Raw genomic sequence first — 72,089 nt, 5'->3', positions numbered from 1 at the left:
TGTCTCTCCTGGATCTATTTTCCAGGTTAGTTGTTTTTCCAATGAGATATTTCACATTATCTTCCATTTTTTCATTCTTTTGGTTTTGTTTTGTGATTTCTTGGTTTCTCATAAAGTCATTAGCCTCCATCTGTTCTATTCTAATTTTGAAAGAACTATTTTCTTCAGTGAGCTTTTGAGCCTCCTTTTCCATTTGGCTAATTCTGCTTTTGAATGCATTCTTCTCCTCATTGGCTTTTTGAACCCCTTTTGCCAATTGATTTAGCCTATTTTTCAGGGTGTTATTTTCTTCAGCATTTTTTTGGGTCTCCTTTAGCAAGGTGTTGACCTGCTTTTCATGCTTTTCTTGCATCTCTCTCATTTCTTTTCCCAGTTTTTCCTCCACCTCTCTAACTTGATTTTCAAAACTCTTTTTGAGCTCTTCCATGGCCTGAGCCCACTGAATATTTATTTTGGATGTTTGGGATACAGAAGCCTTGACTTTTATGTCTTTCCCTGATGGTAAGCATTGCTCCTCCTCCTCTGAAAGGATGGGAGGAGATATCTGTTCACCAAGAAAGTAACCTTCTATGGTCTTATTTTTTCCCCCCTTTTCTGGGCATTTTCCCAGCCAGTTACTTAACTTCTGAGTTTCCTTTCCACACCCACCTCACCTCCAGATCCACCCAAGTAGTGCTTGGGGGCTAAGATTCAAATGCTGCTCCCCAGCCTCAAGGCTATCACCAGGGGTGGGGCTGTTATTCAGTGTGAGATTAAGTTCAGGTGCTCGGGTTGGGGCAGGCCTGCCACTCGGGGCTTAGTTCCCTCAGGGGGTTTATGTGGAGACCTTCAACAATGGATCTGAGCTCCTGCCTGCTTTGGGAGCCCTTGTCTGCTGCTGCCTCTGCTGCTGCCTCTGCTGCTGTCTCCCGAGGGTGCCTGAGTCATGGGGACACCCTTCTCCCCTCTCGCGGAGCTGAAAAGACGCTCTCACTGAACCATGGCACCTGTGGGTGGAGGGACCTGCGCTGCTGCTGGAGATTCTTTCCCTGAAGCCTGCTAGGATCTGTTCCTCTTGGTGCCGCATAGCCAAGGCAGGGCTGGGCTCTGCTCTGGGTCCAGTGTGCAACGGATCTTTAGGGTCAGTTTTTCAGGTCTCTCTGGAACAGAAATCTCCTCTACTCTGTTGTTCTCTGGCTTCTGCTACTCCAGAATTTGTTGGGAGTTCTTCTTTACAGGTATTTTATGGGCTGTGGGTTTGGAGCTAGCATATGTGTATCTTTCTACTCTGCCATCTTGGCTCCTCACCTGCAGCAAACATTTCTTACCCCTTCAGTATTGTGTTTTCTGTTGGCTCATCTTCATCTTTCTTCCCTCATCCTTGGCAATGTCCTTTCTATTGGCTTTTTTCTGTTGCCTAGAAACATGTCCTTAAAATAAAAACCCAACAGAATTAATTGGCCCTGGTATCCTCTTACACTGTTGCGTTGTTGTTTGCTTCTTGCCTCAAAAGCTCTACCTCTTCACCATCAACCCCTTTCTCAGTCCCTTACAATCTAGCTTCTGGCTACCCCAAGCTACCCAAACAAATTCCTCTAAGGTTGCCAATGGTCTCTTTTTACTAATAAATCTAATGGTCTTCTTTTGCAGTTCTCATCCACTTCCCTACCCTCTAGGTATGGTTGAACACTCTGTGGGAAACAAGGATGTTCTATTTCCATAATCATGACCTAGGGCGTTTAGGTAAAGGTCAGAAGCTACTAAAGCTCCATAAGCTGTTTGAGGAAATGCCTATCAGAGAAGAGAACATAAAGACACATGACTAGGGGATGGTGTTGAGGGAGATCCGAAATTCGAAAAACAGTATAAGAAGCTCCATTTGTCTGAAAGTGTCTGAAAGTCTTCCTATAACCTTACTGGGAAGGCTGCTCATCTGTTCAGGGGAAATGGACGTAAAGATTAGTAAAAGTTTTCCTGATTTCACAACAGGTGTTGTTCTTTGTTTAAGATAAGCGTGTTTCCCATAGTAAGGGGCTTATTAGATGGGCTCATTTCTCACAACCCCTTCTTCAACATTCTCTCCATCATTGCCTTCCATGATGTTGCTTCCCCTTTCGCCTCATACCTAGTTCACTCCTTTTAAGTTTCTTTTGCTCATTTCTCATTTGTTTCTAATCCTCTGTGAGAATTCTTCAAAGGCTGCTTCTCTCTTCTTAGTTTAAATTCTCTTCTTTAGTAATACTATCAGACCATGAATTCAATTATTGTATTTCCTTGATGACTTCTGAATTTTTACCTCCAGTTCTCCTGAATTCTACTTAATCAATTTACTGGATTGATTGTCATCTGAAAAGGCAATATGTCCAAAGGGGAATTTTCCATCTTAAATTGATGTGCCCTTAAGTACATACCTGCTCCAAACCTTCCTACCTCTATTGAGAATACTCTAAGTCACCAAGTTCACAATTCTAGAGTCATCCTCAACTATTCTCTCTTCCTCTTCCCTTGACTTCAATACATTGTCAAATCTTGACAATTATTCTTCCATATCTTGAATTTCCTCCCTTCTCACCATTCACAAGACCAACATTCAAGTTTAGGAAAATTACATTTTCTATCCAACAGAATATAAGCTCTTTGTAAGTATGGAGTATCCTCTTTGTCTTTTAATCCTCAGTAGCAACTGTAGTGCTTTATGTGTAATTGGAAATTAATGTTTACAAATGAGAGAAATTATTATTAAATAACTAATTGCTAATATTGGGGTGAAACAAGATTTATCCCTCTCTCAAAGCTTATTCTTTGCTAGGCCAAACCAGTATCTGAAAGACATTGGTGATAAAGAGACTGGATTAACTTTCTCTTTAATCTTTCTCAGACTTTACCCAGGCAGAGAAGCCCATTGTGTTCTACCCTGGTTTGGGTGGGGATAAATTCTTTGATTTAGCCCAAGGCTAGGGGTGTGTTATTTGTTTTCATTATTAGGTAAAGAAGTCATTGTCTGCCTCATTTCTTACTAAGCTTTAATCACTGAATGGGTGTTGCCTCAGTCAAATTGAGACCTATTAAAGGCCTTACTTGAAAAGGCCAAGGTCACTCACTATATCTTGGGTCATCTCCAGTTGTCCAGATCTATATCTGGCCACGGGACCTAGATGACTCCAGAGGAGAAAGTGAGGCTGGTGACTTTGCAAAGCCCTCCCTTACATAAATCCAATTCACCTGCATATCATGGCATCATCTTGCTGATGTCAAGGTCCTCTTTGAGAAATAAGGACAGACAACCACAACAATGGCATTGTCAAAGTCACATTCCCCAGCCCCTCAACAGAATAAGTCCAGCTCTCATTATAATATTTACTGTCTCATTGTTAACCTATCAGAGTTGATTTCTACTTTCAGAAACACCCAGTCTTAAAGGGTACATAAGCAGTGGGTTCCATGATTTGGCTTTGGTCCAAGAGAGTTGGCCAAATAGCCATCCTTTTATTAATAATATGCTAGCATTCATTAATAAAATGCTTAATTACTCAAAAACGATGTCTCAAGCTTTTTATACGTCACACTGGGTTGCAATGAGTTACCTTTCGACTAGCTTCCTAATTTTCGTCTCTTCCTTCTCTAATCATTTCTTGTATAGCTGCTAAAATGATCTTTCTGGGGCATCAGTGTTATTTCTGTTTAAAAACTATCCTCCTTAAGTTCAGGCAATGGGTGATAAACATTTATTAAGTATTTACTATGTACTAGGTAAGCATTAGGGATACAAATGAAAAGAAAAAGAAAAGTAGTCCTTGTCTTCATGGAGCTCCTATTTTAATGAAGGAAGACAACACATAAAACAGGGCTGGGGGTGTGAGATGGGAGGAAACACCAACACGGGTTTGCTGACAGGAGGGGAACGAAGTATGGCCAAGCCTGGATCCATCTCCATCCATCTCCCCTCCTCCTATGGAATTCAGCCTTTTGCAAAAGGGGCTGGCATGGCAGAGGGCTAAGAAGGTCCTAGGTGCTGAGAGAAGTTCTATGGTAAGGATATAAATGAGTTATGGTGGTGAAGTATGGGACAGTCAGAAGCACAACAGGGAGGAGAATGAAGCTTGGCCAGTCTGGGACTGTTCCCCAAATAGAGTTCACTGACCCTTCCAAAAGAACTTACCAATGTAAGAAGGGAAGGAGCAAGAATTTTGTTCTGTATTTTACCTTCCATGCATGATGATGCCTTACAAATAATAAATGTGAAATAAATACATGATTAAACCAATGTCTTTAATAGCTAAATCTAAATATGAGAAGATAGAGGAAGGAGATAAAAGTTTCAGGATGAGAAAGAAGACAATGCAATTTCATGCATACCAAATGCTCAATTAGGAGGGCTATAATAGCCAAAGGATTCCTCTTGGCAAAGGGAAATGGAAAGCATTAGCATTGACAGAAAGAAAATTTCCCCTCCACACAGCAGAGTTAGTGTGGGAGCCTAGAATGATGACTTCTCTCCCTTCCTTGACTCTGAGTCATACAGATTCCCCAGCAGAGCATGGCAGATTGGTTTACATTTGAATGTGATGGGCACCTGTGGCACCAGCAGCTGCAATGTTGTTTCCTTTTGGCTTCATAGTCTGTCTCAGTCATGGTGGTTTAACTAAGTCATTCCATAGATGGAAAGCAGAAAAGTTGACAGGGAAACCTTGATTCTATTCAAAGCATCACTTAACTTCCTTGGATGGGAGAAATCCCAAAGGGTAACTGGGTTTTTGCCCAGTGGTTTGTGGGGTAGCTTATATTTTCCAGGGTTTATATGTGTGAAGAAGGGGGGTTTTTACAGCCAGCTGTTGAGTTCCATCTTTAGCCTGTCTTTAGTTCTCTATCCTTAGCCAGGATGTTAGCAAGTTCCAAATCTGTGCCCCCCAAGAAGCACCTTTTCCTCATTGCCACTGGGATGGTATTGGCACACACTAGGCCAGTATAAAAGGGCTTATAGCCTAGGACCATAGCATTTACTACTAGAGGAAGATCTTAGAAATTATTCTAGTCCAGTCTTCTCTTGGAATAGATGAGAAAACTGGTGCTCAAAAGGAGGAATGTCCTTCCCAACATCACATATATTTTAAGTGGCAAAGATAGGATGTGAAGCAAAGTCCCAGGTCTGTGGCTAGCTGGTACAACAGGTAGAGCTCTAGGTCTGCAGTCAGGAAGACCTGAATTCAAATCTAGCAGTGTGACCCTGGGCAGGTCACTCAACCTTGTATACTGCAGTTTGTCTTCTAAAAAATGAACTGGAGAAGGAAATAGCAAACTGTTCCAGTACCTTTGCCAAGAAAATCCTAAATGGGGTCATGAAGAGTCGAACATGACTGAAATGACGGAATAATAACATATATCTGCAAATTCAGAATTCTTTCAACTCTCGTACTTCCCTAAAACATCTTCAGCATCCTGATCCAGAATTAAGCTTCTTCTTCATGAACCTTTATGACTTGCCTGGTCTTCTAAGGAAATAAAGACCAGGATTGCATAAACACACAATTTAATATCATAATTATTTTATAAGTTTCATGCCCTCCCAGTAGACTATCAGGGCCTAGAAATAGTTTTAGATAGCTTAGCTTGGCAACAGTTCCATATATATTCAGACTAGGTCTTCTCCACTATTCACACTATCTGTTTACAAAACATCAAAGTAGCTGAGCTTCTCTGGGGTTAATGTTGTGTAGGAGTAGACATCACAAAACACTTCTTACACCTCTCTTGCACAGAATCTTCTGTTTAGTATTCAGAACCCTTCATAACCTACTCCCTCCTTTCCAGTCTTTCCAGTATACCTTATATCCCTAAACCTCAGTTTGCTAAACTGAAGTTTGAGGGAATTGGACTCGATGACCTTTCAAATTCCTTCCATTTCTAAAAATTCCTTTGTTAATAGATGCTTAACAGATGCTCGTTAAAAAAAAAAAAAAAAGCCATGCTCATAGCCTCATGGTTATTTCAGCTTTTTAGGAAGGCCAACTTACAACTGTACCCACAGCCTAGTGAGAGATTTCTTGTTATTTAAGACATTTTTCAGTCGTGTCTGACTTTTCATGACCCTGTTTGGGGTTTTCTTGGCAGAGACACTGGAGTGCTTTGTCATTGCCTTCTTCAGCTCATTTTACAGATGAAGAAACTGAGGCACACAGGGTTAAGTGACTTGCCCAGAAGCATACAGCTAGTAAATATTTGAGGCCAGATTTGAATTCAGGAAGATGAATTTTCCTGACTCTAAGCCCAGAGGTCCTTGGAAAAAATAATCTTTTTCTTTTTTAATTTCACTATTTCACATACTGTGACAATTGCCCCCCAACCACATGCTGTTTGGTAGGGTTAGTAAATTTCTTTCAATTCTCATCATGGCCCTTGCAGTTAATAATTTGGCTATGTAGATTACCCTGAACTTTCACTTAACAAGACTAGAGAGGGTCTCAAACTTTTTTTTTTTCCAGATATGGAAGGCTTCACAAATTTGAGTGTCATCCTTGTGCTTTGCCATGCTAATCTTCTGTGTATCATTCCACATTTTGACTATCATTGCCAAAACAAGCACGGGGTCCCTCAAACTTTGCCTTGCATTCTTATGACTACCCAAATCACTGCTTTCCCTTTACTAACACTGAAAATTTTGCACCAAAACCTTAGAACTAGAAAATTGCATTATTCATCTTCACCTCTTCCCTTTTCTGTCAACAACTCCCTGGTTTATTTGCATTCTCATTATAGACCACACATTTTCCAGTAAAATTGTGTTTCACAAATATTACTCATTATTTATTTTTCAAGAGCATGGAGACATACTGTACAAACAGGTTTCCTAAGCAGTAGTGAATCATTAGCCAGAATTGCCATAAATGTGGAATGATCATTTCTGAACAAATGAAATTGCTGTTTTGAATTGGGCAGGCTGGAATGTTAGTCCTAGAGGCTCATCCATGGTTTACTTCCTTGTCATTCCTACCTTTTACGAGACTTGTGAAATGTTTAGTTATCAGTGAGAAATTTCTTTGTTTGTTACTGTATTTCTCTTCCTGCTGATGGGGCTATTTTCATTAGGATTAAAACAACCGCCAAAAATATTAAAGTTCACCCCATGAAAAGAGTAGCTTTCTCAGAAGTTTGCTAGGATTAGAACGTTTAATAAGAGCCTACTAAATATGATCTCTCCTCCTCTAAAACCTTTTGTGTACATGCACGTGGGTATGCTTCCAGCATCAATTGAATTTGCTCAGATTGGCTAACACTAATTGTTTGCCCATATTGCTCTGTGCTTCCCAAGCTATTGAGCCTGAGAAAATAGAATCTCCCTCCCTTTTGCCCAGGGAATTCATATTTCCTATGCTTGATCTTTGTTGGTGGTTAGATGAAAATTCTCACTTTACATAAGTGGCTTTCATCTTGCCATTCTTAGATGACCTCAAATATCTCATCTATAACAGAGCCACCCATGTAAGCCCTGGCAAACAACAGCTAGAATGAAACTAGATGAAACATGTGTTTAGGGGGCAGAAGGGTGGGGTTCAGGGAGAGGGCTGGGAGAAAAAGTGAGACTGAGAATGTGTGATAAGAAAAATTAGAAAATGCGCTTTCCTTTTGTGTTCCCACCTTCCTTTCCCATCCTTTCCTGTGATAGTTTACCAGAGGGAAAAAATAAGCACAGAGGGCAAGAGGCATGGGTCTAAATAGGCTGGTAAATAATTTACTCTTTCTACGAACAGATACTCCAAACAGCACAGCATTTTCATACAGCACATCATGGTGACTGTAGTTGAGTTTGCTCAATTATCCATGGGCTTCATGAGCCTACATTTATGTGTGTAAGAGACATGAAGGTAATGGTGTTCTTAAAGTAGTTGCTGCTTATTATTTTTAATATAGTTTTGCTATGTTCCAAAAAATTAATTGGTTATTTTGTGTGTGTGCTTAGGTAAACTTGTCTTCAGAAAGTGGATGCAGCTTCGTTGGGATGGCATGGAGCATTTTAATAGTTTTCAGCTTAGTAAGTTATACCAGCAATCATCCTTCTGTCATGGTGTAATGGTGAAGGCAGTGCCCGCAATGATGAGTTTACAAATCCATTGAAGCAAGGAGAGGATTTTTATTATTGTTACTTCTGGCTTGACTCTGATCTTGGTATATCCTAGTTACACTTAAAACAACTGATCCATTTTCTAGGTTAGTATAAGGAATCCTTTCAGTACCACAAGCAGCGGGGCATTTGCCTGATATATGGTTAGCAACCCACAGTGACTAATGATTTACAGTAAAATCTAGAGCAAAGAAAAGCCAGGGTAAACTCTATATTTCATCTTCCTGGCAGAGAGTTACAAAAGGTTTGCATCTTAAATCAACCGGTGGCTGTACGCTAGAAGGATGTGGGCTAAATAGATTTGTATGACTGTGTAATTATTCATAATAGAAAAGTTCCTAGCTGTCATCATGGCTTCTACAAAGTAGTAAAAGCAGAGTTAAAGAGTTGGCCTCATGTCCACAAGCACAGATGTTTCCGAGGCCAGAAGTGAAAAGGAAGATTTGCCTTATATTCTTATATAAATGTAGTTCTTGTATTAATGGAGTAGAAAAGTGGAAATAGGGGGTCTGAATTTGGGTTCATATTATATTTCCCCAGCCTTTAATCTGGGTACCAATTTATACATTAACTCATTGATTTGTGCGTGGATCTTTTCTACCATTTATAGAAACTATAGGTTGTAATACGAATAACTACATATCTTACTTTTGTCAGCACTATCCCTTTATTTCCCTAGTACCTAGCAGAGGATGCTGCAAATAGCTGATGTGAAATGTTATTGAGTAACTGGGAATTTGAGTACTTGCCATGTATAAGCTGTTCTGCAAAGTCTTGGAATGCAAAGATTATGAAACAATCTTCTTGTCCTCTATACTCCAATCGGAGAGATAAGACACAATAACTTGTGGTATAAAAACTTCAGTTCTTAGCTCCAATGGACTCAATTAAACTTGATTGCTTTTCAATAATCATACTGTTTGGCTTACACCCCACCCAGAGTTTCCTCTGGGAACATCAGAAAGGACTCTCAGTCTCTATGCAAGCACACAGGATAACAAAGCATCATGTATAGGGTAAGGCTTACTTAGCTTGCTAAAAAAAAGAAAGAGTGGCTCATACTTGAGCTCATAAACAATCAAAATAGCTCCCCGTTTTGGTACGTGTGTGAAGGGCCTCCACCTTCCCCAGAAACACACACCATTTCCCTGCCCACCCCCTTTCCCCCTTACAATACCTCCTTTAATAAGGAAAACAATCTGAATTCTGAATCCACAAATATACTTTCCTCCATGCCTGAAGGGACCAGATGACTTATAGTATTTTCCAAAGGAATATATAAAGATTGCATTATGAATCTTTGCAGTGCTGACCTTCTGTTTTGTATCTTCCTCTCTTGGTGACTGTTCCTTCTCTATCTCATACCCCAGGAAGACATCTCTGGGTCATCTTGTATTCTCTCCCTGAGAAATATTTCTCTTCATGTGTTCCTCTTTGGTCTCTATGTGCTGCAGGTTTCTATATGCACAGAGTTGCTTGAAGAGACTTGTGGTTTCCTGGAGGGGCCCCATAGGTACTGGTACTTCTTTTCAGGGAACTGAGAAATCTTTTAGCAGTTTTTTTATTTGTTTGTTTTGGTTTTGCCCCACCTCTCTTCTAAAGTCTGAACCCAAGACTTAAGTAAACTAACCATGAAATTGACCTCAGACACTTCCTAGATGTGTTACGCTGGGCAAGTCACTGAATCCCATTTGCCTCAGTTCTTTAAGTGTCAAATTCACTGGAGAAGGAAATGGAAAACCACTCCAGTGTCTTTGCCAAGAAAACCCCAAAGAGGGTCACGAAGAGTAGGACCCAACTGAAAACTGAACAGCAATATTCATAGAGGGAAGATAAATATATTTATATTGACCCGAATCACATACTGTCCCTTGTACCACATGCTCCTCTTTGTAAGCCTACAGCCGGGCTCTATTTCAACACGCAAATTGAAAGTCCCCTCCTCAGAAAGAGGTGGGGAAAAAATGTTCTAAAGAAAGGGTCCTGAAGATGAGGAATAGGACTGAGCCAATGTACTCAATTAATTTTCCTGTTATACTTGAATAACCTTCACCACAGTCTTGTCACCAAAAATAATCGTAACTGTTTCAATGAGGTCAAGGCACTGCCTCCTTTCTACAAATAATGTAACAACCAGGAATAGACCCATTGTGCAACTCAGGAAAAATAAATAGCTAGATGTACCTGTACCTTAAAATGTACTGATCAAAGACATTCTTCACCACTGTCTCCTTTATTAGGGACTTGCTTTTCTGTGCAGTGATGTGATTATGAAACATTTCTCTATTGACTCTTTAAAGATGTGCTCAAAGAGAATTTTGATATTGTAAAAATAAGATATTACATGTATGTTCTCTGAGATAAGAGATCCCTTTCATAACGAAATGGTGGCTCATAAGAGGCTTGCACACTTTCTTGCAAAATTGGAATGAAGAATTCAGTAGAGAAGTGCTTAAGAATCACTTTTGGGACAGGTCAATCAATACTGAAGTAAGCAGTCCTGTCTTCCAGTATCAACATTCTAAATAGCAATTATAATAATAATCCCTAAAGAGCATATTTGTCTGGAGGTAGCATTCATTTAATATTGGATTGCTAAGCAAAAAAAAAAAAATAAGAGAGGCAGCTCTACTCATTGCAATATAGAAATAAACACAGTAGGAAAAACCTCACATAATAGATGGAATACTGAACTTGGGGTCAAGAAGACCCAGGTTCAAATCTCACTTATTAGCTACATGACACAATCAACCTCAGTTTCCTCATTTAAATGGAAATAATAATACCTTTGCTTTGTACCTGATGGGTTCTTACCTGTTGTAACAAAAACATGAAATAATAGATGGAAAGTACTTTGCTAACTTTCAAGCACCATCTAAATGTCTGCTATTAGTAGTATTATATGGCTCATCCAAATACTTGTATGTGGAAGAACTTAAAGGACAGATTTGCTGCATCAAAAAGGTAGAAAGGCATTAATTATAAACAATTCATATAACTCCAAAATTGTACCACAAATGAGAAATCCCTTTTTAAAGGTTTTATTGGTATATTTTACACCTCGTTCAATTCCCAAAATATATACTGCTCCTATTGAGTCTTCCCTCATCACATAAAAATAGCTAAGGGAAAAACAATCGAAACAAAGACTATATTTAACAATGGCATATACAACATTCAGCACCCGAGGTTCCACTTAACCCTGCCATCTCTGCCTAGGAAGGAAGAATGCTTTTTTATCTGTTCCTTTGAACTAATATTGAATTCATATTAATTCATTAATTTTAATTCAGCGGTCCTTTAGCATTATATTGTTGTAATTATTGTGAATATTTATTCTCCTGGTTCTGCTTTATTCTCTTTAAATATTCACACAATTCTTCTTATGCTTCTCTAAATTCCTCATCTCTATTATTTATTATGGCACAATAATTTAACATTATGTTCATATTCCACAATTTACTCAGTCATTCCCAGGGAACCATTTTCAAAATTAGACTTATTGTACCCTACAGCAAATGCTCAATAAAGATGACCAAAATGTTCTAGCACATATATTTGGAAAAATAGAGTATGATGCCTACCTTCCATAGGAAACCTTCCCAATCTCCCTTAATTCTTCCCTTCTTTGATTATCTCCTATTAATCTTGTGTATAGGTTATTTGTATATTTATCTTGCCTATAGGTTATTTGTACATAATTGTTTACATGTTGTTGCCTCCATGAGGTTGGGAGCTCCTCGAGAGTGACCATTTTCTTTTGCCTTTCTTCATGTTACCAGTGTTTAGCACCATGCCTGACCCATAGAAGGCACCTAATAAATGTTGTATTGTCTATAAGTTTAGGTACACAAAGAGAAAGAGCATCTTAGCAAATGCCCAGTTTAGTTTGGATTATATGGTTTCACACTTTTTGTGGTTACAAGAAACTACCAATTGGTGAATTTCAGAACAAAATTATGATATATGAATATAATGGAAATATTCTTGTGCATTAAGAAATGAGACATGCTGAACTTAGAGAAACATAGAAAGACATATAAGGACTGATACAGAGTGAAGCAAGCAGAACCAGGAGAACAGTATACACAATAACTACAATATTGCATGTGAGAACAGCACAACAAAGCAGCGCATCTCTGAAGAATTGAAATGACCCAATCCTACCCTAAGAGAAATGACAATGAAATGCTACTTACAATCAATCAGGCAAGCATTTGTTAGCACCTTCTATGCTCCTGGAACTCTGGCGTAAAATGGAGAGGCAAAGACAAAGTGAAATAATCCCTACCCTCAGGAAGCTTATGTTCTAGTGGGAAGAGAAATATATACATATGCAGGTATATACAAAACACATACCAAGAATATATAAGGTAACCTTGGTGGGAAAGAATAAGAGTTAGGGACCCTAAGAAAAGTCTCAAAATGGCACTGAAGCTGGGGTCTTGAAGGAAGTCAGGGATTAAAAGAGGTAAAATTGAGGAGGGAGGACCCCCCAGACATGGTGAGGTAGGAAGGCATGGAGATTAGACAATATGTCAAATGTGAGGAAAAACCAGTATGAGTGGACCATAGATCTGGTGGATGAAAATAATGCATAAGAAGACCGGAAAGATCAAAGAATTCAGATTGAAAAGAAATATAAATGCCAGATTGAAGAGTTTGTGTTTTATTCTAGAGATGAAAGGAAGTTACTAGAGATCATCAAGAGTGGCGCAACATGGTCGTACCTGTGCTTTAGGAAGTCACTTTGGAGGGTGGCTGTAGAGAGGGGGATAGAGAATGGCAGGTCCAGTTCTATTCCTGTACAAACTTATATATATGGGATAATGTGTATGCATGCATTCATGTATGTATATTCACACATGCATAATACACATATACCCTATACAGGACCATAAATTACATATGTACACATACACACACACATAAAACACATGTATAGTGTTATCCACATGTATGTGTGAGTATATATATACATACATACATACACAACACTACACACACACACACACACACACACACACACACACACACACATACACATGCATGTCTTGTTTGTTCAGTTGTTTTAATCTTGTCCAAGTCATCAAGACCTCATTTTGGGGTTTTCTTGACAAAGATATTGGAGTGGTTTGCTATTTCTTCTCCAGCTCATTTCTATAGATAAGGAAAAGAGTCACAAAGCTAGCAATTGTTTGAGGCCAAATCTGAGCTCATGAAGATCTTAATGTCAAGCCTAGTGCTTTATCTAGTGTGCCACCTAGCTTCCCTACATAATACAAATATACTCTTTTTTTCTCTCTCCATACACACACACACACACACACACACACACACACACTGTCTCTCTGCATATATATATACACACACATATGAATATATGTATACATATTTACACACATGCACACACATGGAAATATATGCACACACATGTATATATGTTTATATATGAAACATACATGCATATGTTAGGAAAATTATTTCAATGAGCTAACAAACAAAAAGAAAGGAAATCTGGATAACAAGGAGGAGAAAATCTCTTATTCATCACCAAATCCCTTCAATGAGAGAGAATAAAATACAAAAATAACTTAAAGAGATTGCTAATTTCTTCCTCCCCCCCCCCCATCCTGTAGCGGACCTGGAATCAGGAAGATCTGAGTTCCAATCATGCTCAAATACTTATTACTGTATGACCCTGGGAAAGTTATTTAATCTTTGTTTGCCTTGGTTTCTTCAATTATAAGATGTAGATAATAGCAGGACCTACCTCAAGGTACTGCTGTAAGGATCATTTGAGATATTGGTAAAGTGCCGTGCCTGACACATAGTATGTGCTATACAAGTACTTATTCTGAAGACAGATTAATATGCACACACACACTTTCTATTCTGTATGTATATATGTGTGTGTATATATTTATATATGTGTGCATGTACACATATGTGTGTATATGTATATGTGTGTATAATGTACTGGACTCCTTATTCCACACATAGCCATGCATGTTTTGCAACCCCCCACCCCCCAGTTTTTAGAAGAATAAGAGGATCTGATCACTGCTTAGCTGGGTTGCAGCTTACTGTGGATACTAAGGCTGTTTCCCAGGACAGCAAGGCAGAAGACAAACCACACAACAATCTGCTGGAAGCTTGGGTGGAGTGTGGTGAGGGAGAAAGTGATAACAAAGAAAGTTTCTATCAGGAGAGAACTGAGCGAACTGTATGTTATTACAAACTGTAAACTGTATGTTATGAATTTTTCAAGCTAATAACTGAACATAAGCTAGGATGAATTTGTGTCCTAGGACCACCTGCCTGAAAGACTTTTGTTTGCTTTGGTTTTATTGAGCTGCAGGGTGGTCTTCATAAGTATGTTTCACTGTATATGGCTTTAGTCAGCACCATTATTGCTTTTAAACATACTGAGCTGCCGTTATGTAGGGGCTTTGTCAGCCATGAATATCAACTTTGGTACGTGGCTTGGTTATCTCATGAAATCCACAAGAATGAGGGATTATTCTAAGATAAAGCTGAGCCTGCCTTTTTTTAGGCAGATCCAACAATGCAAAGTGAATGGTGTGTTTTTCTTTTTCTTCCTTTGAAAGGACATAACTGAACCTGGGTATCTTTAAAGATTTCTGAATAGAAGAAAACTTGAAAACAGAATGGGGGTGGGGAAGAAATTAGCAATCTCTTTCAGTTATTTTGTGTTTTATTCTCTCTCGTTTGAGGGATCTGGTGACAAATAAGAGATTTTCTCCTCCTCACCCAGATTTTGTTTCTTTTTGTTTGTTAGCTCAAATGAAATCATTTTCCTAACTGTTCAAGTTATTATATGTTGCCATGGAAATGCCTGTGATAGGCCCCAATTTGAGCATGGTAACTTGACTATAAAACAAACAAGAAGAAAAAAGACCTGAAAGGAAGTCCCTTTGAATTTAGTCTACATACCTCAGATAATCAGCAAAAATGAGGTAAATTGTTACCATTCCATAAATCCACAAGATAAAGTAATTGATCACAAAGTGGGGCAAATCTGGAAGCAATCTTGTCTTTCATACAAATTGTGGGAGGTGTAAAGGGATTGAATAGCAAAATGAGTTAAGTACAGCCTGGCAGAGATGGGCAATAGAAATCTAAATGCTGCTCTGAGCATGAGGTAGGGAATGATTTTGGCAAAGCATGATGATAAGAGGCAGAGCTGGAGAAAATTGAAGTTTGTGTGTGTGTCGCACACACATACACACACATACACAAGGAACAGAGTGAACAATTTTTAAGATAACAAAGCAGGGGATGGAAGGAAGAATTTCTCCAAGAAAAGATTTATGGAGAATGGATCAGTTGAAGTCAACTCCAAAGCATGCCAGGAGAAAGAGGAAAATGAGTCTATATAATTGGTGGACTATAAAATTCTTCTTTAAAACCAAGGCCTAGTAATTTAATCAGGAACTTAAGAGAAAGAAGGTGACCAAAGAAGAGTCAGGAACTGCATCCACTGTGGAGCTTAGAACTGGAAAGTGCCTTAAAGGTCATCTAGTCCCTTGGATCTCAAAGTGTAGTCCAGAGACCCCAAGTATCCCCATTACCTTTTCAGATGGTTTGTGAAGTCAAAACTATTTTCATAATAATTAGTTTCTAATATGGTAAATATTGATAGATGTAATCCACATAAACACAAGTTCTTTGGGGTTCTCAATGATTTTTAAGAGAAGAAAGAGTCCTAAAATTAGCTAATCTAATCTGATCCTCTTATTTTACAAATGAGGTAGCTGAGGACCAAGGAGTTCATGCTTGTCGTAATAAGAGCCAGGAATGGCAATCATAACATCTGACTCTAAATCTAGCATTCTTTCTTCTCTTTCACTCTCCGGGCCCTGGCCTCTAGAGTGGCAATAAAACCATAACATAGATCTATTATATAAAAAGGTACTAACTTGTTCTACTTAACTCCAGAGAGCAGAACTAAGAACAAGGGGCAGAAACTTTATAAGGGCAAATTATGTTTAATGTAGAAAACCTTTCTAAACATTTAGAGCTGTCCAAAAGTTAAATAAGCTACTGCAAGAGGTAGCAATTTTCCTACTCCTTGGGTTCCTCGAGCAAAACCTGGTTGATCACTTGAGTTCAAGTAACACCTCTGACACACACCAACTATGTGACCATTAATAAGTCCTGTACTTAGTCCTGCAATCTACTTTCTGAGACGAAATTACAGCAAAGGTGCCAGTCTGCATTGGTAAAGGGAATTTTCTCACACTGATTTCCATATAGCAATGAAATCACAGATTCATTCCCTTTCCTTAACCCTATGAGAACCTTAGACACCTCTGAGATCTTTCTCAACTCTGAATTTCAGAAATGCTGAGTTCTAGAAACAGGTCACAAAACGGTCACAGAAACGGGTTGTTGTTTGCCTATAGCAACAAGCATTTATTAGATATTTATGTGAATTGGTGGATTGATAAAATACAATGGTATTTGTATTATCTGGATGTCTGCTGAGGATCTTTGTTAAAAAGTAGAGAACTGAGAGATTCTTGACTTCCACCTCAGTTAAGTGGATGAAACAACATGGGGTGCTGCTATCCTGTACCTGCTGAGCAACAAGAAATAATTGTTTCTCAAAGTAGAAATCATCAAAAGCTGTTTTGGGACAAAGAAACTATGCCATCTAAACGTTTATGATGGAAATTGATGAAGGTGAGGGGACTTATCAGGAAATATCTGAATTATCTCAGGGAACTAAAATAGTATGTGGATATAATCTTCAAAGAACTGAGACAAAAATGAGAGGTGTCTCAAACTGGAAATGAACAAATGCCATTCTGCTTTCCAACAAAGGTAGAATTTTCAAACTCTTAAGACAGCAAGCTTAGCTTTGATTATTGAAAAAAATTTTTAGAACCTATTATTAAAAGGATGATTCATGAGTAATTAGAACATGGTGGTGTGAATGCTGTATACGTTCTTCAAGAACCAGTGATGACAAATTAACAATTTCCTATTTTGAAAATAATAGATAAATAGATGTAGATAGTTCATTTATTATGCTCAAACTGTGTGCCAGACACTGTGCTTAGCATTGAAGATGAAGAATCTAGAAAACAAGGCAGTCTCTACTCTCAAGGAGTTTATATTCCAATAAGAGAAGAGAAGATATAAAAAGAGAGTTGTATAGGAAGAGAGACAGGGAGTATAGGGACAAGATAGTGAGTATAAAGGTAGGGCAGACTAAAGAGTTCTAAAAATATAGTGGTTATGGTTTGGATTTATTAGTTAGGGAAGATCTCTCAGGGCACTTGAGGCAGGTAAAGTAGCTCGTAGGGAAGTGAAGAAGACTGTAGAATGAACATGCATTTATTAAGCACCTACTATGTGCTACTGTAGCACCAACATGATATTCCCAGAACTTACACCAGTCATGAATATGCCAGCACAATTCTGTATCATGAAATACAACAGACTCTCCACATGGAAGATAGAACCAAAACATTTATTCAGACACCACAAAGCCAAATCCTAGCACCAGAAAGTCAAAACCACCATAGTAACAAAGAAATCCATCATAGTAACCAAGAAGTCTATACACATTATCAGGCCTTCTCACAAACAAATACTTGCAACTCTAGCTGTCTGCCTTTCTCTCTCCCTCAATTCTGACTGCTCTGACCAATTTCCTTTCAACTTTGCTCTAGCTCCACTTCTTCCTGTTCCACCCTTCCTGCTCCACCCTTTCTTGTTCACTGTGACTTGACTTATGTGACTCAGGTTTTCCTATAACCCAGACAGATCACATGGGCCTATTAATGAATGGGAAAGATCTTCCCATTTAAATTACTATTACGTGTAGCCCCACGATCTTTCATATTCATAGCATAGGTTGGTGGGATAACTGGTATCAATAGAATTGTAACAGGGATAACACAAAATAATCACATAAAACATTATCTTAGAGTGGGTCTTAAGCACCCTATCATTGATTTATTAAACCCATTAATCCTTGATATTCAATTACATTTTTAATAGGTTTAGTCCCTCCTTCTTGCTTGTTGAGTGGATTTGAATCTTGATTCTACTAGCCAAGAAATTAACTATCCTTTCAAATATACCTTGTGTCCATATCAGAGCATGACAAAATGGAAAGAACCTTGGCTTGGAGTCACAGAAATTGAGTTCAAATCCCTAGCCTTCTTAGTCCTGTCTCCTCAACTGTAAAATGAAAGGCTGAACCAGATAGATTTTGATACATGGTACATCTTCATTTTGTTGAGAAGGAGCTCATGGAAGTCCTTGTCAAATACCTCTCTGAAATTTAGGTACACTGCATATACCTATAAATGTCTGACATTTTTTTCCTGATTCCTGATTCCTGAAGCACCCTCTCATTCCCCCATTGAATAAATGGGGCCCCAAATCTTAGGGGAAAAGTCTCTTCTTCTATAGCTCTTCCCACTAAAATTGGATGTAGAGCTGTCCCACCCTAAAAGGTCCCATTCAAGGAAGGGGGCGATTCTTTAACTGGCATCTGGAGCTTGGTCAACGCCAAGTCCAGGGGTGACATATCGCAGTCGTGGACGTGGTATAAGCAATCAGGCATCTGCAGGAAGAGCATATTAAACCTGCAGAAAACAATTCTGACAAGGTGAACAGCCAAAAAGTAAAAAGGAGACAATAACCAGAAGCAGGGTAAGTACAGGGTCAGCCATGCCTCTGGAATCCATGAACCCATTATCATAGCCTAATTCACTGTTGTTTACTGTTGTCCAGTTTTCAGTTTTGGAGCCATCACTCTGGCTAGAGGTATACTTTCTTCAATCTGAGATGGGGCCTGGCCAATTTCTTATTCTCCCTGCAAGTGTGATGAACTTGGATACAATGTTTCAGGAGACTCTTCAGGGGGCAGTTCTTCCTTCCCTACTCAGTCTTATATCAAGCCCCTTTTCTCAATACATTCTGTAAAGCTCATTAGTTGGAATGGCACCTATTCCTCCAAAATCTACCCGTTCTCAATAGAGCAGTAAACAATTCTTTTCTTGTCAACCTATTCTGACTTTGAATCTGTTGGCTATTTATTCTTCTCTCTCAAAAACTATTCAACATACTAATGATTCTCCCATCCTTTGGATAAACTGACTCCAAATGTCTGTGACCTCTTGCTGCGTAAAATCTTCATTATCTCCCCAAACACTGTGGGACCCCTCTGGTTCTCCTGCTGTGCTTCTGCCTGAGAAGCCTCCCATGCATCCTTTCTCTTGCTACTTTTTTGCTTCTTTTTGTGAGCTAAACTAACAATAGGTTTTTCTTCTACTACCTGAGACATTCTAGCTTGTTCTTCTAAAGGAGAGTTTGAACACTGCAGCATAAATAGCTTCTCTTGCAAACTAGCCAATTCCCTTTCCCTCTGAGCTTTCTTTTCCAGTAGCTTGTCTCTGCTTTTACACATAAGGTGATAACTTATTAGTAAGATCCAACCTCTCCCACATACCCCTACCAGTTCTTTTCCTGGTTCTATTGGTATTCCTTGCAAACATATTTCTAAATCTTTGGATCCTCCTTTCAGTACTCTTGGCTCCCAATTTTCACAGAGCCCTGTGATTTTAGCCCATTCTCTTGCTAGGGAGGAATAAGGTAAATCCTCCCATCCTGAGATATCCATTTCTTCCTCTAAAGTCTTCCTGTCTCCAAATAGAGAGGTTTGATATTTCATGATCCCATCCTTGTTGCCATTTGTAGAGCCAACTCAATATTCACAGAGCTTACAGCAGCAATGTGTCAGCACAATTCTGAATTGAAAAATACAATAGACTCTCCACATGGAAGATAGAACCAAAACATGTATTTAGACACCATAAAGCCAAATCCCAGCAACAGAAAGTCAAATCAATCATAGTAACAAAGAATTCCCTCATAGTAACCAAGAGGTCTATACATATTAACAAGTCTTCCCACAAACAAACAAACAAACATTCACTAGCCTTTCTCACTCCCTCAGTTCTGACTGCTCTGATCAATTACACTCTCAGCTCTACTCTATCCCCACATCTTCCTGTTCCACCCTTCCTGCTCCACCCTTTCCTGTTCCATGTGACTTGACTCGTATGACTCAGGCTTCCATGTGACCCAGGCAGGTCACATGAGTCTATTAATGAATGAGAAAGATCTTCCAATTTAAATTACCATTACAGCCATGCACTGTTGGATACAGAATCAGGAAAAAAATGTCAGACATTTATAGGTATATGCAGTGTACCTAAATCTCAGAGAGGTATTTGACAAGGACTTCCATGAGCTCCTTCTCAACAAAATGGAGATGTACCATAGATTCTGAAAGGGGTATCAAAATCTATCTGGTTCAGCCTTTCATTTTACAGTTGAGGAGACAGGACTAAGAAGGCTAGGGATTTGAACTCAATTTCTGTGACTCCAAGCCAAGGTTCTTTCCATTTTGTCATGCCCTGATATGGACACAAGGTATATTTGAAAGGATAGTTAATTTCTTGGCTAGCAGAATCAAGATTCAAATCCACTCAACAAGCAAGAAGGAGGGACTAAACCTCTGAAAAATGTAATTGAATATCAAGGATTAATGGCTTTAATAAATCAACAATTTAAGTAGAGGATGGGAGAGATTAAAGCTAGGGAACAATGTGAAAAAGATTCAGGGCTTTCATAAGCAGCAAACTCAACATGGGTTTTCAATGTGATGAAACAGTTAAATACATAAACACATACAGATACTTTATATGCATTTTATAAAGAGCCTAGATTTGAATTCTGGCTCAGTTCATTACTATGTATGTAGGAGAATTCTTTATTAGTATATAAGTAGACTTTAGATAAATCTCATAGGTAGTACATATGTATATTCATGCATGTAAACACCTGCACAGATATATGTGTACATGATCATGCATACATGCGTGTACATGCACAAATGTGTATAGGAGCATATACATAGGGATATCTACAAGGTGTTATGTAAATTATGTACACGTATATGCATATATACATGTACACACGTGTATGTACATCTCATTGCAACATCTACTTATATGTGCACATATGAATTATATATGTGCACACATTCATTTGTGTGTGCATGCACATATATGTACAAGTGTCTGTATGCATATGAATACCTATATGCATATATATATATATACACATATATTCTGTGTATCTATGTGTGCACATAAACTATGCTCAACATAGGCATACATATACATGATATATACACAACACATGCATTGATGCATTATATAATACATAAATACATGCAAAAATTATGTACACACACACATCTTAGGAAGTATTAGCAGAATTATCTGGTCCAGAATGACAGAAGTCCTGGGGTATTCCACTTTGTTAGACCACATCTGGAGTTTCCACATTCTGGGTGTCATATTTTAGAAAACTTGTGTACAAACTCAAGTGTATCTAGAGAAGACTGAGTAGAATGGCAGGGGGACCTCAAAACATGGACCTCATCCATTCAGAGGATGAAGGGTTTTTTAGTATCATGTAACACATGATAGTTGACTTCAACTGTTTCTGAGGCTGTCGCATGGAAGAGGAGTTTGGTTTATTTAACCTTTCCCAGAAAGAGAAGCTAGAAGCAATGAGGGAAGTTGCCAAGAGGCAGATTTTGGCTCACTATGAAGGCAAACCCCCCAAATTATAAACTCCCTTAAGGATCAGAGCTATCCAAAAGTGGAATGATGCCCCAAGAGAAAGTAAATTCCCTGGAGGTTTTCAAACAAATGGCTGGATGGTCAGGGACATCGTATAGAGGAATTCTTGCTAAGGTCTCTACTGGCATTGAGTTTGATAGTTGAGGACTTTGTCCTAAGACATTCTGATAAAACTACAGCTTGTGTCTACCCCCCCGCCCCCCAAAAAAATCCTTTATGCATACCACAGCAAATTTACAAATGTGCTAAATCATGGAAAAGACTAAAAACTCTGGAGTAGTACTTTCAAGCCTATGTGGGGAGTATGAAAACTAATCCCAAGTGAATCTTTGTTTAGCTCAGCTATGTAATCCATCCCCTTTCTTAGAAATATTATACCTCTCTAGGGCTGAATTGCTCATTTCCTAACTTAATTCTCTTGTATATATAAAGTGATCAGATCAAACACTATTTTAGTTGAGAAGGCTGGATTCTTTTAGTTACGATCTTATTACTGGGGGAAAAATTAAAATCTAATAAAGATACCCCACTGACTGCCATAAGCAATATCTACTGCTATGACATGGAGTATAAAAGTTTCTAGTCAAGATGTATTTATTGATAAATAATAAAGAAATCAGTTACTGAGTTCAAGCTGTTAAGTGCACTGTATATGTAAAATAGTTTCTTCAAGGCCCAGGTGATTTTCTTAACATGTCCTAGAACTATGCAAACATTAAAGATAAATAAACTGTAAAATATATGTAATGCTTTGTTATTATTGTCCAACTAAAGCTGTTTAAATATTTTTCTTAACAGGAAAATATTTCTAAATCATAGGGAAGCATTGGATTCTAACTTCATATTTAAAAAACAGAAATATGTAATATAATAATAATGATGATAAACCAATGACTTTTGCTACCAATTTTGAAATTGAGGGGGACAAAATGAAAGTAATTCTGTCAAACCATATCACATACTAAGCTGCATTAAAATAGAGACTTTTATACATGAAGCTTTTATAATATTCTTACCCCCATTCATAATCCCTTGCATATTTCCATGGCAATGTATAGATCATAAATTTACCAGTAGTGGAAATCCATAGACTTTTGTGGTTATAAAAATATTAATAATGTTAGATATAGTATAGCTCTGTGTATATACAAAAATATGTATATGGTAGCTGAGATAAAGAACCACCCTTGGAGTCAGGAAGACAAACTTAAGACTTGTCTCTGAAACACATTAGCTTTGGAAACATGGACAAGTTCCTTAAACTCTCAATGTTCTAGACAGCTTTTAAAGACAATAATTTATAGATGAATTGCTGATATACTTTGGTGGTGAGGGTTTCCATGCTTGGATTTTCTCAGAAATCATTGGTTTGTATCAGAATACACACATACACACACACACACACACAGACAGAATAATGGTAATTTAAATTGGAAGATCTTTCCCATTTAAATAATAAATAAGCAGGCCCATGTGACCTGCTTAAATCATGTGGAAGCCTAAGTCACATGTGGTGGGAGAAACTTACTGAACGGTGGAACAGGAAGGGTGGAGCAGAGCTGGGAGGAAGGGTGAGAAAAGTAAGAGAGGAGGGAGGAGAGGACACAGGCAAGCACAGATAGGATTGTGAGTGTTTGTGGGAAGGCCCCCGGGGGTTGGGGGAAGGCTTGGAAATGACTTTGTCCCCTGAAGTGCTACTGTATATTGACTTCTTGGTTACTATGATGGATTTGACTTTCTGGTGTTGGAATTTGGCTTTCTAGCATCTGAATAAACGTTTTTCTTTTGTCTTCTATATGGAGAGTCTGTTACACTTTGCTACTCAGAGCTATGCCAGCATATTCATAGTCACTGTTGGTGCTATCAAAAAGATATCAGACCTAATACTGTTAACTAGTTCTAGAAAAACATAAATTTCGGCAAAACAAATAACAATGAGGATGTTAATTCCATAGTAAAAGTGTTACAAATGAAAGATACAGTTCCTAGAGACCTCCAAAGAATTAGGACTGGAAAGTATCTTAGAGATCCTTTACTCCAGTCCTCTCATTCTAAAGATGAGGAAATTGAGTCCAAGACTAGTGAACTTCCAAAAGACACATAGTTAGTCAACAAGCATTTCCTAAGAGTTTACTATATGCTGGACACTGGACTAAGAGATAGGTCTATAAAGAAAAGGGAAATACATAGTTTTGGCCCTAAAGCACCTCACATATTAGTTATGGAGACAACATACAAATAACTACATACTATAATAACAGTGTACTATATATTTAGATGCACATGTGATAGCTCTCTATATACAAGTATATGTGTTTGCATATATGATATGCACATTATAAATATATGTATGTTTACATGTGTAGATATACATACATGTATCTATCATATATACAATTATTACTTACTTGTATATATAGGGATGCTGTCCTCCACATGTAGCATGAAAGTGTAATTGTGCAGTTTGAAGGGAGGCAGAACAGATATTTATAGCCTCTTCTCCCACCTTCGGGGAAGGTCTCCAGTATGTTGGGTAAGTCCTCTATGCATCTCTAAGGAAGAATATGTTCATGTTGATTTCTTACCAGAATCTCATTTTCCTTTTAGCAACTTGAAGTCGAATTGTCATTTTACATCATCTCTCTTGAAGCTGGCAACAGAAATGTCCAAAGAAACTATTGTGTCTAAAGAGCCAGAAAAGATCCAAAAGAAACTTGAAGAGATTTGAACTGAATCTTGAAGAAAGCTTGGGTGAGGGAAACAAGGAAGAACAAGTTTCAAACATGGGCACCAGCCAGGGTCAATGAGTCTGGGGAGGAAGTATAGTGTATGAACAGCAGCAAGTAGTACAGAGTTGGGTTTTAAGAGTATGTCAATGGGAGCAAAGTGTACAAAGATTGGAAACAGCATTAGGCCAGGTAGTAATCAGCAGAAGCAGAATTTGATTCTAGATCTTTTCACTCTAAATTCTTGCTCTTTCCACCACACTAGGCTATATGTAGTTCTTTTTTATTGTTATTCCAAGTCATGATGATATTTTTAAAAGCTTGTTTTGCAAAATGTAGGTAACCACATTGAATAAAGAGTTCCATAAAGACTTCTTCATTTTTTAAGCTCCTTTGAGCTAATTACGTTTGATTGAATGTAAATGTCTCTTTTCCCCTTCCCAAGAAGGTGATTATATAATTTTGAGGAGATATCTAGTTACGTAAGTTATAAGTACAAGGTCTATAAGTTTAAGCAATAAAGGACAAAGGAGGACCTACATGTGCAAAAATATTTCTGGCAGATTTTTTTGTGGTAGCAAAGAACTGAAAACAAAAGGAGTGTTGGTCATTTGGGGAATGTCAGTGCGATGGAATGCTATGATACTCTAAGAAATGATGAAGAGAATGTTTTCAGAGAAATCTAGGAAAACTTGTATGAACTGATAAAGAGTGAAGTGCATGGAACCAGAACAATTTATACAGTAACAATACTTAAAGATAAAAAACTTGATACATGACAGGCATTGTGCTGATCAAGGGAGTCACCAGACGGAAAACAAGACCATCTTTGCTAACTAGTATGTTGCATCAGGGAGAAAAGGCACGCTAACCTGTTGATTACCACTGTGCTTGGAGCCCTTGTCCAAAGACGGTGAAACTTATCCCCCCTCCTGGAAAGTGGCTTCCCTTTTAAACCTAGTACAGATTGCCTTCTGGGAAAAAGGAAAAATGCCTTCCCTTCAGCTCACTCTTTGACTTTCCAGAACGATTTTTTTTTTAAATGCTACAGAGAGCCAGAAAAAGAAACAAAATATCTGAACCTTTTTCAGACCAAAGGCAAGTGTTCATATCCAACATGTGAACTACACTGGCTCATGATTTCCTTTGCTCAAACAAAGAAAATAAAATATTATAATGATATTTTGGGCTTGAGTACTTGGAGTATTGTTTGCCAGACTTGTGATAGTCTAATATTAGTCTTCCTCCTCCCCCCACCCTCATACTGCCATTTTCCCACTTTGAAACCAAATATCTCATCTCTAAATCAGGGAATACGTACTCTCTCTTATCAACCTATCTATGTGACCATTAAGTAATAATTTAGTGTTCTGTATAGATTTGAATGATTTTATTATTTATCTTACAGGGTCAGTTGTGAGATTGAGGCATTGGGATGCATTTATTTTTAGCCGGTATCATGGGGAGGGGGGGGGAACCACAGAGTTGTTCATATTCTCTATGAATAGGACTTTTATTAAGTGTGGTGGTAAAATCTTTACAATATTAAGTACGATGATGAAAAACAAATGTTTTGTCAGTTCCTGTGCATGTTGGGAATGTAAAACATTATTTAAATATAAAAAGATACACTCCCTTTCTTCACTGTTTTGTAAGAACAAAACACCAAAGCAAACTTCCTTAGAGTCAGAAATATTTGGTCTTTGTAAATATTTACCTTGAAAGAGGGAAGAAGCAAGGATGGGGATTTTTATTTTGGATTGTGTTCTGTGGAACAAACAGACATTGGTTGTTAGGGTTGAGATGATAGGAACCTTGCTGGGGTTGAGGGTGGGGCATGAGGATAGGCAGTGACTATCCAGCCTTAAAGGCTGTAATGGTGAAAGAGAAGACTTGTAAGTGGTGAAATGGTAGGTAGTATTCCAATTGTCTAAAATTCTGTAGAAGAAGTGTAGCCAAAGGATATGAAAAGAATAGATTTCTGAAAATCTTTTTAAGACCAATGTTGTTGAGAGAAACTGATATAAACAGCAAACTTATCAACTAATATCTTTTTAAAAGACATACATAGCAGATGAAAGTAAGGGCAAGCAAAGGGAGAGAAGTATAAAAGCAGAGGCAAATTCTGTAAGTAGACTTTAGGAATTCTAAAACTGGACTAACTAAAGCTGGAAAGGAAAGGTGAGAACAATAAGGGATTTTTTTAAATGAGGTCCCAGAAATGAGAGGTGCAGGAGATGGGGAAGTTGGCTTCTCCCCAGGTAAGGCAGGTTTCCTTAGGTTTTGTCTTGGGCTGTGGTCCAGTGCATGCTCTGATACTCCTTTTTGGAAATCCTTTCCTAGACACTGAGGAAGGTCCTCTTTCGGGCTGCATGGTGCCAGTGCCACTCCACATCTGCTGTGGCTTCGTACTCTAGTGTGCCTAGGTGGATCGTGTACAATTTCATCTCAAATCTGGGCCCCACTTCTGTCAGCTCCACTGTGCTGTGATCTGGCTTCCAGTACACATGACGCTGAAAAGAAATATAGTCATACTGGTTGGCAAAGGTAATGACTCAGTGGCTATCATCCTTGGGTACGGGGAAAAGGTATTGGAGGATATTTGAGACTCGCTGTCTAAGGTGGGAAGAGAAACCTTGGAAGATAAGGTGGGGAAGAGCTTCTGAGGCTGTACCAAGGTCAGGAATGTCAGGCCGCATCATCACATTACACAGTGTGAAATATGCAGTAGGCCCAAAGGGCAAGTGGCTCACAATGAGGTCAACTGGTGTCCCTCTGTGCTCATGCACCAGCAACAGATCTGTGACTCCATTGGCTTTACAAGCATGAACAAGAGCACCCATTTCATGTTGATTCTGGTTCATTCTGGTAGCACCAGGGAATATCAGGTTCAGTTACTTGACAAACATATTGAGCTGAGAGCTGGGATCTCAAGATGTGGTGATCATGATTCTGGGGTCTTTGGTATTTGTCATCTTGGTGACTCAAAACACCTTCCCCTCCAGTGCCATCAAACTCCAATGCCCTGTGGAGACTCAGGGCCTCCCTCCGCAGCTTGGTCGGAATTGGCTGATCATCTTCGAGGGCTTTCTGGAGCCTCAGTTTCTTCTCCTGCAGAAGATGCTGCTTCTTCTCCTGGACCCTGCGGTACAAATACTCCCAGCACAGGTGGATCTCATATGGAAGCATGCCTTGCAGGCAGCCTCCGATTCCTGTTACGTGAAGCTCCTCGTGTCAACAATAAGGGATTTTGAGGTTTTTGTTGTTTCTCCCTTCCTCCTTCCCTTCCTTCCTCCCTCCCTCCCTTCCTTCCTTTCTTCCTTCCTTCCTCCCTCCTTTTTTCTTTTTTTTCCCTTTTTTTTTGATAACTCAAAATACATGGATAATAGATTATGGAAAGAAAGCAGAACTGCTCAGGTGATTTCCCTTGTTTCCTCTGGCAAGGAAAATGTTTGGTGAACTGCAAAGGAGAGAACAAAAATGACTTAGAGGGAGCTGATACTAAAGATTAACAAGGAGATAATAGGAATACATATTCATGTATTCAAGACACCTGGCCCAGACAATTACATCCTCAAAGTGCTGAAAGTACTGGCAATTGTGATTGCTTATCCATTATCAGTGATATTTGGAAATTCTTAGAAAATGATTGAGATATCATAGAATAATTGTTATTGAGTCATTTAGTTGTGTTCAATTCTCTGTGTCCCTATTTGGGGTTTTCTTGGCAAAGATAGTGGAGTGGTTTGCCATTTTACAGATGAGGAAACTGAGGCAAACGGTTTAGTGACTTGCCCAAGGTCACACAGCTAGTAAATGTGTGAGGTCAAATTTGAACTCAGGTCTTCCTGAGTCCAAGCTCAGCACTCTATCCAGTGCTCCACCTAGCTGCCTTGTCATATAATTAGAGAATGTCAAAGAAAGTATCATAGTATTAGAAAAGGTTCTGATTTTCTTTCTTTTCTTTTTTTTTAGGAAAATCTTTTTTAAAGATTTTTTATTGATTTTATTTTTTTTCAGTGTTCTACACTCACTACCATATAACTTAGATTTTTTTCGCTCTCACTCCTCCCAACCTTCCTTCTCCATCCCTGAGATGGCATACAATTTTATATAGGTTCTACACATACATTCCTATTAAATGCATTTTCACTATAGTCATACTGTGTAGAAGAATTAAAATGAATGGGAGAAATCACATAACAAACCAAATGTAATACACACCAAAAAAATGATCTGTTACATTCTGTGATTGAATTTCATAGTTCTTTCTCTGGATATGAAAGGCATTTTGCCTTAAAGGACCTTTGGGAATTTTTTTAAGTCCTTGCATTGCAATGAAGTTCCAAGTCTCCCAGAAAAAATTCTCACACATTGTGGTCATTGCTGTGCACAAAGTTCTCTAGGTTCTTCTCCTTTCACTCAGCATCAGATCATATAAGTCTTTCCAGAACTCTCTGAAGTCTTTCTGTTCATCATTTCTTATAGCACAACAGTATTCTATTGCATTCATATACCATAATTTATTCAGTCATTCCCCAATTGATGGGCATCCCCTTGATTTCCAGTTTTTGGTCACCACAAAGAGTGCTGCCATAAATATTTTTGTACATATGGGACCCTTTCCCATTTTTATGATCTCTTGGGGATACAGTCCTAGAAGCGATATTGCTGGGTCAAAGGGTATGCATATTTTTGTAGCTCTTTGGGCATAGTTCCAAATTACTCTCCAGAATGGGTAGATTAGCTCACAGCTACACCAACAATGAATTAGTGTTCCAACTCTCCCACATCTTCACCAACATTTATCATCTTCCTGTTTTGTCATGTTTGCCAATCTGACAGGTGTGATGTGGTACCTCAGAGTTGTTTTGATTTGCATCTCTCTAATCAATAGTGATTTAGAGCATCTTTTCATATTACTATAGATAACTTTGATTTCTTTCTCTGAAAAGTACCTGTTCATATCCTTTGACCATTTATCAATTGGGGAATGACTAGTATTTTTGTACATTTGACTCAGTTCTCTATATATTTTAGAAATGAGGCCTTTATCACAGACACTAGCTGCAAAAATTCTTTCCTAGTTTTCTGCTTCCCTCCTAATCTTGGTTGCATTGGGTTTGGTTGTGCAAAAACTTTTCAGTTTAATGTAATCAAAATTATCCATCTTACACTTCATAGTGCTTTCCATCTCTTCTTTAGTCAAAAATTCTTCCCTTCTCCATAAATCTGACAAATACACTATTCCTTGCTCCACGAATTTGTCCATAGTATCAATCATTATTACCTAGATCATGTACTCATTTGGACTTAATTCTTGTGTATGGTATAAGGCATTGGTCTATGCCTAGTTTCCACCACACTGTTATCCAGTTTTCCCAGCAATTTTTGTTGAATAGTGAGTTCTTATCCCAGAAACTGGGGTCCTTGGGTTTCTCAAACAGCAGATTGTTATATTCATTGCCTACTGTGTCTTGAGTACCTAGTATATTCCACTTGTCTACCCTTCTCTTTCTTATCCATACCAAGTGGTTTTGATAATTGCTATTTTGTAATACTATTTGAGACGTGGTAGAGCTAGGCCACCTTCCCTAGCATTTTTCATTAAATCCCCTTGATATTCTGGACCTTTTGTTCTTCCAGATGAATTTTGATACTATTTTTTCCAGCTCTAGAAAATAATTATCTGATAGTTTAACTGGTATGGCACTAAATAAGTAAATTAATTTAGGTAGAATTGTCATTTTTATTATATTGGCTCAGCCTACCCATAAGCAACTGAGGTTTTTCCACTTAATTAGATCTGACTTTATGTGTGGGAAAAGTGTCTTGTGGTTGTGTTCATATAGTCCCTGAGCTTGTTTTGGCAGGTAAACTCCCAAATATTTTATAGTGTCTGCCCTAGCTTTAAATAGGATTTCCTTTTCTATCTCTTGCTGTTAGGTTTTATTACTAATATGTAGAAATACAGAAGATTTGTGTGGGTTTATTTTGTAACCTGGAACTTTGCTAAAGTTTTTTATTATTTCAAGTAGTTTTTTACTTGAATCTCTGGGGTTTTCTAAGTATATCATCATATCATCTGCAAAGAGTGATAACTTAGTTTCTACTTTGCCTATTCTAATTCCTTCAGTTTCTTTATCTTGTCCAGTTGCTATAGGTAACATTTCTAGTACCATATTGAATAATAGTGGTGATAATGGACATCCTTGTTTCACCCCTGATCTTATTGGAAATGCATCTAGCTTATCCCCATTGCATATAATGCTTGCTAAAGGTTTTAGGTAGATACTGCTTATTATTTTGTGGAAAGTTCCCTTTATTCTTATGCCTTCCAATGTTTTTAATAGGAATGGGTGTTATATGTTGTCAAAAGCTTTTTCTGCATCTATTGAGAAAATCATGTGGTTTCTGTTAGTTTTGTTGTTGGTATCATCAATAATGCTAATAGTTTTCCTAATATTGAAACAGCCCTGTGTTTGTGATATAAATCCTACCTGATCATAATGTAGTATTCTTGTGATAAGTTGCTCTATTTGTTTTTCTAAAATCTTACTTAAAATTTTTGCATCTATATTCATTAGAGAAATTGGTCCTTAATTTTCTTTCTCTGTTTTGGCTCTTCCTGGTTTAGGTATCAAAAACATATTAGGTATCGTAAAAAGAATTTGGGAGGACTCCTTCTTCCCCAATTTTCCCCAATAGACTATATAGTATTGGAATTAACTGTTCTTTACATGTTTGATAGAACTCACTTGTAAATCCATCAGGCCCTGGAGAGTTTTTCCTAGGAAGGTCATTGATGACTTGTTCAATTTCTTTTTATGAGATGGGATTATTTACGTATTCAGCTTCCTCTTCTGTTAATCTGGGAAATTTACATTTTTTAAAATTGTCATCCATCTCATTTAGATCGTTGAATTTATGGGCATACAGTTTGGCAAAATAATTTCTCATTATTGTTTTAATTTTCTGCTTATTGGAGATGAGTTCACCCTTTTCATTTTTGAGATTGGTAATTTGGCTTTCTTCTTTATTTTAATCAAATTGACTAAAAGTTTATCAATTTTATTGGTTTTTTTCGTAAAACCAACTCTTGGTTTTATTTATTAGTTCAATAGTTTTCTTAATTTCAATTTTATTAATCTCTCCTTTGGTTTTCAATATTTCTATATTGAAATATTTGTAATTTGATATTTACTTGGGAATTTTCAATCTGTTCTTTTTGTAGCTTTTTCAACTGCATGCCTAATTCATTGATCTCCTCTTTCTCTATTCTATTCATGTAGGCATTCAATGATATAAGACTTCCCCTAAGAACTGCTTTTTCAGTATCCCATAAGACTTGGTAGGTTGTCTCATTGCTGTCATTCTCTTGAATGAAGTTGTTGATTGTTTCTATGATTTGTTGTTTAATCCACTCATTCTTTAGGATTAGATTATTTAGTTTCCACTTAATTTTGGTCTATCTTTCCATGGCCTTTTATTACATACAATTTTTATTGCATTGTGATCTGAGAAAGATGAACTGACTATCTCTGCCTTTCTGCACTGGATTGTGAGGTTTTTATGTCCTAGTCCATGGCCAGTTTTTCTATGTGTGCCATGTACTGCTGAGAAAAAAGTTATATTCCTTTCTATCCCCATTCAATTTTCTCCAGAGATCTATCATATCTACCTTATCCAGAGTTTTATTCACCTTCTTAACTTTTTTCTTGTTTATTTTGAGTTTAGATTCATCAAGTTCAGAGAGGGGGAGGTTGAGGTCCCCCACTAGTATAGTTTTGCTGTCTATTTCTTCCTGTAACTCCCTTAATTTCCCCTCTAAAAATTTGGATGTTATACCACTTGGAGCATATCTGTTTAATAGTGACATTGCTTCATTTTCTATGGTGCCTTTTAGCAGGATATAGTTTCCTTCCTTATCTCTTTTGATTAGATCTATTTCTGCTTTTGATTTATCAGAGACTAGGATTACTACCCCTGCTTCTCTTACATCAGCTGAAGCACAATATATTCTGCTCCAACCTTTTACCTTTACCCTGTGTGTATCCCCCAGTTTCAAATGTGTTTCTTGTAAGCAACATATTGTTGAAGTATGGCTTTTAATCTGTTGTGCTATCTGTCTCCATTTTATGGGAGAGTTCATTCCATTCACATTCATAGTTATGATTACAATCTGTGTCTTTCCCTCCATCTTCTTTCCCACAGTTTGTGCTTTTAGTTCTCCCATCTCCCTTCCCCTCCTCAATAGTTTTCACTTTTGAGCATCACCTCCCACAGTCTTCCCTTCCTTCTTTCAGCCCCCCTCCCTTTTACTCCCCTTTACCCTTACTACTTTTTCCCTCCGTTTTAGCTTCCCCTCCCCTTCCTTCCCCTTTCCTCTCCTACTGCCTATAGAGCTAGTTAGATTTATATACTTAATTAAGTTTGTCGTTCCGTCCTTGAAGCAAATCAGATGAGAGTACTTCTCAAACAATGCTCATCTCCCTCCCCTCTTTCCTTCTACTGTAATATAATTTTGTACCTCTTCCTGTGATGTAATTTATCATTTTCTGCCTCCTCCTTTTCACATCTCCTGTTACAATCCCTTTGCACCCTCAAATCACATTTTTATCATCACATCATTTACTTTATATGAATATCCCTTTTATATTTCATAATAGATGTGCAATTCTTAAGATTAACAAGTATCATCTTCCCTTATAGAGATGTAAACAGTTTGCCCATATTGAGTAACAAGTGTTTTTTCCCCCCACTTACTATTTTATTCCTCTCTTGAGACCTGCGTTTGAAGATCGAATTTTCTATTGCATTCCGGCCTTTTTATCAGAAAGATCTGGAAATTCCTATTTCCTCAAATGTCCATCTCCTTGCCTGAAATATTATGCTCAACTTTGCTGGGTAGTTGATTCTTGGTTGTAGTCCCAGCTCCTTTGCCTTATGGAGTATCATATTCCAATTCCTTCAGTATTTTAATGTAGAAGCTGCAATTTCCTATGTGATCCTGACTGTAGCTTCTCGATATTTGAATAGTTTCTTTCTGGCTACCTGTAGTATTTTCTCCTTCACTTGATAGCTCTGGAATTTGGCAATGATATTCCTTGGTGTTTTTAGTTTGGGATCCCTTTTGGGAGGTCAACCATGGATTCTTTTGATGACTATTTTGTCCTCTGGTTCCAGAACTTCTTCATAGTTTGTCTTGATGATTTCTTGGAAGTTATTGTCTAGGCTCTTTTTTCATCATGACTTTCTGGTAGGCCAATAACTTTTGGATTTTCTCTCCTGGATCTATTTTCCAGATCAGTTGTTTTTCCAATTAGATATTTTACATTTTTTCTATCTTTTCCTTCTTTAGATTTTGTTTGACTTACATTCTGCAAAGGGAGATAAAAGTATATGTAATACTTATATAAAACAATTAAAGGTGATTTTGGGAGGGAGTGGGAAAACCAAAAATGGTTTCCTGTAGAATGTGGTGCTTGAGTAGAGAAATAAATAATGAGGAAGTGCATTCCATTTTAAAGGCATGGAAATGAGAGATGGATTATCATGTTTGAGGAATAGAAGACCAGTTTGAATGGACCATAGAGTACAAAAGGGGGAATTAATGTATGTAAGGGAAGGGGATTACTTTCCTTCAGTTGGTGTAATTATAAAAAATAAGGACCACATAACAGGAATAAGGAGGTATATACAACCACTGATCCCCAAGGTCTTTTTCTGATAAGAAATATTACAGTTAGGAAAGCAAGCAAATTAATCATACACCCATGGGAGCTTTAAATAGCTAAGCTCTGGAGAAAAGAAAGTAACATCCCAGAGCACATAGGGAATAAGACCCTGGGGGATTCTCTTCCCCAGTCCCTTCTTCCCTCCCCCTCTCTCTAACTTTTAAGGGGAGCTTCTCAACCAGTAGGAGACATTACATCAGGTGGGAAACAGAGATATACTTAAGACAAACATGGACACAGAGTTACCCAAGATGGGAAGCTACTCTGAGAAATGGGACTCCTCACAGCCAACTCTGCACCCAAGGGAGCCATGTGAGGACTCATGGTTTTAGGTCTTTCAGTTACAGGAATTATGTGTGCCTTTGCTACACTTTCCCTTCACATGTGCCCCAGCATTACTTCCCACTCTTCCCATGGACACTGTGTATACATGTATGGAAAAGCATCCCAGGTTTATGGAGAAGAAAGTTTTATAAGCACTGCTTTTGCTACGGTTTCTTAGTAAATGCCCTTGCTAACAGCTAATGATATCTGCAGGCTAATTGTTGATGGAAAGCACTCTTGGTGGAAATGTGTGAGTTGTAGGAATATGCACGCACAGAATTACCCTCACATCATGATGTAGAATTTGTCCTTTTGCAAAAATAATCTATGAGGGTGACTTAGGAGAATGGCCCAGAGGCAGTGCTAAATGTAAGCTTGTAGCAGGCTTTAAAATTACAACACAGCAAACCATTATTGTATCCTACCAGTAATAAAGAACCACTAGAGTTTATTCAACAGGGAAGTACTATAGTCCTACCAGGGATAGGAACCTGCAACTTCCAGGCCACATATGACCTTCTAGGTCCTTGGACTGTGTCCAAGATGGGAGAGCAGGGACTCAGCTGAGCTCTTCCACAAATTCCTTCAGATAGCTCTTAAAAAGTGAATCTGAACAAATTTTAGAGTGACAGAATCTACTAGAATACAGACTGTGGCAGATTTTCAGCCCAGGACAACCTGGAAGGTCAACAGGAAGGATCCGTTACACCAGGCTGGGGGAGCACGGAGCACAGGAGTTGCACCAGCACAGTGCCCATACTAGAACGGGAGCAGCCTAGGCAGACTGAATGACCAGCAGCAGTGCCAACTGCCAAACCTCTCAGCAAAGGACAGGAGTCTGGCAGAGTTGGGTTAGAGAGAAGTGCAAAGCCTGCAGCAGTCTGGGGCAAACAGCCCACAGACTAAATGTTTGAAAGTCACCTACTTGAACTTCCAGGAGTCAAGATGGTGGAGTAAACTATAAGTGTTCTCACCCTCTATTTGTTGACCTTAAAAAACCTAGAGAATATTACTTCAGGAAAAATCTTGGCATAGTGGAGCCAGCAGAATGGATAAACAGTCTTAGCTCAGGAAGCTAGGGACTTGAATGTGAGATTCTCTAAGTCAATAGAGCTTGGACTAAAATCAAGGATCAACTACCCAGCAAAACTGAACATAGTATTTCAGGTAAAGAGATGGACATTTAATGAAATAAGGGATTTCCCGACCTTCCTGACGAAAAGGTGAGCTCAAATACAAGAGTCTTCAAATACAAGAGTCAAGAGGGCCATAGAAAGGTAAACAAGAAAAAACTTGTTATTCAATAAAGGCAAACTGTTTACATCTGTATATGGATGATACTTGTTAAACTTGAGGTGTGTGTGTGTGTGTGTGTGTGTGTGTGTGTGTGTGTGTGTGTGTGTATAAATAACATTTAAAAGGGATATATAATGTACGTACACCCACCCCAGGGGGAGAGAGAGGATGTGGGTATATGTTAACTGATGTGATGATAAAAAGCCTAATTAAGGGATGTGAAGGGATTGTAATAGAAGAGGAAAGGAGGCAGAAAAGGGTAAATTACATCACATGAAGGGGCACAGAAATATGTTATAGTAGAGGGAAAAAGAAGGGAAATGAGTATTGTTTGAGCTTTACTCTCATTAGATTTGGTTCAAGGAGGGAATAACATAGTTAAGTATAGAAATCTAACTTGCCCTACAGGCAGTAGGAGGGGGAAAGGGGAAAGAAAAGGGGGAGGGGGCTGATAGAAGGGAGTGAATATTGAGGGAGGTGGTGGTCAAAAGTAAAATTCTTTTGAGGAGGGGAAAGAAGGAAGAAATAAAAAACATAAATAGGGGGCAGGGAAATAGAATGTGGAGACACAGATAGTAATTATAACTGTGAATGGGATGAACTCTCCCACAAAACAGAGGCAGATGGCAGAATGGATTAAAAACCATAATCTACAATATATTGTTTACAAGAAACACATTTGAAACAGGGATACACATAGGGTAAAGGTAAAAGACTGAAGTAGAATGTTATGCTTCAGCTGAAGTAAATACAAAGCAGGGGTAGCAATCCTAATCTCAGACAAAATAAAAACAAAAATGGATCTAATCAAAAGTGAGAAGGAAGGAAATTATATCCTGCTAAAAGGCACCATAGACAATGAAGTAATACCCTTACTAAATACATATGCACCAAATGGTATAGCATCCAAATTTTTAGAGAAGTCAAGGGAGTTACAGCAAGAAATAGATAGTAAAACTATACTAGTGGGGGACCTCAACCTCCCCCTCTCTCTGAACTTGATAAATCTAACATCAAAATAAACAAGAAAGAAGTTAAGGAGGTGAATAGAATTCTGGAAAAGGTAGATACAATAGACCTCTGGAGAAAACTGAATGGGGACAGAAAGGAATATACCTTTTCCTCAGCATTACATGGTACATATACAAAAGTTCACCATGTACTAGGGCATAAAAACCTCACAATCCAGTGCAGAAAGGCAGAGATGGTCAATGGATCCTTTTCGGATCATGATGCAATAAAAATTATATGTAATAAAAGGCCATGCAAAAATAGACCAAAAATTAATTGGAAACTAAATAATCTAATTCTAAAGAATGAGTGAGTCAAACAACACATCATAGAAGCAATCAATACCTCATACAAGAGAATGATAATGAGACAGCATATTAAAATTTATAGGATTCAGTGAAAGCAGTTCTTAGGGGAAGTTTTATATCTCTGAATGTTTGCATGAATAAAATAGAGAAAGAGGAGATCAATTAATTGGGCATGTAACTGAAAAAGCTAGAAAAAGAACAAATTGAAAACCTCCAATTAAATACCAAATTAAGAAATACTGAAAACCAAAAGAGATTAATAAAATTGAAATTAAGAAAACTATTGAATAAACAAAACTAAGAGCTGGTTTTATGAAAAAATCCCAACAAAATTGATAAACTTTTGGTCAATTTGATTAAAAAAAGAAGAAAATCAAACTACTAATATAAAAAAATGAAAAGTGTGAATTCACCTCCAATGAAGAGGAAATTAAAACAATAGTTAGAAATTATTTTGCCCAGTTGTATGCCCATAAATTTGACAATCTTTGTGAAATGGATGAATATTTACAAAAATATAAATTCCCCAAATTAACAGAAGAGGAAGTAAAATATTTAAATGACTTCATCTCAGAAAAAGAAATTGAACAAGCCATCAATGAACTCCTAGGGAAAAACATCTCCAGGGCCAGGTGGATTTATAAGTAAATTCTATGAAATGTTTAAAGAACAGTTAATTCCAATACTATATAGACTATTTGCGAAAATTGGTAAAGAAGGAGTCCTACCAAACTCTTTTTATGATACAATTATGGTGATGATACCTAAATTGGGAAGAGCCAAAACAGAGAAAGAAATTTATAGACCCATTTCCCTAATGAATATAGATGCAAAAATGTTAAATAAGATATTAGAAAAAATATTACAACAACTTGTCATGAGGGTAATACACTTTGATCAGGTAGGATTTGTGCCAGGAATGCAGAGCTAGTTCTATATTAGGAAAACTATCAGCATAATTGATCATATCATCAACAAAATATCTCAATAGATGCAGAAAAAGCTTTTGACAAAATATAACACCCATTCCTATTGAAAATATTGGAGAGCATAGGAATAAATGGAGGCTTCCTTAAAATTATAAGTAGCATCTACCTAAAACCATCAGCAAGAATTATATGTAATGGGGGATAAGCTAGATGCATTTTCAATAAGATTGGGGGTGAAGTAAGGTGTCCATTATCACCACTGTTTTTCAATATGGTACTAGAAATGTTAGCTTTAGCAATAAGAGAAGAAAAAGAAATAAAAGGAATTAGAATAAGTAAAGAAGAAACTAAGTTATCCCTCCTTGTACATGATGTGATAATATACTTAGAGAATCCTAGAAGATCAAGTAAAAAAACTACTTGAAATAATAAACTTAAGCAAAGTTGCAAGATATAAAATAAATCCACATAAACCACCTGCTTTTCTATATATTGCTAACAAAACCCAACAGCAAGAGATAGAAAGAGAAATCCCATTTAAAGTTACAGTAGACACTATAAAATATTTGGAAGTCTATCTGCCAAAACAGACCCAGGGACAATCTGAACACAATTACAAAACACTTTTCACACAGATAAAGTCAAATCTAAATAATTGGAAAAATATCAGGTGCTCATGGGTAGGCTGAATTAATATAATAAAAATGATAATTCTACCCAAGTTTACTTTTCAGTGCCATACCAATCAAATTACCAAAATTATTTGATAGAGCTAGAAAAAAATATCAAAATTCACTGGGAAGAACAAAAGGTTCAGAATATCAAGGGAACTAATGAAAAAAAAATACTAGGGAAGGTGACCTAAACCATATTAGATCTTAAATTGTATTATAAAGCTGCAATCATTAAAACTACTTGATACTGGCTAAGAAATAGAGGGGTTGATCAACGAAATAGGTTAGGGATACAAGCCACAGTAGTCAATGATTACAGCCATCTACTGCTTTACAAACACAAGGACCCCAGCTTCTGACATAAGAACTCGCTGTTTGAGAAAATTGGAAAATAGTATGGCAGAAACTGGGCATAGACCAATACCTGACACCATACCAGAATAAAGTTGAAATGGTATAATCTAGGTATAATACAATCTAGGCATAAAGTCTGATATTATAAACAAATCAGGGGAGCAAGGAATAGTCTTTTTGTCAGATTTATGGAGACTGGAGGAATTTATGACCAAACAAGAGATGGAGAACATTATGAAGTGCAAAATGGATAGTTTTGATTACATTCCATTAAAAAGTTTTTGCACAAACAAAGCCAATGCAACCAACATTAGGAGGGAAACAGAAAACTGGGAAAGAATTTTTATGACTAGTATCTGTGATAAAGGCCTCATTTCTAAATCATATAGAGAACTGACTCAAATTTACAACAATATAAGCCATTCCCCAAATGATAAATGGTCAAAGAATGTGAACAGGAAGTTTACAGAGGAAGAAATTAAAGCTATCTAAAGGTCATATAAAAATGCTTTAAATCACTACTGATTAGAGAAAATGCAAATCAAAACAACTCTGAGGTACCACACCACAACTATCAGATTGGCTATTTTCTCCATCCTGTTGGTCCTCCCCTATCAAGGGAGGGGGAGTGGTAGTAGAGAACTCAAAAATTTCATGGCCTTGAATAGACCCCCCCCCCCAAAAAAAAAGAGTAGGGGGAAAAAAATCACTGTTTCAGACACTATGCTTAGCACTTCATAATTATTCTCATTTGATCCTCTCTCCAAACCTGGAAGGTAAGTACTGTTATCTTTATTTCATAGATGAGGTAACTGAGGCAAATAGGGGTTAAATGACCTGCCCAGAGTCACAGCTATTGAAGAACTGAGATCGTATTTGAATGTGCATCTTCCTGTCTCCTGGCCCTACACTCTATCCCTAATTGCCCCAAATACATGATTGTGTATTGTTTAAATGCAAAATAGGCAAAGGCTAAAAAAAAATAAATAATTTTAAATGCTACTTTATTTGTATTATGTGAATACATACAGAGTGCAGTTATTAACTATGAACTAGCACAAGACTGCTTGCCAGGAATCTGAAATAATCAGCCTGATTCCATAATACAATTTCAGAATTCTTTTTTTATTGAAGGGGAAAAAGTTGTCTTACAATTGAAGCAGAAGGAATACTACCTGCTAAGAAATAAAACAATTCTTCTGTATTTCCCTGGGCTTGGGTCAGCTTCAACTGTCTCTGACTCAGATGATGCTTGTCTAGATCTGCAAACCCATTACTTAGGGAAAAGGTGGTATGAAGTTCCTGGATATCATAACAAGTCTGTTGGAGCTTGTCCTGAAGGCTGCTTGGGAGACCTTGGACTTTAAGCATGAGATCCCTGAAGGCCAACTGTAATTTCATGGCAATGCTACAGGACATGCTCAGAGTCCGGATTTCCAGGAGCTACAAGAAAAAAAAAAAGAGGAAAGAAAGAGCTAAGTATGCAGTTACTGCCCATTCTAGCACAAATTCTAGATTTGAGAAAAAAAAGTCTAATATCTTTAGCTATCACCACCTCTTTAATTACTTTGGTATAGATTTAGAAGCCACACACATGTACATACACATACGTACATAGATATCCAGCCTGTCTGTGTTCGTCCTTTGTTTTCGAAGAAGATCATGACGTCAGAGAAATGACATGACTTACATTTGACTTTGTTTTGAGTGAGGGAAGGCTGTGCAAGTTCACCAACCTTACTTTCTCTTCCTGAGCCATCTGGATCCAGTGACCATTCATCACGATGACTGGAGATGGCCCAGGATGCAATGGGAGACCTTGAAAAGGCCAGATATCCAGTAGGCAATTGGAAGTAGCTGATTTTTTTTTTTTTAATCCTAGATTGGGAGTTGGAAGACTCCATTTAAATCCCTACTCTTATTTACTCCCCACAGGACTAAGCCACAATGTCATCTGCAAAATACATTAGATGAATACTAATGTTTTTGCCAATTACAAAAGTTTCCTTAGACTACCTTTCCTATTAATTCCTATTCCTAATGCCATTTTTCTAGTCACTCAGGTTCAAAAGTCATCTTTGGATTTTGGGGAAAAATTACAGGAAAAAGAAAAATCTGTTGCCATGATCCATTTAATTGAAAGGATCTCTTTCTTCTTGCTGCTATTATCCTGCTTCAGTTCCTTGTCAACTAGATTATTTCAATATCTTGCAACCCCAACCAATTTTCTTATTACATTTTCCCCTTTCCAGCAAGGCCAGGTCATTTTCTGGAGGGAGGATGGAGACGCAAGGTCTTGACCAGGGTCACACAGCTAGTAAATGTCTGAAGGTGAATTTGAACTTGGACCTTCCTCACTCAGGATCAGTGCTCTATCCAATGCACTGTCTAGCTGCCTGAGGCATCTTACTGTACTGTTCTGGTCTTTAGCTAGAATTGTGATGAGTGCTGGGCCCCAGCTGGTAACATTCTGCTTCTTCCCCCTCCTAGTCCCAGCTAGGTATTTACTGCCTTCCTCATTTGCTTTGGGCTGTGTATGAGGGTCCTGCAGAGGTCAGGTCCTTCTCTTGAGGCTTTTTCTTCCTGCTTCTCATAGGAACCACCTGGCCTGGGGAACCTGTGCTTGTGCAGGATCACACCAAGCCAAGAGGACTTCCATCTGGGATACCTCTTCATAATCTGTAATAAACTCAGTCTTAAGCTTTCTCTCTTCCTCCTAGGGTCTTTTGGAGTTTTGGAGGAAGATCACATGACTTGGAGTCACAAGACCCAAGTTTGAATCCTGCCTCCACTTGGAGTTTGGAAAGTTAGAACTTCCTAAGGCCCTTGTTTCTTCCTTTGCTAGATACCTCTAGGACTCCTTTCAGCTCTGTGTCTATGATCTTTTGATTCTAGGTCTTTTCCTTATATGCCTTCAACAAGCTCTGGTATTTATGAAATCTAGCTTTCTCCTGCATGGCTTGATGGCTTCTCCAAGATTGACTGTTCCTCCTCTCCAACACCCAATACAGAGTCAGCAAGAACTGGGATACTACTTGTTTGCTCTTTCTGCTGCAACTACTGCAACTCAGCAAGTCATCTGTCTTGTGAAATTCACTCCATCCTGTCTAGTTACTTATTGCTTGGACCTCCAGCTGATCATCCCCCTCCCCCAAATAAAATTGCTTGCCTCAGTCTCTTACCCTGGTCTCTGTTTCATTCTACTACCCTGGGGGCCTTCTAGAGTCCAGATTCATGACCCTTGTCACCAAGCTACACCAGACTAAGGTGTATCTCAGTCATTTTTTTCTGCATATTAAGTGGCCACTTAGATAGTTTCTTATGCCACAGAACAGGATAAAAAAAAATAAAGGAAAAAAAAACCTGACGAATTTCCTAAGAGCCTTGATAATCTTATCCCTAGAATACTTTTCCCTTATTCCCAAATTGACATTCTCTCTAGTTTTCCCTTCTCATTCCCCAAAAGCAAAAGGGCACGATAATCTTCCTCCAGAGGCACATTTTAAAAGCCAGCTTTCTGACAACCACCCCCAACCCCTCCAAATTACAAAATAACTCCCACCAGATTGGAAGTGTCTTAATTCAGCTGCCTGAATGATGCTGAAAGATCTCAGTACCTTTCAAAGCATTATGCTAAGGGTTATCTTTTCTTTCCTCCTTCTCAATTTACCCTTTCAGATCTAGCAGAAGCTCCCATTCTCCATGAAATCTTTCCCAATTAATCTTAACTTCCTTTGTTATATTTGTCATTTTATTTTCACATACATTTAGTACCTATGAAGGCTACAGAAGTCATGAGTAGCTTTCCTTGAGTCATAGGTACGCCTACACAAAGATATTCTATTTGTCTATTGATATTTCAGGTAGAAGGTTCACTAGAGCTTCTGAGGGATCCAGAAAGTTTCAAAATCAGCTATGGTAGTTAATGCATAAATAATTGGTACCTAAATTACTATTAGCAGCGTTGAGGTCTCAGGATTATGAGTTTACTTTGAACTCTAAAAGCACGGTGCTATTTTCTTTTTAATCATCTTTGATTTGTTGGACACAATTAACCCTAGTTAGTATAGTAAATCAGACCTATGGTCTATATAGGTGCCTTAGGCTCTCGAGTTTTGTATAGTATCACTTTAAGAGGCACTATAATCCAAGACTTGCTAAAGATAACTTAATGTTGCTGTGTTATGTTAGGGACATACCATACCATATTGACTACCAATTCATCTTAAGCTATTCTCATTGTCTCCATTAAAAAAATATATACATACACACATTGGCTTCAGGTCTTCCATATTGGGCAACACCATTCTTCTAGTTACCCTCAGTTTTCAGCCTTGTCATTATTCCAGCTTACTTATTCTCCCCCCCCAGACCCACCCCACATTCTGTTGTAGTGTCTTATTGATTCCACATCTTCCACTGTTCCTTTCTTTCTACTCACATGGCTCCCACCCTGGTTCAGACCCTTGTTGCCTCACCTAGACTATCATGACAGTCTCTCATCTAGATTAGTTTCCACAAGGCAACCAAAATAATCTTCCTAAAACAGAGGTCTATCATATCCTTACTTGGGAACTTTCCACAGTTTTCTGTTGCTACTGGAATTTTTTGCAATCTATTTTCTATTTACCTTTCTAGGTTGAACTTTCCCTCTCTCCTTTTATACATTCCATTCCAGTCAAGTTATTTACTTGCTGTTCCCCCAAACTTGAGATTCCTCCCTTCAAACAAGAGAGACCACTTACTTGCCTAGAAAATACTTTCATCTCTATGTCAGGAGTCCCTGGTTGACTTCAAGGTTTAGTTCTTCTATGATTCTCCTATGGTAGACCTTTCCTGATCCCCTAATGATAAGTTCTCACCATTCTCCAACATTTATATACTGAAGTCTTCCTAGCTGAATACTCCTTGAAGCTTGAGGCAATTGGGCATTTGTAACACATAAGAGCAAAATTAAAGAAATGTTGATGAGGTTACCCATCTGATCCCCAGATATCAATTTGACAGTACTATTCCATCTGCCTGTAAGTCTGATACCTGTGTATCACCATCCATGTTTTCACACTGGTTCTTACTGCATTTGATCCACATCTCAAGTAGGGCCTTATGGAAATTCTGCCTATCCTCAGAACCTTGCTTGCTTTGATAAGTCTGGTGGAAGAAAGCATTTGGAAAGCTTAGACATAGGTCTGCCTTCTAATGGTGTTCTTCAGAATTGAAGGATGCTGGATTTATCAAGGAGTGGAAACTGATAATTCCTTCCCTTTAGTTGGAAGCAGTCCTCTTACATATGCCATCAAAAGATAACTGCCATAATGGAAAGGCTGCATGGCTAAGTGGAATCTAGAAGCAAGTTGACTTCTACCACTTCAACATCCCCCCATCACCCACACATAGAACCACTCCTACTCCTCCTGGTCTACTTTGCTACTTCTAGCAAGGTAAAAACCTAGCAGTGGGGCTTAATGAATCAGGTCAATATCCATCAAAGCTTATACGGTCTTGGCCAGCATTGAGAGGCAATTTCCCCAACATAGGGTATAAGCTCTGACCAGAGCTACATGTTTCTAGTGTGTTCAGTTCTGGGCATTATATTTTCATAACACTGTTGATATAGTAGACATTAAAAGAATATTTATGATGTTGAGAGGCATTAAGACCATATCAGATGAACAATGAGGACGTAGAAGTTATAGCCAAAGACCAGTTTAGGTCATATTTAGGACAATTGTGTAGGAAGAGAGTGGGAACAACCTAGCTATATTTGAAGTGCCCTGATAATGGGGTGCTTTGGGAAATAAATGATTTTTTTCTATTAAGTCAGAAGTTAGGTTACTACTTGTCAAATTATTACTGTATGGAGAGGAACTAGAAGGCTCTATATGACTTTTTATGCTAGATGGCCTCTGAGGTCCCTTCCAACTCAGATTCTATAAAAATGTTGTTGGGAACTGGTTGGTTTTTGAAGTAGCTTAGAGAATAGAAAATCCTACCAATTCAATTGCTTCAGAGAGCTGGTATGAGAGTTTTCTGATGTTGTTCTTGGCACCTCTGATATTTTCCAGTGCATGCTTATATGCCTGAGGCTGCAGGTTGCTCGGCAGAGAACCTAGTGACATGAAGTAGCCTTTGCCTCTTGAAGACTCCTCTCTAAAACGATATCTGTCTTCTGAAAATTCTTGAATATTATCTATTTTGAATTTTTAGAACATTAATAATTCTGCTAGAATGACATACTTAATAAACATTTACTAAGCACTTATGTGCTAGGCACTGTACCAAAGGCTAGGGGCATAAGACGCAATAAGAGATATTCTCTCCTCTCAGTCCAATGGGGGAGACCCACAATCAAACAAATCCATTCAAAGCATGCTACGTGCAAGGTGAATGTGACATAATTAACAGATCAGGCATTAGAATTAAAAGGAGTTAAGAGGCAATCTAAGAGACCTTGACAATTCATAGGATATTCTCTTTGCTTGTTAGGAGGAAAGCTAAACTATTTTCCATGAAGAAATTCATAAGGGCATCCAGTTTTCCTTAAATTAAGGCATCAGATTCTTATTCAGGACTAAATATGTAACAGCTATAAGACCATTGTACTCTTACAGAAACTTATATGCAAGTGATTAGTCTAACCTTATATTTAAAGAAAGTTAAGTCACTAAATCTTAGGGTACATCATGAAACAGTTTAATCAGGAATCAGTCAAACCATTTTATACTCAAACGGAAGACCAGAGGAATTGTATGTAGCTTGATAGTCACTGACCCATATCTGGTGATAGTGACAAGTATGTATCCACTGTTGCTTTTAATTCTTCTAGTGTTCGTTTCTTCTCTTGCATTTCAGAGAAGATTTTCTCATCAGAAACAGATTTTGTGGTAACACTGCTGATATTTAAGGCATCCTCCTTGTTCAAGTCACCACTATTGGCATTCATTAATAAATCAGTTTCTTTTGATGATTGAGCTTTGTCAAGTGTGATCTCTTTAGATGAAGGTGGTTTCTAGAAAGAAAAACAAAAATTAATATGCCTTAAGCTCTTAACATCCTGCTTTTTAGTTTTTTCATATCCTCAGAGTTGTACTAGTACATACTATGTTTCAACCAAACTAGATTTTTTGGAACCTACTATGTTATCTCAATTTTCCTGATGCTTGTGACCATTGCTACTTGGGGAAATCGAACCTATTTTAAAGGTTAGGAAGGCCTTCCAATAATTCACAGGAATTGAAAAGTACTGACAAGATCTACCTGAATAAAGGTCAGGAAATGTTCTCATCTTTATACCTCTAGCAGTGGTCTTTCCGTATGGTAGGCTCTTATGTTAACATTTTATTGAGCTTCAATTAGACAAGGTAGACAAGAAAAGAAACAGTTTATCCTTATAAATATTTAGCAATTTCAAGTTTCTTCCAGCAATTTGAGCCCACCCTTATCTGTTACCACTTAGAATTTGCGTTCATATGAGCATTGTTTATGTTTTGAAGTTTAACGTGAAGGATCAAGGTTCTGTGGCAAGAAGTGTTGGAAGGGAAAGAGAATAAAGGAATATATAGTTCTGAGAAAAGAGAGACAGGGAAACTGGATAAGAATCTAAAAATTATAGACAGAGAAACAGAAGTTCAGGTTAGATGTCTATGTATGGAAGTAGATGTCAGATGCTAGCCATAAATGACAGGAACCAAAGGAAATCTATAATGATGAAAACATGAGTGTGGTGGTGATGGTACGAGGTATTTAGAGGGGAAAAAAAGGGGAATAGGTTTGGGGTGGAAGGAAGAGAGTTGGCTCCACGTAAGGGAGGCTCAAGGGTCACAAAGTTTGCTGTGACAACTTCTTGTAGAAATGAGGTTTGTCTATATCCTGCTGTATGAAGCAAGTGACTGATAAAAGGGCAGGTACAAAGCACCACAGTCCTTCTGAAGAAGCCTGCTCATACTGAGGGGAAAGTAACTAGCTGGTGCTTCATATGATCTTGATTTTGCCTTTGGTTGTACTTTATTACCTTTCTTATGGATGGACCTGGGGGGACTCTGGACCTGAAGTCAGAAGACTGGAGTTCAAATCTGACGTCAGATATTTACTAGCTGTGTGATTCTGGGCAAGTTACAATGCATCTGCCTCAGTTTTCTCATGAATGATGAGATGAAAAAAATAGGACTTACCTCAGGTTTTTTGTGAAGATCAAACGAGGTATTTTTTTTAAAGGCACCTGGTACATATTAGGTACTTAATAAATGCTAATTCCATTCCCTCCCCGAAACTGATTTCAATGTTGTGATATGTTAGTACTGAGGAGAGGCTGTGCACTTCCCTCAGTGGTAGATGAAGAAAACTTGCTGTTTTACTTATATTACGCAGATTAACTTTCCTGATAAGTTTTTCCTTTCAACTAGTCCAAAGTTTCACGTGCTCGTGGCTCACTCCCTAGATTTTATACCTGCTTCAGGTTTATTCTTTTTATCTGTTATCTTATCGGTCCTCTTCAGTTTTCCATCCTTGATCAGTATAGATATCACTAATATATTCAAGTTAGTTCCCCTTCAGATACTCATTTTAAAAAAAGAAATTTGTACAGAGCCCTTCTTCAGTCTGCCATGGTTATGTACCATTACAAGCTCTTGAATTCAGCCTCAAATTTGAAAGGAAATGGTTTAAAAAGTTTAGAATGGCAATACATAGTGAAAAGCCTGTAAGAGGCCACCATGGACTGTGTTCAACACACTGAGACTAATTATTTCTTTCTGAAAATGAACTCAGTGCCAGGTTCTAATAGGATGCTATAAACTAAGACAATGGAGACATTAGGCCAGGACTGGATTGTTTTTCTTAGTGGAATCTGAATTAGCACACACTGTTAGCAAAAATTACCTCCTGTGGTACTTGTGGTCTGCTCTTTCTCTCTTGGTTGATAAGCTCACTTGAAACTGAAAATAAAAGCATTATTAGTTAAAAAACTGGAAGATGTCAATGGGCATAGACTCCAATTAGGTAAACTAGTACCAGTAGTGACAAGTCTTTGGGCCAAGAGCAAACAAACTACCACCTAATTTTTTCTTCTACCTTTAAAAAATGATCAAGTTAAGGGAAATTCCTATTTCACAAGAAATTACTACATTGAGTTCAGAGATTCATTACTCTAAAATCTTTACCATTTAGATGTTTAATAAATTTGATTGTTTAGGTGATTTACAACAATAATTCCATGTTCAGGATCTCAACTGAATGCTATTTAAGGCATCTGTTCTTTACTTTCTACTGATTTGTATCAATTCTACAAATTGGTACCAATATGTATAGAATACAAATATGCATTCTAGGGTAGCATGCTGTAATAGAAAGGGTGGTGAATTTGGAGTCAGAGGGATTGGACACAAATCATGCTCTACTGCTTACTGCCTGTGACCTTGGACAAGTTCCTTTCCTTTCTCTGGACTGGGGTAATTCATTTATAAAATGGAGGGGCTAGATGAGGGGATCTCTCCAGTCCATTCCAGATCCAAATACTATGATCTATCATCCATCCAGATTTAGACTAACTACAAACATAACAAAAAAAGTCTTAAAGCCCCAAGTGAACTGTTCATTTTAAGATTAGAACTTTGTAGATCATAGTCAACTGGTTGGGAAGAACACTCCATCCATATTGCCAACAAAAGGACATCTGATATTTTGTCTTATTATAACATTTATATTATCCAGGTCTAGTACTTAGAGATTGTTTCTCTCATATTCCCAGACAATAGGGCTCCTAGGGTATATTGACTTGGGGGTGGGGAGAAAAGACTTTGGTTTCTAACAACCAAAACAGCTATTTTGGCCCAACTGATAGGAGCTCTCACCTAATTCTGGGTCAAAGCTCTGAGATTCTGGAGTTATCTACTGTGGTATTCCTGGAGTTGTGCTTGAATTAGTAAGCAACCTTTGTCAAATCCAAATTCAAGTTTTAACCCACTAAACAGACATTTTACTTGGGTAGTTTAAAACATGCCACCAACCCAGACTATCTCCTCTTTCAAGAGGCTCTACTTAGTTCATCAGGGTCACTTCTAACTAAAGCAATATTCACTTAATTTTTGCATTGAGCCTAGTCACAAGTTCTTTTGCTTCAATGAGTACAGAGATAATGTTCTCCATGTGTGATGGATTTCTTCATGTTTCTGTAAGACAGAGAGTCTTTGTCAAGAGTAGGTGTGTAGTCCATGCAGGCCTCCTTTATGCCATTAGCAGTGATACGGCTAAAGCTATACCCAGCAACTTTTTCTTCTCATTCCAATCTAAAGAGAAATTATGACCAATTACATGAATCTCAAAGAGACATTATGTTACATTGGATGGAATTACTCTGAGGAATTCCTTCTTAGCAGAACACGTGTGGCCATGCAGTTTAATGGCAAGAGCCCCTGATTAGCAGTTAGAACATCTGGGCATGAGTGTGTTCTGGCACAGTTGTAATGTTGGGCTGGTACTTTCAACAACAATGTAGTTTGTGCCTAAGTGGTGCAGTGGATAAAATCAGGCCTGGAGTCAGGAAGATTCAAACCTAGCCTCAGATACTCACTAGCTGTGTGACCATGGGCAAGTCACCTAACTCTGTTGGCCTCAGTTTCCTTATCCGTAAAATGGGCTGGACAAGGAAATGGCAAACCACTCCATTATCTTGCCTAGAAAACCCTAAATGGGCTCACAAAAAGTCAGATATAATGGAAAAAATGACTGAGAAACAAAATTGTTTCTTTATCTGTAAGATGGGGGAATAAATAGTTTTATTACCTAGCACATAAGATCACTGAGGACCAAGTGAAATTAACCTGTGTGAAAAGCAAGCAAATTATTCAAGTATCAAAAGTGTGAACAAGTGAGCCAAACTTTTGGGTGTTGACCAAAAAGGGGGAGGTGGGGAAGAAACCTGCCAACATCTAAGAAGGATACAATACCAGTTGATGTCCCCATATCCTCTGGGCCTTGTTTCAAGGATAACTTTTACCTCCTCTGCCTGTTTCTCCTCAGTATTTCCCTAGCCCTTTTATCTTGCATTTGTACATGTTCATATCAGCATTAGGTGCCACCATATTGCAACTTGGGCTCTGAGGGTGTCTATTTGGAGATCAGAGCAAGAAAAGAGGGAAAGTTCATATGGATCTGGAAGGGAACAAGGAAAGCTTTCCCTACTCCAAGTCCAAGAATGCTTCCACCTTGCCTGAAATAACAATGCAAAAAAAATAATGTTAGTGCTATCTCCTTGCCTCTGAAAATGCAAATGGTTCTGAGAAATAACAGCTTATTTTCAGGAGTCCTGTATGGAAGGAGGGCAGCAGTTCAAAGCTTGTGTAAGGATGGTGTAGATCAATAAAGGGCTAGGAGAACAATTACAGAGACTGTAAGGAGGTTAGTCCTATATTAAGTCTAGTCATTAGTGAAATGGCAAGGTAGAAAGAGGAAGGGCCTGTACGTACTACAATACTAGAAATTATGTAGCCCTACATTTTCTCCTCACTTAGGCACCACTGGCATTTAGAAGTTAAATTCACTTCCAAAGGAATTAGTATTACCACAGACCACTTACAAATCAGATCTTACTTTACTTCTCTGAAACATGAGAAGTGAATGGCCAACTTAGAACTGCTCATTTTCACTCAACTCCCCAGTCTTGTAAGCAGTCAAATTCAGTTCAAAGGCATTCCCTCTGGAAGTCAGATCAGAATTTTATCAGCTGAGATGATTTCTTACAGAGTCTAAAATCCTTGAATTTTATACTTAAACCAAGTTGAGAAATTGACTTTCTCCTAGGAAAGAAGTTAAGAAATTGGTACCTTTCAGCCTCGATTTCCCCATGTGTATTCCTTCCAAAAGGGATAATAGTACCAAGCTCATAGGGTTGTTGTAAGGATCAAGCATCATGATATGTGTAAATAATTTGCAAACCCTGAAGATTTGTATACTTGTCATTATCACCATTATCATCCCCTTCCTCCACCACATCTAATTGGGCATCCAAGTACGTGGGTTAGTAGAACAGTCTCTAGGCCTTAGGTAGTATGTCATTCTGATTGACAGAACTAGCTAGTCTGTGTCACTACCTGCACCAAGATGTGCAGAATTTAATTCCAAGCACTCCTTTGACCTGTGACTGTTCCTTTTTCAGTGACTTGGGATTACGAAAGGTGCTTGAGATTCTCCCCCTCAAGTTTTAGGTCTTTGGGGCTTCTCAGTTTTGGGGGCCTTCTAAGTCATCTTCTATAAAGCATGCTTCCACCCAAACCCAAACCTCAAATTAAGCCTAATAGAAAGTTAACTGATTGTAAATGATAAGGAAGTAGTGACATATTGAGCTGGAAATCAGCTTGCTATAAAAGAGCATATTGTTTTCTGTGTAAGCTATTCATACAGAAGGAGACAAAGTTACGAGACCTTTTCCTTCAAAGAAAGAAGACTCATTTATCAGAAGCATTCAGTTATTATTTATACCAAGGTGACCTGTCACAACCAGTTAACTTGTTAGAATTACTTCAACAAACATTTGTTAAGTGTCTACTGTATACACAGTACTTTAAGGGGCTCTAGGAAAAGAGGAAGTATTTAAATAGCACGATTGCATATTTAAAAGTCACAGTGAACTTAGAGGTCATTTAATTCAACCCTCTCATTTTACAGAGAGGGAAAATGAGGCTTATTGCAATGCCATTCTACTCTGCAACTAATTCTAATTATTTTTTAAACAACCAGAACACAAAAATAACACCCACCTGTCCCAAGGTATCATAGTGTAGTGAGGGGGAAATAGCTATAGATTTAGATATCAGAAGACTTCAGGTCACACCCTGGGTTAATTTTTTAAGACCTTTTAGTAAGTAACAACTCTTTGGGTCTCAATTTTTCTCATCTGTAGAATAAGGGAATTGGACCAGAGGAGCCCTGAAGTGCCATCAACCTTCAAGCTTTAAAATGCAATCAATAGCCACCCCCAATCAACTTTTCACCCGTTTCTTACGTTCTGTACTGCAACTTCACTCTTCTACTCTTTGCTTGAACGCACAATAAAAACCCTTCACTGAACAACAAATATGCCATTTCACGTAACGTTAACAGTTCCCTACGCAGCTGTATTAGAATAGTCGCATACAACTCTTGCAGCCAAGGTTTATTTTCTTTTGTACATTTTCTTAAAAGGAGAGTAGCATTCCTATATAGGGTAGAACACCCCTACTCAATTAAAAGAATAAACCATTCAGCACAGAATGTCTCATTCTCCCCACTTACCTGATGACAATCTCTGAGAACACAGTCACTGAAACTGCCTTGTCTTTCTCATCATATATATACACTTGGGTGGTGAGTGGGAGTTGAACCTTTGTCATTGGCAGATGAAGCAAATTAAGAATCACAAAATGAATTTCAAGGCTGGGAGCCAATGAAGGCCACAATGAAGGTAGGTGGCAGAATTAGGAAAGAGTCAGTGACTTGAAAGGTTCTACCTTAGTTCTCCCTTTGCGCAGCCCTGCCTCACTTAAATCCAGTTCACCTGCTTGTCACAGCATCCCCTCCCTGATGTCATGGTCCTCTTAGAGAAGAAAGGCAAAACAACAACCTTATATCTGTAATTCTTGCTGACAGGTCTTACGCTTGGGTGATGAGTGCGAGTTGAACTTTATCATTGGTAGATGAAGCAAATAAAAATCCCCAAACGAACTTCAAGTCCTGTGGCCAATGAAAGCCATGAGGTGGGAGGTAGAATTAGGAAAAAGTCAATGACTTGAAACATTCTACATTAGTTCTCACACCTGTGATTCTTACTGACAGAGCTTCATAGCCTTTCTGACTTCTCAGTATATGTTTAAAAAAACCTTAATTTATCTTACATATAATCTTCTTCACAGGCTTAGCTGAATTATTTTATTACTGTATCAATTTTAAAAGATTTCCATATGATTCTTTAAAAACAGCCCTCTGGAGAATATGACTATTTCAATTAAGTGTAGGTAAATAGATAGATTATAGGCTACAAGTTCATCCACTTACCAATCATTTATTAGGCTCAATGTGGGGGAAGAGAGGAGGAATAAGGAGAGATAATAAGGTCAAGAGTGATTTCATTAGGATTAATGATCCCTTCTTACTTCTTTCCTTTTCTGTAAGAGTCTGGTCAGTCAGGTGGTTCATCTGCTCTTAGTAAGTTCCACTTGATTGATGGTCTTCTCTATCTATGTTGCTAACTAAAGCTATTTATCCTTTCATTCATGTGGTATGATTAAAGTTGGTGCTGTAAGAATATCTCTGAGGAAATGATGTAGAAAAGTAATTGAAATGGAAAGGTTAAGGGAAACTAGGGCTCTGTGTGTGTGTGTATGTGTGTGTGTGTGTGTGTGTGTGTGTGTGTGTGTGTGTGTGAAAGTAGTAATACATAATAAGTCTGGAAAGGTAGGTTGGAGCCAAGGAGTGAAGCATTTTAAATGTCCAACACAGGAGTTTCCATTTGATCCTATGGGTCATAGTAAGAAGGCATGAGAATTTATTGAGTTGGGAAGTGGCATAGTTAGATCTTTGTTTTAGGAAAAGCATTTTGGGAATTTTGTGGAGGATTGGAGAGAGGAGAGACTGGAAGCTATGGGTCTCATTAGGATGCTACTGCAATAGGACAGGTGAGAAATGCTGAAGGTCTGAATTAGGGTTGTGGCAGTGAGGTTGGAGAGGAGGGGAGAAATGTAACCTATCCAAAGATGGCAGTGCCCTCAGTGGAAATAAGAACGTTCAGAAATGTTAGGCTGTGGGGAAAAGATAATGAGTTCTGTTTTAGGGTATGATGTGGTGCCTGTAGAATAATCAGTTTGAAATGTCCATTAGGCAGTTGGTGATAACAGAATTGGAGCTTAGAAAACAGATAAGCAAAAAATAATTTATAGATCTAGAAGTCACCTACAGAGAGATGAGGTGATAATCACTTGACCTGCATGGAGCTGGGCATAGCAGGGGTGGGGAATGCTCTCTCTCCCAAAGATATCTGGCAAGGTAAAAAATTATATATCCATAATATACACATATATACATGTATATATGCAAGCATTTAATATGTAGACATGCACACATATGTTTATAAATATACAGATATGTATAAATACATACGATACAACATTTACTTTGGAATACAAGGCTTTCCCTGATTGTTTCACATTAGAAGGCATTAGAAGCAAAAAGTCTTGCTGGGCATTCAGCTGAAATCCATGTTCCTTTGTGGCCCTAAGGAAGCTGAGTGAGAAAATAATCCTTCTGAGAGAGTCATATGGACAGATACTGATATAAAAATTAGGGATTCCTGAACTAAGTGTGGCAGATTGATTTCAACTACTCAGATACTGAGATGGATCTGTCATCTCATCTATTTCAAATCCCCTCAAACGGTGTTGATAACAGCTTATCCAGGCCTATCCATCTGGCACTATTTTTGTCCACCTTCTCCCATAAGTTTGTCTCAGATGGTCTACCCACCATCTCAGAGACTTTTTTCACTTTCTCCTGACATTTCAACATGGTGTCACTGGTAAGCTTCTCTGGTTGCCCACCTGTTTATCCCCTTTTCTTTTACCCTGTGATGAGCCCATATCCTCTTTGTATCATACAATTTCTTTTATTCCCATTCTTTTTTGGAGTTTTCCTCATTGGTTATGTGTGATAGACTGTACACATTCACTATGAACCCCTTTGTTGTCATCTATGTAAAATTCATTTTGAATTTTTCAGAGACAGCTGTAATCCATGTCTTAGCGTCATTTAGCAACACCAGTTGAGCATTGATACTAAAAAGGATGGGCGTTTGCTTTCATGGGAAGCTTTTAGGTCAGTAAAAAAGTATTGAAGTTCCTCAAAGGCCTCTCCTTCCCAGAGGTGACAACTCTAGACCCAACTCATTGTCCATCTATATTGTCTGTCTTAGATATACATACTGATGGACAAGCTTCATAAGGTCTTCATCCAAATGTGTGTTGTGATCTGGACAGTCAACATTGAAACATCAAGATTTGGTCTGCCCAAACTCTTTTGAGTGCATGCAGATGTCTTCCAGGAGGCTCTCCAATGTTCATGGGTTTGATGCAGTTAACACAATGTCACCCACAAAGAGAACCATCTGGAAGAACTCATGGATCTGTGCTACGACAGTCAAAACACCTTTGGTGAGCATACATTTCCCTAGTTTATTCCTTGCCCGATGTTTGTCATTATAGAAGTGTCAAACAGGGTTTTATTTTTATTTTGTTTATTTTTGAGCAATCAGGGTTAAGTGACTTGCCCAGGGATACACAGCTAGTAAACATCTAAGGCTGGATTTGAACTCAGGTCCTCATGACTCCAGGGCTGGTGCTTTATCCACTTCACCACCTAGCTTCCTTTGAACAGGTTTTTAAAAATATACATATATTTTCAAGAAATCTTGAATATTTTTGATATGTGGATGGAAGGCTGTAAAATGCTGTTTTCTTTTGTTGAATCAAGTACTTTTTCTTTTTTTCCTTTTTCTAATTATTTATTTATCTATTTTTAGTTTCCAACATTCACTTTCATAAGATTTTGAGGTCTAGATTTTCTCCCCTTGCCTCCTAGGCCCTCTTCTGAAGACAGCATGCCATCTGATATTGGGTGTACATATACAATCATAGTATACGTATTTCTACATTAGCCATGTCGTGAAAGAAGAATCAGAAAAAAAGGGAAAAACCATGAGGAAGGAAAAAAGAGAGAAAACAGTATGCTTCAGTCTGCATTCAGACTCCCTAGTTCTTCCTCTGGATATGCTTTGCATTTTCCAATACGAGTCTTTTGGAATTGGCTTAAATCATTGTATTGCTGAGAAGAGTTAAGTCTGTCATAGTTGGTCATCACACAACATTGCTGTTACTGTGTACAGTGTTCTCCTAGTTTGGCTCACTTCACTCAGCGTCAGTCTTTCTAGGTTTTCCTGAAATCCACCCACTCATCATTTCTCATAGCACAATAGTATTTCATTACAATCATATACCACAACTTATTCAGCCATTCCCCAATGGATGGGCATCCCTTCAATTTCCAATTCTTTGCCACAACAAAAAGAGCTGTTATAAATATTTTTGTATAGGTGGGCCCTTTTTTTCTTTTTTATGATCTCTTTGGGAAACAGACCTAGTAGTGGTATTGCTGGATCAAAGAGTATACACAATTAGTCTTTTGGGTATAGTTCCAAATTGCTCTCCAGAATGGTTGGATCAGTTCGCAATTCTAGCAACAATGCATTAGTGTTACAATTTCCCCACATGTTCTCCAACATTTATCATTTCCCTTTTTTATCAGATTAACCCGTCTGAGAAATGTGAGGTGGTGCTTAAGAGTTGTTTTAATTCACATTCTCTAATCAATTTAGAGCATTTTTTTCATATGACTGTAGACAGCTTTAATTTTTTTTTATTTTTTTATTTTGTAATGTTTAACAATCACTGCCATACAATTGTGATTTTATCCCCCCCACCTACCCCCCACTCCCCCCCTCCCTCCCCACGACTGCATACAATTCTATATAGATTCTACATATACTTTCCTATTGAGTATATTTTCACTATAGTCATGCTATGTAGTCAGACTAAGATAAATGAAAGAAATCGTATAACAAATCAGAACATGATACACAAACACATACACATACACAAACATGATCTGCTACAATATGTGAGTGACTTCCATATTTCTCTCTCTGAGTGTGGCAGGCATTTTGCCTTGAGATCCTCCATTGGGATTTTTTTTTTTTCTTTTTGGTAAGAAGTTCTTGTGTTATTACAAAAATCTAAGTCTACCAGAAAAAACTCTCACACACTGTGGTTGTTGCTGTGCATAAAGTTCTCCTGGTTCTGCTCCTTTCACTCAGCATCAGGTCATATAAGTCCTTCCAGGCCTCTCTGAAGTCTTCTTGTTCATCATTTCTTATGGCACAATAGTACTCCATTACATTCATATACCATAATTTATTCAGCCATTCCCCAATTGATGGACATCCCCTTGACTTCCAGTTTTTGGCAACTACATAGAGTGCTGCTATAAATATTTTTGTACATGTGGGACCCTTTCCCATTTTTATGATCTCTTGGGGATATAGTCCTAGTAGCGATATTGCTGGGTCAAAGGGTATGCACATTTTTGTAGCCCTTTGGGGACAGCTTTAATTTCTTTCTCTGAAAACAGCCTGTTCACATCCTTTGACCATTTATCCATTGGGGTAAGACTTGTATTTTTATAAATGACTCCGTTCTCTATATGTTTTCAAAATGAGGTTTTTATCTTTTTTAATCTATTATACTGGCTGTAAAAATTGTTTCTCAGCTTTCTGCTTCCCTTCTAATTTTGGTTACATTGACTGTGCAAAAAATTTTCAATTTAATGTAATCAAAATTATCCATTTTGCATTTCATAATCTTTCTCTATCTTTTGTTTGAACATAAATTCTTCCTGCTCTATTGATCTAACAGGTAATCTATTATTTGCTCTCCTAATTTGCTCATAGAATTACCTTTTATGTCTAAATCGTGTACCCATTTTGACCTTATCTCTTTATACAGTATAAGATGTTGGTCTATGCCTGGTTTCTGCCATCCTATTTTCCAATTTTCCCAGCAGTTTTTGTCAAATAGTGAGTTCTCATCCCCAAAGCTGGAGTCTTTAGGTTCATCAAACAGTAGATTCCTATAGTCATTGATTACTGTGTCTGGTGTACCTAGCCTATTCCACTGATCCACCACTCTTATTTCTGAGCTAGTACCAAGTAGTTTTGATGCTTGCTGCTTTATAATACAGTTTTAGATCTGGTACAGCTAGGCCAGATTCCTTTGCATTCCTTTTCATTAATTCCTTTGATTAAATCAAATACTTTTCCATAATCAACAAACAATACGCACAATGTGATGTTTATATTATCAACACTGACAGAGATGTGATCCATTGTTGAAGATCGCTTGTGAAAGCCTTCTTGTTTTCTATCAGTACTCTCATTGAGAATGCCCTTGATTTGTGTATAAATGACTCGTAAAGATTTTGTGTACATGGGAGAGTAGGCCTACAGATCTGCAGTTACCGATGTGTTGATTGTCTTTTTTCCACACTAATAATAAGGTCCAATATGCTTTATGCAACTTTAGGTTCACCTTTAAATATTTTTGTCCAATCCAATTGCTTTTTCCATATTTTTTCCCTTTCATAGCATATCTACCTCTTCTAAATACACATCTAGAATGGTAGTGGTATAATTCAAATGGAATTACTAGACTATATTTGATGGAGAAAATAGTTTCTCATAATGATTTTTGTATTTGTTTTCCATTTTTATTCTATAGCCTCCCTTCAGTTTTCATCCTTAAATACCCTTGTGAGGGTGTTGCTTAATTGGATGTTTTGGTAAGTTTTCTTTAAACCGATTTTCCCTTCCACTATTTTTCTATGTTTTAAAATGATGCTATCTGTAACCATTCCTTATCCTCCTACTAAGATTTTATATTATAACCTGGTATTGCCTTTAACAACATTTTTCTCCCTGTGACAAATAAATCAAATGGCCGGCTAAAGCAATTTCTGAGATCTTTTGGACTCCTCTTTGTGACCTTCAATTTCCATAGATTTTAATCTCCTGTATAAAATTACTCTAGTTAGCATCTATGCCATTTCTTTTGTCAATTTCTCATATTTTAATGTCAGTTGATTGTTTAAATAGTTCAGGGCTGTCTCGATTGTCTTGCATGTATTTTTTAACTACTACTCTTCTTTTTTTTTTTAAAGTCACATTCTGATCTTAGCTCCAACAACTATACTATACTAACTATACACAGACAACTAATTCAGAGATAATTCCTATATCCATTAGAAGTCATTTCTTATCTGTTAAAATCTATTTCATTTGTTGTTGTGTTATCTGATGTTTGCCATGTCTGGCATTTATCAATTCTTTTTATCAAAATTAGTGTTCATGATATAGAAGTCTGGGACTCCTATATAATCTCTGTCTTTGGGTTTTCTCACTCTTCTTCCTGTATCATGCTTTCATATCTATATCTATCTACTTCTACATTTTTCTATCTTCATCTTCAATGAAATCACAAAATTATCAGTGTGTATGATAGTTTAGTGGGTATCATAAAAGTTCTTCACAGAACTTTTTACCTCTTTGTTCTCAGCAACTAATGCTGTGTAAGTCATCATTTCATGGTATTCTTTCTGCAAATTCTTGATATATGATATTGACCAATTGATTAAATATCCCATAAAATAATGTTTCTAGTTGCCTTTGGGTATACAATAAAATACATTTTGCCAGCTCCTTTCTTTGCCTTCCCAAAGAGTACTTGTAACCTGTCCTTAAAATTTTACAGTTTCGTTTCTTTGGGTTTCATTGATACCGAGACTATCAAGTTGGATATAATTTAGGTCCTCTAGCCCTACTTTTTGATTATTGTATAAAGATCTTGCATTTAGAGCAAGACTGGTCAAAGTTACATAAAAATACTAAGTTTTACTTATTGATAGTCTAAAAGCTCTGATATTTAATCTTCCTCTGCTTTTTTTCACCATTATGTGTAGCAGGAGGTGTCGTAAGGACGAATGGCCCTTTCTTCTTTTTCTTTCATAGATTGCCATGACCAAAAAAACTCCTTCATCACTACGTGGTGAGGCTATTGAGTGGCAATGTATCTATAGTTAGATTAGCCTTAGAAAACTCTCTTGGCTGGTTTCTGGGATCATCCTCATCCTTTCCAGTACATAGAACCTGACAGAGCTTGCACTCTGCTGACACAGCACTGTTCCAAACATTGTTGATACTAAGACAATAGTGAAACAGTCCCTTCCCTCAAGGGATTTATTTTAATGTATCTCAAAACATGTACACAAATGAGTGTATGAGGGCACTACAGTTGTGGGAGGGGGTGCTTTAGTGTCAGGGGAAGGGGAAACTGGAAAAGATTTTATGAAAAAACAGTGTTTGAGCTGAGTCTGAAATGAAACTAGGGATTTGCAGAGGTAGATGTGAGGAAGGAGTGCATTCTAGGTATGGGGAACAGAAAGTACAAAAGTGTAGAGTTGGCGGATGGATTGGATAGTACTATGTAGAGGTACTCGTGGCTGTTATTGGGTTGTCTGGTTGTTTTTCAGTCATGTCTGAAAGTTGCTAGAGTGGTTTGCTATTTCCTTCTCCAGCTCACTTTACAGGTAAGGCAACTGAGGCACAGAGGGTTAAGTGACTCGTCCAGGGTCACCCAGCTAGTTAATGTTTGAGGCTGTATTTGACCTCAAGAAAATGGTGCTTTCTGACTCCAGGCCCATCGCTGTGTTCACTGTGCCACCTAGCTGCCCCAAAGGGATTCTAGTTAACAGTATTAATAGTTATGAGTTGTTGTGAACATGAAAAAATTAAGATTAGTCACAAAATTCTAAGAGCTGTCCAGGTGAGAATGATGAACTTCAATCATAGATTTGCACAATTGGAGAGGTCCTTCAAGATCAACTGTTCCAGAATTCTCCCAGTTAATTTAGCTGCAGAACATTATTTGGCTTGGATTCATTGATGGAACCCATAAATGTTAGTCTAAGATATAGCATTTTTTTTTAATAAAAAATAATCAAGGAAATTTTGGAGCAAAATAGAATTAGGCATAGCTCAAATAACCAAATAAGAGCGCTATCACTGAAATGTTCTCACAAAGCCATAAGAGCAAGAATTGTTTTTTTTTTCTATTTCCCTTTCTAGGATAGTACCTGGCACTTATTAAATTCTAATTATTGATTTGAAGTAAATCATATAGAACTCTAGGACATTTCAGGATCCTGGAAAAATGCATTTTGAAAAATACTGATCTCTACTCCTCTGGGACTGAAGACCTAGGTTTGTTAAAAATAAATTTTTTTTTATTCTTAAAGAATTAAAATACATCCTTTTCTGGATGTATTGTCAGGATGGTACCATGATGCTGAATTCCTCATACCTAACAGGTTGACTTAACTCTTTAATTATTATACCTGCTATGTCTCTGTAGGACTGTTCAGTTGAAGAACCAAAAGATAACATGGTACTTTGTCTTCTTCTGGGCTAAACTCCAATCCTTGGACATAAGTATGAAATGAAAGAGCATTCATTCAGTGATTACTATGTGCCAAAAACTCTGCCAGGTTCTGAAGATACAAATACGAAAGATAGCTCCTGACCTCAGTGAGCTTCCATCTTTTTTTTATGGTGTCCATTTCAAATAGATTTTGCTCTCCGGAACAAGAATTGCATTTCTACATGCATACAGTACCAAGAAAGTGCACTGTTGTTCTTGTCTCTTCCTCTGCCCACTTTCAGTTGCTCAGAATGCTTCATTATACTTGGTAGCTCAAATGCTACTTTTCACCCACTGCTTGCCTTGACTTCGCATTTGAGTTGTTCAACGTTTGAAGACTTGTGTGGAATCTTTCTCTTCTGGTGCATTTCGTCCATTTCTTCAATATTGAGTCTAGAAGGACCACCTTCAGATGGGGCTGTTCCACTCTGGGAATCGACTAGGTGTGCTATAGTCATGACCCCTATACTCTGGTATAGCTTAGTAATGTTGGGGTTGTGTACTATCTCCATTTCTTTCTGCTGATGTCTACATTCTTCTTTCTTGGTCTTGTTCTTATCCAACCAGCTCATTATTTTATTAAATTTGTCAAGAATCATCTATCTTCATCAGTTGGTGTCAAAAGTCAAGTAGAATTGGGGGCTACAAAACCAAACATTAAGATCCCTTCAGGCCATGTTGACTTAGAAATACACATATTAACATTATCTATGTTCTATTACATTTTTATTTATCTTGCTAAATATTTCCCAATTTTATTTTCATCTGGTTTGGTAGCATGTTTGACTCCTCTAGTCTTTATCTCTAATTTTGTCTTTGAGTTTCTCCTCTAAGGAACTTGTGTGCCAGTGAAGGGAGATTGCTGCTCTGAAAGTCCTTCTCCCTGTATAATGACTTCATGCAGAATTCTTGTTGTTTGTCCTTCATTCTCAAAGAGGACCAATGACATCACGAAGGTGATGTCATGACTTGCATGTGAATTGGATATGTGAGGCATGACTGCACAGATCCATCAATCTCATTCCCTCCAATTGATCTTTATAGAAATGTTAACTTCATGAGAGCTGTTAGGAGAGAGGAAGGGATAGAGAAGGGAGAGAGGAAGGAGAGAGAGAGAGAGAGAGAGAGAGAGAGAGAGAGAGAGAGAGAGAGGAGAAGGAGGAGGAGGAGGAGGAAGAGGAGGAGGAGGAGGAGGAGGAGGAGGAGGAGGAGGAGGAGGAGGAGGAGGAGATGAAAACAAAGAAGACAAAGATGACAATGGTGGCCATGGTTAGGGAGGCAGAACCGGGATGACAATCCGTCAAATGAAGCTGAGGATGAGTGGTCCAGCTGTGTAGTAGGCTCAAGCATGGGTTTCTCTCAGAGATGTTCCTTGGATGTCCCTTTTACATAATCTCCTCCTCTTGGTATTTAATTTGCTTGTGTAAACCTTCCAGGATGCAGACTATAATGTCCCACAACTAAGCCACCAGCCTCAAAAACAACTACAACTGGTCAGGTTTAGCTCAAAGACAAGTAACATAAACCAATAAAAGATGCCTGTGGAAAGATCCCAGGGGCATACCTGGCCTGATCAGACCTCACCATAGCTGTGTGTTCTTCATGAGACAGAAAACCCATGACTTGGGAAATTGCACTTTGAGTACCTGCTGGGATGCTACCATAGACACCCCTGTGTGAGTATTCTTGCTCTAAGTATATATCATTGTTTAAAAAAACCTCAGCACTAGAAAGCCAAAGGTCTGTATTTTCTTCATTATTTCAATATCCCTGAAAGAACTCACTGTAGATAAACTAGATGAGCACCAAGAGGAAGCATTATCTCTGTCTGTCTGCCTCTCTCTCTCTCTCTCTCTCACACACACACACACACACACACACACACACACACACACACACACACACACACCAAGGAAGAGAGACTATCCAGAAGGAGAGGATGGTCAAAAAAGTATAAGGAGTAAAATAAGTACATCAGGTGGAGGCACAGTGGAAAGTATTGTATTTGGAATCAGAAATTACCTTTGAATCTACCAACAACTGGCTAAGTGACCTTGGACAAATCACTATACATCTCTGTGCTTCCTTATCTGTTAGGTTGATTGGCTTTTAAGTACCTTCCTCTGTAAGTCTATTACCTTACATTCATATGAAATTGTTGGGATTGGAAGCTCAATTCCGTGTGGACGGTCTCGGGCGGGTAAAAGTGGGACTTCTAAATCTTAGAGTCTTACGAGGCCCTCCATGAACAGCGGGGTTCGAGAAGGTCAGACGGAGCTAGCTCGGGTATTTCCGCCTCTCCCCTGGAGATACGTGATGGGTGGAGTCTCCCTGCCCTCGAGGTCGTCCCGGATTGGAGCACACCTAGTTACCTAACAGCACGGTATTGAGATGCAAACTGTGTGGCTGAAGATTAAGTAGGATTGAGGAAGCCAGAAAGCTCTCTCTTAGCACGTGTGGAGCCAAGAGGACAGCAGGCTCCGCTTCTTTTCTTTCCTCTCTCCCCTCTCCCTCTCTCCCCGCTTGTACTTCTACTTCCAATCCCTTAAGCTTAGCCTCCTTAGGAAATCTCCCCCTCTTCCTCCTAAGGAAGACCCCCCTGCACTTGTAACTAGACCCTGTAATAAAGCTCAACCCCTGTTCGACTCTGGAACGTCCTTTCTCTCATACGTTTATCTGGTTTGGCCAACCGAAGACCTGGGACAGGTAAGAAAGACTCGGGTAGCCCAATACAGGCCTCTAGGCCTGGCATGAAATCATTGGTAATCTTGGAGGGAGCAATTTCAGTTGAGTAGCAGTAAGGGTAGAAGTCAGTGGCAGAAGTGAATAGGAGTAGAAGAATTGGAAAAGATGAACAGAAACACTTCTTTCTTCCCTAGGAGTTTGCTGGAATGAGACATAGGGTGATAGTTTAAGAGACTGGTAAAGTCAAATGTAAGTAGAGAAGGGTCTGAAGTCAGCCACCAGTAGGAAACAGGACTGTGGTTGGAATCTTGAGAAGAGAAGTGTTTTAAGATCTTTACTGTGGGGGAATGGGTATGTTAATAAAGGAGTTACAGTGAGGACCCTACTGAGGTGAAGCAGCATGAATATGTAATGCTTAAAATGTATATTTCTCTAGCTTTTCTGGTCAAATCAACAGATATTTATTAAACCCTTGCTTCCTGTGTTGAAGATACTGTACTAAAACACTGAAAACTATTTTTTTATGGTGCCATTTTTAAATAGTTTTTATTCTCCAGGACAAGAATTGCATTTCCACTTGTTTACAGTACTGATGAAGTGCAATGTTGTTCATTTTTCTCCCTCTGCACACATTCAAGTATTCAGAATGCCCAGATTTACAGAGTAGCTTAAATGTTACTTTAAAACTGCTTCTGCCTTGGCTACAAATTTTGAGTTCTTCAATTTTTGGAAAAGTTGTGTGGAATGCTCTTTCTTCTGTTGCTTAGTCCACCTCTTCAATGGTGGGTCCAGAAGAAGCACCTCCAGATGGGGCTGCTTCACCAACTGGGAATCTACCAGGCATGCCCCCTGAACTCCGGTACAGCTTTGTAATGATGGGGTTGCAGACCTTCTCCAACTCTTTCTGCTGATGCTCATATTCTTCCTTCTCAGCAGTCTGGTTCTTATCCAGCCAGTTGATTATTTCATTACATATGTCAAGGATCTTCTGTTTCTGTTCATCACCAATTTTGCCTTGCAGTTTTTCATCCTCCATTGCAGCCTTCATGTTGAAAGCATAAGGTTCAAGAGAATCCTTGGAAGACACCTTGTCTCTCTGCTTCTCATCCTCAGCCTTGTATTTATCAGCCTCCTGGACCATACGCTCAATGTCTTTCTGGCTCAGACATCCTTTATCATTGGTGATGGTGATCTTGTTCTCCTTGCCTGTGCTCTTATCCAGAGCAGAAACACTGAGAATGCCATTTGCATTAATGTCAATGTTACTTCAATCTGAGGAACACCTCTGGGTGCTGGGGGCATTCCTGTGAGCTCAAATTTGCCAAGCAGGTTGTTATCCTTTGTCATTGCCCTTTCACCTTCATAAACCTGAATAAGCACACCAGCTTGGTTGTCCAAATAGGTGACAAAGGTCTGTGTCTGTTTGGTGGGGATGGTGGTATTACATTTGATCAGAAAAGTCATAACTCCACCAGAAGTTTCAATTCCTAGTCCTGCACAGTCTCAGATTTATCTCCAGACAAAGTGGCACCCTGGACAGCTGCACCATAAGCAACAGCCTCATCAGAATTGATACTCTTGTTGAGCTCCTTGACATTGAAGAAGTCTTGCAGAAGCTTCTGGATTTGGGGAATTGGAGTGGAACCACCCATCAGGACGACATCATGAATCTATGATTTATCTAGCTTGGCATTTCTTAAGGCCTTTTCCACAGGGTCCAGTGTGCCATGGAAGAGATCAGCACTCAGCTCTTCGAAATGGGTTCGAGTGATTGATGTATAGAAGTCAATATCTTCATAAAGGGAGTCAATCTCAATACTGGCCTGGGTACTAGAAGAGAAGGTGCATTTTGCACTTTCACAATCAGTGCAAAGACAGTGAACAGCCCTCTTGTTTTCACTGATGTCCTTCTTGCACTTTTGCTTGAACTCCGCAATGAAATGGTTGACCATTCGGTTGTCAAAGTCCTCCCCACTCAAGTGGGTGTCCCCAGTCATGGACTTGACCTCAAAGATGCCATCTTCAGTGGTAAGAATGGAGACATCGAAAGTACCACCTCCAAGGTCAAAGATCAACACATTTCTCTGGGCACCAACCTTTTTGTCCAAGCCATAAGCAATAGCAGCAGCAGTTGGCTCATTGATGATTAGGAGCTCATTGACACCAGCGACGGTTCTAGCATCTTTAGTGGCCTGATGTTGGGAATCATTGAAATAGGCTGGTACTGCGATGATGGCATTTGTGATGGTCTTCCCAAGGTATGCTTCAGCAATTTCTTTCATCTTGGTCAAGACCATAGAAGACATTCTTCTGGACAGAAACTTTTGGTCTCCCCTTTGTACTCCACTTGGACCTTAGGCCTGCCTGTGTCATTCACCACCGTAAAAGGCCAGTGCTTCATGTCTGACTGTACAACTGCATCATCAAATCTGTGACCAATCAGATGTTTGGCATCAAAAACTGTGTTGGTAGGGTTCATTGCCATTTGATTCTTTGCAGCATTACCAATTAAACATTCTCTGTTGGTGAAGACGAAGTAGCTGGGGGTGGTCCTGTTTCCTTGGTCATTAGCAATGATCTCCACTTTCCCATGTTGGAAGACTCCCACACAGGAGCAAGTGGTGCCAAGATCAGTGCCAACTGCAGGTCCCTTCAACATGGTTGCTGGGGAGTAGGGGGTAGTAGCTGACAGCCGTGGAGAAAGAAGGGCTGCTGCTGCGCTGAGAAGCTGAAAGCTATTTTTTAAATGAAACAGTACTTGCCTTCAGGAGTAGTTGGGGGATGAGGATTAGTGCACATATAGCTAAAAGACAAGTTGGAATATGATGAATTGTTCTGAAGAGGGTCAATTAGAATGGTATGAGATATTACAGGAAGAAGAAATTGCTTTTAAGTCAGTACGGTAGATGTAACATCTATTAAGGACTTGGCACATAATCTAGGCTAGATTTTCCCTAAAAAGCAATGAAATCACACTCTAGGTTTAAGTGTTCCAAGACACTAAGCCTCTTAATTGTTGATATAGCTTCCTGGTGGCCTAACTACAAAAGCCCAGCCCACAAAGGGAGAGGGAAATCAGTATCACAAAAGATGCACTGGTACATGTTCATAACAAGGGACTTAGAAACATCGAGTCAAAAGCTTTTAAGGCTAAAAAAAAGTTCCATTTTCAATTGAAGGGCATTTTCTATTTAGTTTAGTAGTGAAAAAAATTAAGATTAGGTTGTATTTACAACAACTAATTAATAATAATTTTTAAATATACTTTCATACGTCCTTATAATTACCTGACTATAGCCCCAGCGCTGAAGAAAAAAGTGAATAAATGAAATCCTAATCACAAACATGCAACCCTGAAAATGTATTCTTTCTGCATTTTAAATTCTTCACCTCTGGCAACAGGAGAATGGAATATTTCATCTTTGCTATTTTGGACTTGTAGCTTGTTATCATGATGAGAGTTCTAAAATAGGTAAAGTTTAGTTACTAAGGTATGATGTTAGTGGTTTGAAGTTTTCTTCCTTCTGAAAAAAAAAATTTAACTGTGTCTTTAGTTTTAATATTAAAGTCATTTCTGGATAGCCTTCTGTTCCCTGATCCTTCCTTTCTAACAAAGAAAAACAGTTAAGGAAAAATGACAGCCTACCAAGTACGGCAGAATATGCAACGTTATGCATCGATGATCCCCTCCCTTTCTAAGGAAATATTTTTCTTATTTCTTCTCTGAGGAAAAAATTGGCCTGTAGAATTACATAGTATTTGGCTCCATTTTGGTGATTTTTTGTTTTGATTACTCGTGCATTGTTATTCTTATTATATTGGTGCAACTCAATCATGAACAATAAACTCTCTATCCAATTACACATCCTGTTTTTTAAAATTTCTTTCAGGTTTGCTTTAAATTGTATATACCTGGCTTATAGTTTGTCATTCAGTCATTTGTCATGTCCAACTTCTTATGATGCCATTTGGGTTTTTTTTTGACAAAGATACTGGAGTGGTGTGTCATTTCCTTCTCTAACTCATTTTACAGATGTGGAAACTGAGGCAAACAGGGTGAAATGATTTGCTTAGTATCATGGAGCTAGTAAGTCTGAAGCCAGATTTGAATTTGGGTCTTTTTAAAACTTTTATTATTTTTAAATTTCTTATTATTTTATTTGTTTTCAGTACTCTGAAGTCACTTCCATATATCCTAGATTTTTCCCCTCCCTCACCCTTCCCACCCCACCTTCCCACTCCCTCCCTGAGATGGCATACAGTTTTATATAGGTTCTTTTTAAAATTTTAAATGTTTACTTATTAATTTTTAGTTTTCAACATGAATTTCCACAAAATTTTGAGTTTCAAATGTTTTCCCCATCGCTCCCCTCCCCCACCCCATAATGTCTTGCATTCTGATTACCCCTTTCCTTCCATATGCCCTCCCTTCTATCACACCCTCCCTTCCCTTATCCCCATCTTCTCTCTTTTCTTCTAGATAGATTTCTATACCCCATTACCTGTATTTCTTATTTCCCAGTTGTATGCAAAAATATTTCTCAACATTTGTTCCTAATACTTTGAACTCCAACTTCTTTCCCTTTCTCCCTCCCCACCCATCCCCACCGAGAAGGCAAGCAATTTAATATAAGCTATATATGTGCAGTTTTGCAAAAGACTTCCATAGTAGTCTTACTGTGTAAGACTAATTATATTTCCCTTCATCCTATCCTGCCCCCCATTTATTCTATTCTCTCTTTCGACCTTGCCCCTCCCCACAAGTGTTTACTTCTAATTACTCCCTTCTCCCATTTGTCCTCCCTTCTATCATCCCCCTCACCCCACTTGTCCCCTTCTCCCCTACTTTCCTGTAGTGTAATATAGATTTTCATACCAAACTGAGTGAGAATGTTATTCCCTCCTTAAGCCAAATGTGAAGAGAGTAAGCTTCACTTTTTCCCTTTCACCTCCTCCCTTTTCTCCTCCCTTGAATAAGCTTATTCTTGCCTCTTTTATGAGAAATACTTTGCCTCATTCCATTTCTCCCCTTCTTCTCCCAATATATTCCCCTCTCACCCCTTAATTTTTATTTTTTTAGATATCATCCTTTCTTAATCAACTCATCCTGTGCTCTCTGTCTACACACACACACACACACACACACACACACACACACACATACACACACACACACATACACACACACACACATTAGATAGAGAGCACAGGGTGAGTTGAATAAGAAGGTATGATATCTAAAAAAGTAAAATTAAAGGGTAAGAGAAAAGTATATTGGTAGGTGTGTGTGTGTGTGTGTGTGTGTGTGTGTGTGTGTGTGTGTGTGTGTGTGTATGTAATCCCTCCAACTACCCACATACTGAGAAAAGTCTCAAGAGTTACAAATATTATCTTTCCATGTAGGAATGTAAACAGTTCAACTTTAAAAAGTCCTTTATGATTTCTCTTTTCTGTTTACCTTTTCATGCTTCTCTTGATTCTTGTGTTTGAAAGTCAAATTTTCTTTTCAGGTGTGGTCTCTTCATCAAGAATGCTGGAAAGTCCTCTATATCATTGGATGACCATTTTTCCCCCTGAAGTATTATACTCAGTTTTGCTGGGTAGGTGATTCTTGGTTTTAATCCTAGTTCCTTTGACTTCTGGAATATCATATTCCAAGTCCTTTGATCCCTTAATGTAGAAGCTACTAGATCCTGTGTTATCCTGATTGTATTTCCACAATACTCAAATTGTTTCTTTTTAACTGCCCACAATATTTTCTCCTTGACCTGGGAACTCTGAAATTTGGCTACAATATTCCTAGGAGTTTCTCTTTTCAGGTCTCTTTCAAGAGGTGATTGGTGGATTCTTTTAATATTTATTTTACCCTCTGGTTCTAGAATATCAGGGAAGTTTTCCTTCATAATTTCATGAAAGATGGTGTCTAGGCTCTTTTTTTGATCATGGCTTTCAGGTAGTCCCATAATTTTTAAATTGTCTCTCCTGGATCTATTTTCCAGGCAGGTGTTGTTCCAATGAGATATTTCACATTATCTTTTATTTTCTCTTTCTTTTGGTTTTGTTTTGTAATTTCTTGGTGATTTAGTCTACTTTTTAAGGTGTTAATTTCTTCAACATTTTTGCATCTCCTTTAGCAAGCTGTTGTCTTGCTTTTCATGGTTTTCTTGTTTCCCTCTCATTTGTCTTCCCAATTTTTCCTCCACCTCTCTTACTTGATTTTCAAAATCCGTTTTTGAGCTCTTCCATGGCCTGAGACCATTGCATATTTATTTTGGAGGTTTTCCATGCAGAAGCCTTGACTTTAGGTCTTCCTTTGAAGACCTAAATTGTTCCTCCTCATCCAAAAGGTTGGAAGAAAATACCTGCTCACCAAGAAAGTAACCTTATAATGTCTTGCCCATTTTTCCTTTTTTGGGCATTTTCCAAGTCAGTTTCTTGACTTTTGAGTTCTTTGTCAGGGCAGAGCTCAGGAATGAAATTCAGATCAGCTGTTGAATTACCCCAAGGGCTTTATGTGGAGGTCTCCCAGGGCTGCTACTCCAGACCACACTGCCCTCTCCCCCACTGACCATTGAAGGTGTTTGTGGGTTGAGGAATCTTGGAACTGGTGCTGCTGGTGGCTCCCTGAAGTCTGTTCAGGGTCCTGTCCCTGCCATGTCAAGTTATGCTCCACACTTCCTGAGCTGCGCTACATGCGCTACCTATGTAGATTCTAAACATACATTCCCATTAAATAGATTTTCACCTTAGTCCTGTTGCATAGAAGAATTAAAATGAATAGGAGAAATCATAAAACAAAGCAAAACATAATACAAAAGAAAATGATCTGCTTCATTCTGCAATGGAATTCCATAGTTCTTTCCCTGGATGTGGAAAGCATTTTGCCTTAAGACAGCACTGAGAATTATTTAAATCCTTGTGTTGGAATGAAGTACTACGTCTACCAGAAAAATTCCTCGCACACTGTGGTTGTTGCTGTGTACAAAGTTCTCCTGGTTCTGGTCCTCTCAGCATCAGTTCATATAAGTCTTCCCAGACCTCCCTGAAGTCTTCTTGTTCATCATTACTTATAACACAATAGTATTCCATTACATTCACACAGCACAATTCATTCAGTCATTCCCCAATTGATGGGTACCCCCTTGATTTCAAGTTTTTAGTCACCACAAAGAGAGCTGCTATAAATATTTTTGTACATGTGGGTCCCTTTCCCATTTTTATGATCTCTTGGGAATACAGTCCTAGAAGTGATAATGCTAGGTATGCAGATTTTTGTAGCCCTTTGGGCATAGTTCCAAATTGCTCTCCAGAATGATTGGATCAACTCACAGCTCCACTAACAATGAATTAGTGTTCCAACTCTCCCACAACTTCTCCAATATTTATAACCTTCCTGTTTTGTCATGTTAGTCAATCTGATAGATGTGATGTGGTATTTCAGAGTTGTTTTGATTTGCATCTCTCTAATTAATAGTGATTTAGAACATTTTTTCATATGACTATAGATACCTTTGATTTTTTTCCTCTCAAAACTTTCTGTTCATATCTTTTGACCATATATTGATTGGGGAATGACTTGTATTCTTGTACATTTGACTGAGTTCTCTACGTATTTTAGAAATGAGGCCTTTATCACAGATACTACTTGCAAAAATTCTTTCCCAGTTTTCTGCTTCCTTCCTAATCCTGGTTGCATTGGGTTTGGTTGTGAAAACACTTTTCAGTTTAATGTAATCAAAATTATCCATTTTGCACTTCATAATGCTTTCTATCTCTTGTTTAGTCAAAAATTCTTCCCTTCTCCATAAATCTGATAAATACACTATTCCTTGCTCCACTAATTTGTTTATAGTATCAATCTTTATACCTAGCTCATGTACCCATCTGGACTTTATTCTAGTGTATGGTGTTAGGTATTGGTCTAGGCCTAATTTCTGCCACGCTGTTATCCCATTTTCTCAACAATTTTTGTTGAACAGTGAGTTCTTATTCCAGAAGCTGAGGTCCTTGGGTTTATCAAACAGTAGATTGCTATATTCATTGACTATTGTGTCTTGAGTACCTAGCATATTCCACTTGTCTACCCTTCTCTTTCTTATCAAGTACCAAGTGGTTTTGATAATTGCTATTTTATAATACTATTTGAG

The 72,089-nt window shown here is 38.2% G+C and overlaps 1 protein-coding gene, 1 non-coding gene and 2 pseudogenes across 2 annotated transcripts; all 4 read right to left on the bottom strand.

Annotated features, from left to right (window-relative positions):
* Positions 1-6,454: 6,454 nt before the first annotated feature.
* Positions 6,455-6,557, bottom strand: LOC140497900 (U6 spliceosomal RNA). Its single transcript, XR_011964906.1, has one exon. It is a non-coding gene; the product is annotated as a U6 spliceosomal RNA (small nuclear RNA).
* A 20,303-nt stretch (positions 6,558-26,860) lies between these two features.
* LOC140531566 (U3 small nucleolar ribonucleoprotein protein IMP4 pseudogene) lies at positions 26,861-27,811 on the bottom strand (annotated as a pseudogene).
* A 12,449-nt stretch (positions 27,812-40,260) lies between these two features.
* Positions 40,261-49,297, bottom strand: LOC140532121 (perilipin-3-like). The gene is made up of 6 exons (XM_072650662.1): positions 49,236-49,297; positions 48,032-48,089; positions 45,926-46,163; positions 45,148-45,344; positions 44,192-44,305; positions 40,261-40,597 (listed from the first exon to the last, which is right to left on the bottom strand). The coding sequence occupies exons 1-6, from the start codon at positions 49,295-49,297 to the stop codon at positions 40,280-40,282; spliced, it is 987 nt and encodes a 328-aa protein (XP_072506763.1). The 3' UTR covers positions 40,261-40,279.
* A 15,408-nt stretch (positions 49,298-64,705) lies between these two features.
* LOC140531565 (heat shock cognate 71 kDa protein-like) lies at positions 64,706-66,601 on the bottom strand (annotated as a pseudogene).
* Between the last annotated feature and the right edge of the window lie 5,488 nt (positions 66,602-72,089).

This window comes from Notamacropus eugenii, chromosome 3 (assembly GCF_028372415.1).
Source record: "Notamacropus eugenii isolate mMacEug1 chromosome 3, mMacEug1.pri_v2, whole genome shotgun sequence".
Lineage (NCBI taxonomy): Eukaryota > Metazoa > Chordata > Mammalia > Diprotodontia > Macropodidae > Notamacropus > Notamacropus eugenii.
Note: the sequence above shows the minus strand (reverse complement) of the source record. Positions and strands in the feature narration are given on the sequence as shown.

Excerpts from the sequence above, each read along its gene's own strand:
- LOC140532121 (XM_072650662.1), bottom strand. The coding sequence starts at position 49,297 with ATGGAGAACATTATCTCTGTACTCATTGAAGCAAAAGAACTTGTGACT. Across the intron at positions 46,164-48,031 it reads GACCACAAGTACCACAGGAG|AAACCACCTTCATCTAAAGA; the intron begins GTAATTTTTGCT and ends TTTTCTTTCTAG. Across the intron at positions 45,345-45,925 it reads GTCACTATCACCAGATATGG|ATAATATTCAAGAATTTTCA; the intron begins GTCAGTGACTAT and ends AATTCAAAATAG.